Source organism: Aegilops tauschii, chromosome 1 (assembly GCF_002575655.3).
Source record: "Aegilops tauschii subsp. strangulata cultivar AL8/78 chromosome 1, Aet v6.0, whole genome shotgun sequence".
Classification (NCBI taxonomy): domain Eukaryota; kingdom Viridiplantae; phylum Streptophyta; class Magnoliopsida; order Poales; family Poaceae; genus Aegilops; species Aegilops tauschii.
The window spans coordinates 488,723,240-488,795,328 of record NC_053035.3 but is presented as its reverse complement, the minus strand read 5'-3'; the positions used below and the strand labels follow the sequence as shown (position 1 = coordinate 488,795,328).

At 44.9% G+C, this 72,089-nt stretch overlaps 4 protein-coding genes across 5 annotated transcripts; 1 reads left to right on the top strand and 3 right to left on the bottom strand.

Moving 5' to 3' along the window:
* Nucleotides 1-30,570: 30,570 nt before the first annotated feature.
* On the top strand, nt 30,571-32,681 carry LOC109782507 (uncharacterized). Of its 2 annotated transcripts, XM_020341129.4 has the most exons (3): nt 30,572-30,947; nt 32,152-32,169; nt 32,266-32,681. In XM_020341129.4, exons 1-3 carry the CDS (start codon nt 30,617-30,619, stop codon nt 32,448-32,450), a joined length of 534 nt encoding a protein of 177 aa, XP_020196718.1. In that variant the 5' UTR covers nt 30,572-30,616; the 3' UTR covers nt 32,451-32,681. The 2 variants fall into 2 exon arrangements, with proteins under 2 accessions (XP_020196719.1, XP_020196718.1); XM_020341130.4 differs by lacking the exon at nt 32,152-32,169 and having other exon boundaries at nt 30,571-30,947.
* On the bottom strand, nt 32,486-33,738 carry LOC109782506 (transcription factor WRKY19). The gene has a single exon (XM_020341128.4). The coding sequence runs from the start codon at nt 33,612-33,614 to the stop codon at nt 32,871-32,873; it is 744 nt and encodes a 247-aa protein (XP_020196717.1). The 5' UTR covers nt 33,615-33,738; the 3' UTR covers nt 32,486-32,870.
* A 3,422-nt stretch (nt 33,739-37,160) lies between these two features.
* Nucleotides 37,161-38,122, bottom strand: LOC109782508 (transcription factor WRKY19-like). Its single transcript, XM_020341131.4, has one exon. It carries the CDS (start codon nt 38,026-38,028, stop codon nt 37,300-37,302), a length of 729 nt encoding a protein of 242 aa, XP_020196720.1. The 5' UTR covers nt 38,029-38,122; the 3' UTR covers nt 37,161-37,299.
* Nucleotides 38,123-42,178: 4,056 nt separating this feature from the next.
* Nucleotides 42,179-43,315, bottom strand: LOC109782504 (transcription factor WRKY19). Its single transcript, XM_020341125.4, has one exon. The coding sequence runs from the start codon at nt 43,227-43,229 to the stop codon at nt 42,462-42,464; it is 768 nt and encodes a 255-aa protein (XP_020196714.1). The 5' UTR covers nt 43,230-43,315; the 3' UTR covers nt 42,179-42,461.
* Nucleotides 43,316-72,089: the final 28,774 nt, after the last annotated feature.

The window sequence follows — 72,089 nt, the reverse complement described above, 5'->3', positions numbered from 1 at the left end:
TCAATAAAGAGTTTACAAAGTACGTAATAATAATCTTACTTGTGCCAGAAAAATAGGAGGAATACAAAATTCGATGTAAATCAGCTAACAAATTTTGAGATTACTCTTTTTTATATAACACCAATTGAGATGCATATTGCTTTTTTTCATCCTATGAATCATTCGTTAGTGCCTCTTTTAATTTAATTTTACTTACCCATATGTCTATTCTATTTAGATAAAGTTCATACATAGAACACATCATATTTTGAATTATATTATATTAGAAGAAGATGTGACTCCCTTAGGGTAACTTAATAATAATTTTCTTCCTCACCAACTAAAATTGAAAAATGTTGGTAACGAATAATAATTGTCGGAACATCCTGGGACAGACTTGTACTTTATGTAGTCAATAAGAAAACACTTTGGCGGGGACTAATTTTGGCTACTATATTCAGGAACACATACAAGATAATCAATGCTATATCAGAAACATCTTGAGCATGACAGAGAAATGTGGATCCTCTGTGAACTTGAAGATCGGTGACAATTGAAGGTATGTGCCTTATGACCATTCGATTGCTGGCTTGAAAGTATACATCGTATCGTATAACAGTGCGTGTATGGATGAAGTTATACGATACGAGATTAGCTACAGCAAAAGAAAATTAACGACGTGCACAATAACGATGAAATATTAATGAATTTATTTGTTCACTTAAATAATTCACTGAAAAAATAATCAGGAAAGCGCTACGCGCTAATCATGCATTTGGCCAGCAATTATTTAGATCTCTATGTCACAAGCGTTAGGCTTTATTTCTTTAGTGTGACGAAATAGCCCAGATGGTCTGCCCTGGCCCACTTAAACACAGGGATATATTGTGGTTCTCCTACTAAAGATCGGTATGTGCATAGTCTACTCATGCCGCCTCTCCCCCTCGTCCTCTATCCTTGATGCATCATGGCGCCTCTCTCCCTCATCCTCTCTCGATTGCAACACTGATCGGGAACCGGAATGTGAAGCACGATTTCTAGCTTGAGAAGCTAGCCCCCTCGCCGGAATAAGTTGCTTTGTCGTCGGAGCGGTTGAATCCTCGTAGGGTAGGAGATATGATTGTGGGTGAGATTGTTTTTACGGCTGATTTGCTCGACCCCTCACCGGTTAAGCTGATTTATCTCCGAAGGACATGACCCCTCACAGTAACGATTTTACTGTGAAAAAATTTCATATCCTCTTGAGTCGCTAAACATATCAGAAACGAGCATCAATACATAATGACTAATACAGCTATCAAATGTGGCTCAATGATCATTGACGTCAGACAAACAGAAATTACCAAAACAACAAATATAACAGCGAAACCAACTTGTAGTAGTACCAAAACTCCAAATAGTTCTTAAATATTCTAAACCCAAAAGCAAAAATTATAGTTTCCATCCATAACCAAACATGACAAGATGATTGAAGTACTCCTGACGGTTCTGCATGCATAGAAGCATATTTAGGTGTTCAAAACCCTCAAGGCCGCCGTAATCTCCTGAGGGATGTTTCCAGCAGCTAGATTGTCTTTGACCATGAGCATCTGGACTACCACTTGGCTCCTGAGCATAATTGGATCCTAGAAACTATAGAGCATCAAAATTTCTGCAGCACCTTCTAGCAAAAGCTAAAATTAAATAATAATTTATCTGTAAGAACAATACTAATTTGTTAGAATTTAAGACCAGGAAAATTTAGGTAGCACCCATTATACCAAGTTTGCTGGCTGTTGAAAAACAATATTAAATAGTTGTACAATATAGTAAGGACATTAAGTTTTTCAACATTTGTACTGCAAATAATATTGCAATTTTGTTATTCATTACATACGGTAGATGTGCAACGGAAATACTGCCAAAACATTTAACAAAAATAATTTTGTACTGCTGGCCGCAAAAAGTAAGATTTAATCTAAAGAAAAACAAATCAAGCAATATCATACTCCTATATCAAACAGAGTCTGCTGTGTACGACCTAGTTCTAATGAGATTTCTTTAGAGAAAATAAGCATACAATAGCATAACTTACTCTAGTGTCTGCTCGTCATGAACGCCGTTCATAAAGCCGAATATATATTCGAGTGCATCTTCCACGAAATGCCTTGGTGGGGGCAGAAGATGCAGGGGTGCGGGCAAATACTCCTGGGGGTCGGCCACAGCATCGTGGAGCTGGACGGCAGACTCATTGGGGTCGGGGGCAGCGGCATCCAGGGGCCTGGGCACAGAAACCTCCTGGTAAGTGCGCGCTGCCACAACCTGGATCGCCGGCGCATTGTTTCCAATGATGGGCTCCATCGCTGATCGATACGCGTGAGTGATCGTTCACTGAGGTGTCTTGGCAATTAGGATGTCGATGCAGCATATATATAAACGGATATATTTTTAATGCTTTTTATTGCCTGCCAAAAATATCAAGTCGTTTTTAAGACGTAGATGATTCTTTCTAATTATAAAAAAACGTGACGGGGGCGTATCAGATCTTTCTCCTTTTTTAGTTGAATATTTTGTTCCTAAAGCATGACATATTTACAGTTCAATCTCAACGAATAGAAAAAAAATCAACCTTTGTATAAAACCAGATATCCCGAATTAAGTATGCGTACAAATAATACATACTGCCATAATGGCTACACTTAGAGTTGACAAGCAAAAAGAAAACACACTTTAACAGAAATGATTGTTCTGTGTGAGTACATTATTATTCCAAATGTAGATAAAAGGACCGAGGGAAACGAGCTTTTTATTGAGCCGTGTTGAAAAACAAAGTCATCTACTGTCCATTATTCCTGGCTACAACTGCAGCATTGACGTATGATAGTGTTTCGTCAAGTGTCATTAAGCAGGCTTCGTGGATATCTACGTAAAAACAATTTGTTAGTACTAATAACATCGTAATACAGAAAAGAACAAAAAGCCATAAAAATCGAAATAGTTTATATAACTTACCTTGAAGATGATGAGCATCATCATTAATGTTGGGGGAGAACAAGAATGTGCTCTCCCTCATAGTCTCCATGCACTTATCCCTCCGGTTTACCTGTATGTACGTAACTGCAATTTTCTCGAACAAATTTTCAGTGCTCTGCAAGTGGTACAAGTGACGACCAGCATGCTCTTGACTTAGGCGTATAAACAGTATCTCCCGTCTGGAATGATAAAGATATGTTGATGGTAGGCAACTATCAAATATTAATAATCATATAAAACCTCAAGTACTGATTGGAATTTACCGAAAATTCATGATGCCTATCTCAACAAAATGGACCCGCCGTCTATATACTGAATCCCACCAATGTTGTATCCTACCAGCATAGACAAGAATACCAAGAACATCTGGAAAAAATTAAGTCTGGGTGAGACAAAATTTTAAATCGATAAATATGCAAAAACAAACTAAAAGATGTTGCACCGGTAATGGTTTTGTCCCGTGGCAAGGATATGGCACCAAGTTGTGGGAAAAATGGTGGACAGATTGTCGATGCAATACTGTGCACCGATGTCCTAACCATGGTTATAGCATTTAGTTCAATGACAAACTCCATGCATAGATACCAGAAGTGACCATCTAGCATTTCCGTGGGGTTTATCCCGACGTTACTGAAGTCATATGTTAGCCCAGTCTGCAGAATGTCGTTGAATCGATAAGCTTGGTTGCTGAAGGCAATTGCTTCAATCTTTGTTCCCTAGAAATATTTAAAAATTCAGATAATTCGACTTTAGAACATATGTGTATATACATTAAAAAAGGTTGCTATATTTAGTGATAACTAATCTCATACTTCCTGGTCCAGAAGTATGCAACGAAAGTATGGGTTTCCCATTGCATGCACCCTGATATGGGACTTCCACATCACCTTAGCTCGAATTATCCAACATCTTTGATAGATATGTTCCATCTGTACACTTTGAAAATTCAGGTACCTACATAAAATAATACAAAATGATGGGATAAACAAACGGTGATGTCAGATAAGCGTGCATGAAGATCTGTACACTTGCCTGTTCATTGGAGGGATGGTAGGCAGAGGCATGATGGGATCCGGTGGATTCGCCATCACCCTCCTCGAGGGCCTCGAGCTGTACGATATCACCATGGTCAGGGAGGTAATGGATGAAGTGTTAAAGAAAGATAAATAGGCGCACGGGCACGGGTAGTGCCATTTATATATATAGTCCAAGGGGCCCACAGGCGGGAAAATAAAAAACCTCTAGTATCGAAACTATTATAAATAGTAAGTTATGAGAGTTCTTTGGCAACAAAAAATTTATTGCTAAAACTTATTGAATCAATTAATTATTTATAGATATTTCAGATTCTTAATCTGATCGAAATCATGTCAATTATCTCACCAGTATCATTGTTTCCTTTTCGCCTGTGAATCCCATATATTCAGATTTTTAGTTAGGAACGCAATAATTGGATATATCAAAATAATTAAGGTGATAGTGCGTTAAGGTAAGTGTAGTCACGCAATTAATATATTACCATTAATTACCAACATGTAATCAATTTCAAAAATCGATTATTTACTCAGCTTTTATTATACTATATGTTTTTAAAAAAATCCCAACATATTTGATTTTATAACATGTGATGAGACGTCGTTGTGTTACTTTGCAACGACTATTTTACGGGCATTTTAAAATAATAACAAAAAATTAAATCAAAGTTATTAGCAATAGTAATAATTTTTAATTAGCGTCTCTTTTTTAATTTGATTCTATATGCACAGTGTAGTAATAGCCGCACTTTCAAAACCAGCATGCTTAATTGAGAAGCGTGTGCGTTTTGTGACGTAAGTTAGTTAATATAGCACAAACGCAGTAAATGACATTTGTAATAAAAAGAATATTTCGATGGAAGTACGCATACCAGCATTTGTACCGCGTATTCATATAAGAAAAAGAAAAAAAATAGCGTGTTCGGCGACAAATCTCAAAGGTAAGATCAAAAACAGAGAGTAAGAAAGCAAGCATGAAACAATAGCTGTTCTTTATTCATACTTTCATAGTTTGACTCCAAATCGATTACAATGCAAAATGCTCTTAAGGAGCGTTGAAACATAAAACATAAAAGCTGTAAAGAATATTGTATAACTCCTCATGATTGCTCCTTTCAAGGCATTTCCGTCTTCTTCTCGCATGTTTGCATGTGCTTCACAACCATATGTTCCAACTGATTGATCTTTTGTATGAGAGTTTGCATCAGCTTGTTGCTCTCCTTGGTTGCCTGCAGAATTTGATTGTTGCTAGTACCCCAACCGTCCCCCGAACCTTCTTTCCTATCGTCTTTCGTAACGGGATATGTACTACTAATAGGCAGGTTAATAGGCTCGACGTGATTATGCATCCTAAGCCTTTTTGGCTTTGGTGTGTTACCCTTACCAAAGGGACGAATCGGCGTAGCGCCGTCATGATCTTCCAGTTCACCGAAATCTTCACTTTCTTCTTCCTGCCAACGAAGCATGTGAATTGAACTGTTGGATGACGCCATGTGAGAGGAGGATGGAGAGGTCTGGTAAGGTCGCTGGAACGATTGATCTATATATAAGCGTTTCTAGGAAGCTTTGAATACGAAATCGGTAAACAAATCGACCGATTTGGTCACAATCAAATATTAATTAATGGGATCAATTTTGTGATTCGGTGAGTAGAACCTACTATATTATTACAAGACAAAAAAGATAACCTACTATATTATTACCGAATAAAATAGTTAACATAACTCTCAAGTGGATATATATTCTTCATGGGCAGTTCGTCTGCCAAGGAACCACTCAAGTGGATATATATTCTTCTGAACTCTTGAACTATTTTTTTTATCAGACCAGCTGCTAAATATATATATATATATATATATATATACATGACAATCAAATATATTTTTTATCAGACCAGCTGTTAGTCTGTTCCTCTGCGTGTGAGGAACGTAACAATGTCCTGCATGTTCAAATCAGTTATATTGTCATTCCCCAATTTTCTTACTGTTCTTTTGGCGTTGGACAAGGTCAATCGGATGTGTGTGTTGACACAGATCTTTGATGTGGAAGTTAATATATCAGTCCTATCCGACCTCTCTATACTGTTTTGTTATATATACGTTGGGGATAGATGAAATAGTAGAAGTTAACTATGCTGGTTATTGTCATGTGTGGTCCATTACTCTGACCTTTTTGATTATCTAAAGAAAATGGGTTTCATTCGAGCTCTGAATATATTTCATTCCGACATTTCATTTTGTCGATAATAACATTTTTCTTCTTTCTGAACATTTCTATGTGCTGCCGCGCCGTCGATTTCCACGAAGTGGCCACCCCGAGCCGATTCCCCAATGTGTCAATGACTACGTCCACTGCGTGATCCTGTGGGACATGACCAATCCATTGCCTTATCAACACATCGAGGTAACAAATCCCCTCCTAATATAGGTGTTTTGGTCGGCTGCTGGCTCTACCACATAGCCTTCCGTCCACAATGAGCAGGAGTTAATATTAGAATATGACCATCTCTTTCTTAACGATGTGTGCCTTGTATTTCCATTTTGCTTTCTAAAAATATCGATTCAGGGAACAAAAGGAAAGCATGATAATTATTATTTTTGACTTTACATTACATATCTCCAAGGTACTATTTTTTGCTTTGTACGGGTAGTCATTATGCTTGGGCTCATGACCATGGTTAATCTATAGCATGGTTTAGGGTGACCTATTTAACATAATAGTGCTATATGTTTGCATTTCTTGAACTGTCAGTAGGAACCTATATACCGCAAAATATTTGTATGTCCCCTATGGAAGGTTTTAGATAGTCAATTGATTTTGTCCCATCCGACTATCATGCAGTCTGACTTCAGATGACTATGTTTTTCAGGGTGAATTGAGTTCAGAGCTTTGAGCTGCAGTGGTGCTATTCTTTATCATTTGGTATGTCATTACTTCCTACCTACTTGAATTTCTGTATTCCCAATTCATTCTTCATACCTCTCAAATTATCTCCACTACACACAATGTGTTGCCTCTTCTTAACGTCCACTAAATCTCCATCATGATTCCTTTTCCTGCCTTGATCACCATCAAAAACAAGAATTCCCATGCATAGAAAAGATATTCTAATAACACTAAAAATATAAAAAATTAACCAAACTTTAATAAATGAATCATCGTATGAATAGAGTACTCACACCTATTATCTAAGTATTTTTTAATATGCTTAATGAATTGTGGATGGACAAAAAACGACTTCCCTTAGCCTTGCAACCATTCCATCCGCTTTGAAGTGAGCTACAGAGCAAAAATCTCGAGTGCCAAACCTATTTACTTCCTCCTGGGTGCTCATATTATCAATCTACCGAAGCACAACATTTGAAGTCAGTCCAAGGATATTAGTTGGATTTGTCCAAAAACTTATTAAAGTATTTTTTTTGTAAAAATGACTAAGGCCAAATATTAAGTAACACAGGTCCTTACCCATACAAAGAAAAGTACATTTTTATTCGAATAATGCTAAAATATGAAAGATAACAGAATTGCAACACATTACTGGACACCAAAAATTTCTGTATTTTTAGACAATAGTATTGAACAAGCACAAAGTTGCATATGTACTGCATAAAAAACGAATAAACAAACCATGAGGAAGAAAGCACCCACTGCTGACCTGAGTCACACAGGCGCACCTCCTCCACCCTTGGACGGCTTCCAGCGTCACCGGAGGGACAATGTCCACATCGTTGACATCCTTCTCCACCACCTTACATGCAGCTTTTCCCACACTTCGGTGCGGCCAACACAGACCAGATCCTCTCCGGCCTTTCACCTGAAGCCTGTTGGTGCATACCTTATATGCCTGAGTACTTGTCCGACTTATTTTGCAATGCAATTTATTTGTCAGCTGGTGCATTTGGCTGAGAGAAACCAGCACGTACAAGCTAGCCAAGCTAAGCTAATCATTCTCCCAGTCATCTTCACAATTTTGCTTCATTCGTAGTGGTAACCTCAAGGCTTTGGCATATGCTAATGAGGTGATTGAAGAATCCTGCAATTCTGATACAATATTTTTCCTGTCAGAGCTAATTATGCGCCAAAACATATTGTCAGCATTTTTCTTGAACCAAGATCTGTAATCCTTGCTAATTTTTCCTCCTTTTCTTGCATATTCAGAACCCAACCGGCCTAAGTGGAACGTTGACCTTCAGTACACCCTATAGTATTGAGTATAGAACTTCAATACGATATTTAAGAAGAAATGTCAGTTTTTCTCTGTATCTTTAATGCAATCACTCACGTGACTGTCCCTCGACAAAAATCAATAGGTTTTATATCATGCAAGTACAATCTTCTCCTTCAAAAATAGAGCATGTATGTCTGTCAGAAATAAGTACTCCCTCCGTAAAGAAATATAAGAGCGTTTAGACCACTAAAGTAGTTATCTAAATGCTTTTATATATCTTTACAGAGGGGGTACATAAGGAAGAGAAATATATCCGAGAGAGGATTCCTACTTGGTACATGCCATTATATATGGACACTTCATATGAAGAGTACGCCAAAAAATTAGTAGTTTGTATCTGCAAGGCCAACTCCTTGTTAATTAATTTATAACCCATTTGGCACAGGTCAAAACGATCTTATACCGAGAATATTTCCAGGCAATAACAAGGAAATCTGACCCATATCTGTAGCAGAAGAATATTGATTAATGCTTGCACCCATTTGGTGGTGCCCTGTAGCAGAAGAATAAGGATCTGATAATGTCGGAACCCTCTATCCAAAACTCATCACGTACACCAAAGAAGTCTGCATAGGAACAAGTGGTTGCTTTCCTTGTCCCATCGAGCACAAGAACAAGATTACAAGGCAATATTATTAATATTATTAATTGGCAACTTGCAAAGTCACAAATCCGAGGCAATATTATTAATATTTGACTTGTTGAATAAACATAATCAGTTGCTAACATCGAAAGATAAATATTTGTACAAGAACACGGAAGAGCACCAAATTGTCTGTAGCAAAAGAGTAAATCCTTTATCTTATTCAAAACCCGCCAGCTTCTTAAGAGCGGACTTCAGCCTGTAAGGACTTCCTTATAGACGATGTTCTTCATCGAGGTTTGTAAGGACAAGGCAGGTCTATTTCGCTTCTTAGGTTTACCGCTTTGCTTCTTGGCATTCTCCTTCTCCTTCTCCTTCTCAATGAGGATCTTTATGTTTCTCTTTGCGGTGGCTCGAGACAGTGCGACATAGAGTTGACCATGAGAGAACACAGGATTAGGTAGGTACACGCCAACAATCGGAATCGTCTGGCCTTGAGCCTTGTTAATCGTCATAGCAAAGCTAAGCCTTACAGGAAATTGCTTCCTCTTGAACTTGAATGGAAACATGCCGTTGTCAGACGGGCATAGGGGTATTCGAGGAAGGAATACCCTCCTACCTGCGTGTTGTCCGATCACGATTTCTGCGTCGATGGCGTTCCTCTCGAAACCTCGCACCACAAGCCTCGTCCCGTTACACAGACCATTAGCCGGATCAATGTTCCTCAGAAGTATGACGGGGCAGTTGAGCTTCAGTTTGAGTGCATGCGGAGGCAGACCGTTGGGAGTCAATCCATTTAGGAACTCGGGAGCGTAGTAGCCATACGGGTCGTCTTCTGCACTGTCAAAGCTATGGTAGATTACTTCTTCTCCCCGAAAACGCTCTACCATGCGTATGTTTATCTTGTCGACGTTGTCGTTCGTGGTGGAGAGGATTGCGCGTGAAGTCATGTAATTCGGATCGGACATGTTGTCATCTAGTCTGGGAAACACATGGTCAATCAGCTTCTCCAGGTCATCACCCTCGCCTGTAGACAGCACACAAATATCTTCAGGGAGTCGTATGTTTCCTTGATCGTCAACTTCCTCAGTGCCATTGCCTACCCTTAGCAAGTAATCCGCAAACCAGGTGTCATTATGAGCCCTCATGTTGGTGACGAGCCTTAGCTGGCGCATACCCTTCCAGAGGTGTGAACTTCGAAGGGTTGCATCGATTATCTGACCCCGGGACCCCCTCCTGACGACCGGAAGCACCTGCCTGAAGTCCCCGCCAAACACAACAGTTTTTCCTCCAAAGGGTCGGTCCCATCTTCCCATGATGTCGCGCATGCTGTTGTCAAGTGCCTCGACCGCCTGTCGCTTAGTCATGGTGGCCTCGTCCCATAGTATCAATGAGGCCATCCTCAGTAGCTTGGCGGTACCACTCTGTTTCGTGAAGGTGCATGAGGCGCCATCGTCGCAGCTCAATGGGATCTTGAACCTCGAGTGGGCAGTCCTGCCTCCAGGCATGATAGAAGCGGCGACGCCTGACGTCGCGGTAGCGATAGCGATGTTTCCCTCGCTTCGAACCTTGGCGAGCAGCGCCCTGTACAGGAACCTTGGCGAGCAGCGCCCTATACGTTGGGGATAGATGAAATAGTAGAAGTTAACTATGCTGGTTATTGTCATGTGTGGTCCATTACTCTGACCTTTTTGATTATCTAAAGAAAATGGGTTTCATTCGAGCTCTGAATATATTTCATTCCGACATTTCATTTTGTCGATAATAACATTTTTCTTCTTTCTGAACATTTCTATGTGCTGCCGCGCCGTCGATTTCCACGAAGTGGCCACCCCGAGCCGATTCCCCAATGTGTCAATGACTACGTCCACTGCGTGATCCTGTGGGACATGACCAATCCATTGCCTTATCAACACATCGAGGTAACAAATCCCCTCCTAATATAGGTGTTTTGGTCGGCTGCTGGCTCTACCACATAGCCTTCCGTCCACAATGAGCAGGAGTTAATATTAGAATATGACCATCTCTTTCTTAACGATGTGTGCCTTGTATTTCCATTTTGCTTTCTAAAAATATCGATTCAGGGAACAAAAGGAAAGCATGATAATTATTATTTTTGACTTTACATTACATATCTCCAAGGTACTATTTTTTGCTTTGTACGGGTAGTCATTATGCTTGGGCTCATGACCATGGTTAATCTATAGCATGGTTTAGGGTGACCTATTTAACATAATAGTGCTATATGTTTGCATTTCTTGAACTGTCAGTAGGAACCTATATACCGCAAAATATTTGTATGTCCCCTATGGAAGGTTTTAGATAGTCAATTGATTTTGTCCCATCCGACTATCATGCAGTCTAACTTCAGATGACTATGTTTTTCAGGGTGAATTGAGTTCAGAGCTTTGAGCTGCAGTGGTGCTATTCTTTATCATTTGGTATGTCATTACTTCCTACCTACTTGAATTTCTGTATTCCCAATTCATTCTTCATACCTCTCAAATTATCTCCACTACACACAATGTGTTGCCTCTTCTTAACGTCCACTAAATCTCCATCATGATTCCTTTTCCTGCCTTGATCACCATCAAAAACAAGAATTCCCATGCATAGAAAAGATATTCTAATAACACTAAAAATATAAAAAATTAACCAAACTTTAATAAATGAATCATCGTATGAATAGAGTACTCACACCTATTATCTAAGTATTTTTTAATATGCTTAATGAATTGTGGATGGACAAAAAACGACTTCCCTTAGCCTTGCAACCATTCCATCCGCTTTGAAGTGAGCTACAGAGCAAAAATCTCGAGTGCCAAACCTATTTACTTCCTCCTGGGTGCTCATATTATCAATCTACCGAAGCACAACATTTGAAGTCAGTCCAAGGATATTAGTTGGATTTGTCCAAAAACTTATTAAAGTATTTTTTTTGTAAAAATGACTAAGGCCAAATATTAAGTAACACAGGTCCTTACCCATACAAAGAAAAGTACATTTTTATTCGAATAATGCTAAAATATGAAAGATAACAGAATTGCAACACATTACTGGACACCAAAAATTTCTGTATTTTTAGACAATAGTATTGAACAAGCACAAAGTTGCATATGTACTGCATAAAAAACGAATAAACAAACCATGAGGAAGAAAGCACCCACTGCTGACCTGAGTCACACAGGCGCACCTCCTCCACCCTTGGACGGCTTCCAGCGTCACCGGAGGGACAATGTCCACATCGTTGACATCCTTCTCCACCACCTTACATGCAGCTTTTCCCACACTTCGGTGCGGCCAACACAGACCAGATCCTCTCCGGCCTTTCACCTGAAGCCTGTTGGTGCATACCTTATATGCCTGAGTACTTGTCCGACTTATTTTGCAATGCAATTTATTTGTCAGCTGGTGCATTTGGCTGAGAGAAACCAGCACGTACAAGCTAGCCAAGCTAAGCTAATCATTCTCCCAGTCATCTTCACAATTTTGCTTCATTCGTAGTGGTAACCTCAAGGCTTTGGCATATGCTAATGAGGTGATTGAAGAATCCTGCAATTCTGATACAATATTTTTCCTGTCAGAGCTAATTATGCGCCAAAACATATTGTCAGCATTTTTCTTGAACCAAGATCTGTAATCCTTGCTAATTTTTCCTCCTTTTCTTGCATATTCAGAACCCAACCGGCCTAAGTGGAACGTTGACCTTCAGTACACCCTATAGTATTGAGTATAGAACTTCAATACGATATTTAAGAAGAAATGTCAGTTTTTCTCTGTATCTTTAATGCAATCACTCACGTGACTGTCCCTCGACAAAAATCAATAGGTTTTATATCATGCAAGTACAATCTTCTCCTTCAAAAATAGAGCATGTATGTCTGTCAGAAATAAGTACTCCCTCCGTAAAGAAATATAAGAGCGTTTAGACCACTAAAGTAGTTATCTAAATGCTTTTATATATCTTTACAGAGGGGGTACATAAGGAAGAGAAATATATCCGAGAGAGGATTCCTACTTGGTACATGCCATTATATATGGACACTTCATATGAAGAGTACGCCAAAAAATTAGTAGTTTGTATCTGCAAGGCCAACTCCTTGTTAATTAATTTATAACCCATTTGGCACAGGTCAAAACGATCTTATACCGAGAATATTTCCAGGCAATAACAAGGAAATCTGACCCATATCTGTAGCAGAAGAATATTGATTAATGCTTGCACCCATTTGGTGGTGCCCTGTAGCAGAAGAATAAGGATCTGATAATGTCGGAACCCTCTATCCAAAACTCATCACGTACACCAAAGAAGTCTGCATAGGAACAAGTGGTTGCTTTCCTTGTCCCATCGAGCACAAGAACAAGATTACAAGGCAATATTATTAATATTATTAATTGGCAACTTGCAAAGTCACAAATCCGAGGCAATATTATTAATATTTGACTTGTTGAATAAACATAATCAGTTGCTAACATCGAAAGATAAATATTTGTACAAGAACACGGAAGAGCACCAAATTGTCTGTAGCAAAAGAGTAAATCCTTTATCTTATTCAAAACCCGCCAGCTTCTTAAGAGCGGACTTCAGCCTGTAAGGACTTCCTTATAGACGATGTTCTTCATCGAGGTTTGTAAGGACAAGGCAGGTCTATTTCGCTTCTTAGGTTTACCGCTTTGCTTCTTGGCATTCTCCTTCTCCTTCTCCTTCTCAATGAGGATCTTTATGTTTCTCTTTGCGGTGGCTCGAGACAGTGCGACATAGAGTTGACCATGAGAGAACACAGGATTAGGTAGGTACACGCCAACAATCGGAATCGTCTGGCCTTGAGCCTTGTTAATCGTCATAGCAAAGCTAAGCCTTACAGGAAATTGCTTCCTCTTGAACTTGAATGGAAACATGCCGTTGTCAGACGGGCATATGGGTATTCGAGGAAGGAATACCCTCCTACCTGCGTGTTGTCCGATCACGATTTCTGCGTCGATGGCGTTCCTCTCGAAACCTCGCACCACAAGCCTCGTCCCGTTACACAGACCATTAGCCGGATCAATGTTCCTCAGAAGTATGACGGGGCAGTTGAGCTTCAGTTTGAGTGCATGCGGAGGCAGACCGTTGGGAGTCAATCCATTTAGGAACTCGGGAGCGTAGTAGCCATACGGGTCGTCTTCTGCACTGTCAAAGCTATGGTAGATTACTTCTTCTCCCCGAAAACGCTCTACCATGCGTATGTTTATCTTGTCGACGTTGTCGTTCGTGGTGGAGAGGATTGCGCGTGAAGTCATGTAATTCGGATCGGACATGTTGTCATCTAGTCTGGGAAACACATGGTCAATCAGCTTCTCCAGGTCATCACCCTCGCCTGTAGACAGCACACAAATATCTTCAGGGAGTCGTATGTTTCCTTGATCGTCAACTTCCTCAGTGCCATTGCCTACCCTTAGCAAGTAATCCGCAAACCAGGTGTCATTATGAGCCCTCATGTTGGTGACGAGCCTTAGCTGGCGCATACCCTTCCAGAGGTGTGAACTTCGAAGGGTTGCATCGATTATCTGACCCCGGGACCCCCTCCTGACGACCGGAAGCACCTGCCTGAAGTCCCCGCCAAACACAACAGTTTTTCCTCCAAAGGGTCGGTCCCATCTTCCCATGATGTCGCGCATGCTGTTGTCAAGTGCCTCGACCGCCTGTCGCTTAGTCATGGTGGCCTCGTCCCATAGTATCAATGAGGCCATCCTCAGTAGCTTGGCGGTACCACTCTGTTTCGTGAAGGTGCATGAGGCGCCATCGTCGCAGCTCAATGGGATCTTGAACCTCGAGTGGGCAGTCCTGCCTCCAGGCATGATAGAAGCGGCGACGCCTGACGTCGCGGTAGCGATAGCGATGTTTCCCTCGCTTCGAACCTTGGCGAGCAGCGCCCTGTACAGGAACCTTGGCGAGCAGCGCCCTATACGTTGGGGATAGATGAAATAGTAGAAGTTAACTATGCTGGTTATTGTCATGTGTGGTCCATTACTCTGACCTTTTTGATTATCTAAAGAAAATGGGTTTCATTCGAGCTCTGAATATATTTCATTCCGACATTTCATTTTGTCGATAATAACATTTTTCTTCTTTCTGAACATTTCTATGTGCTGCCGCGCCGTCGATTTCCACGAAGTGGCCACCCCGAGCCGATTCCCCAATGTGTCAATGACTACGTCCACTGCGTGATCCTGTGGGACATGACCAATCCATTGCCTTATCAACACATCGAGGTAACAAATCCCCTCCTAATATAGGTGTTTTGGTCGGCTGCTGGCTCTACCACATAGCCTTCCGTCCACAATGAGCAGGAGTTAATATTAGAATATGACCATCTCTTTCTTAACGATGTGTGCCTTGTATTTCCATTTTGCTTTCTAAAAATATCGATTCAGGGAACAAAAGGAAAGCATGATAATTATTATTTTTGACTTTACATTACATATCTCCAAGGTACTATTTTTTGCTTTGTACGGGTAGTCATTATGCTTGGGCTCATGACCATGGTTAATCTATAGCATGGTTTAGGGTGACCTATTTAACATAATAGTGCTATATGTTTGCATTTCTTGAACTGTCAGTAGGAACCTATATACCGCAAAATATTTGTATGTCCCCTATGGAAGGTTTTAGATAGTCAATTGATTTTGTCCCATCCGACTATCATGCAGTCTGACTTCAGATGACTATGTTTTTCAGGGTGAATTGAGTTCAGAGCTTTGAGCTGCAGTGGTGCTATTCTTTATCATTTGGTATGTCATTACTTCCTACCTACTTGAATTTCTGTATTCCCAATTCATTCTTCATACCTCTCAAATTATCTCCACTACACACAATGTGTTGCCTCTTCTTAACGTCCACTAAATCTCCATCATGATTCCTTTTCCTGCCTTGATCACCATCAAAAACAAGAATTCCCATGCATAGAAAAGATATTCTAATAACACTAAAAATATAAAAAATTAACCAAACTTTAATAAATGAATCATCGTATGAATAGAGTACTCACACCTATTATCTAAGTATTTTTTAATATGCTTAATGAATTGTGGATGGACAAAAAACGACTTCCCTTAGCCTTGCAACCATTCCATCCGCTTTGAAGTGAGCTACAGAGCAAAAATCTCGAGTGCCAAACCTATTTACTTCCTCCTGGGTGCTCATATTATCAATCTACCGAAGCACAACATTTGAAGTCAGTCCAAGGATATTAGTTGGATTTGTCCAAAAACTTATTAAAGTATTTTTTTTGTAAAAATGACTAAGGCCAAATATTAAGTAACACAGGTCCTTACCCATACAAAGAAAAGTACATTTTTATTCGAATAATGCTAAAATATGAAAGATAACAGAATTGCAACACATTACTGGACACCAAAAATTTCTGTATTTTTAGACAATAGTATTGAACAAGCACAAAGTTGCATATGTACTGCATAAAAAACGAATAAACAAACCATGAGGAAGAAAGCACCCACTGCTGACCTGAGTCACACAGGCGCACCTCCTCCACCCTTGGACGGCTTCCAGCGTCACCGGAGGGACAATGTCCACATCGTTGACATCCTTCTCCACCACCTTACATGCAGCTTTTCCCACACTTCGGTGCGGCCAACACAGACCAGATCCTCTCCGGCCTTTCACCTGAAGCCTGTTGGTGCATACCTTATATGCCTGAGTACTTGTCCGACTTATTTTGCAATGCAATTTATTTGTCAGCTGGTGCATTTGGCTGAGAGAAACCAGCACGTACAAGCTAGCCAAGCTAAGCTAATCATTCTCCCAGTCATCTTCACAATTTTGCTTCATTCGTAGTGGTAACCTCAAGGCTTTGGCATATGCTAATGAGGTGATTGAAGAATCCTGCAATTCTGATACAATATTTTTCCTGTCAGAGCTAATTATGCGCCAAAACATATTGTCAGCATTTTTCTTGAACCAAGATCTGTAATCCTTGCTAATTTTTCCTCCTTTTCTTGCATATTCAGAACCCAACCGGCCTAAGTGGAACGTTGACCTTCAGTACACCCTATAGTATTGAGTATAGAACTTCAATACGATATTTAAGAAGAAATGTCAGTTTTTCTCTGTATCTTTAATGCAATCACTCACGTGACTGTCCCTCGACAAAAATCAATAGGTTTTATATCATGCAAGTACAATCTTCTCCTTCAAAAATAGAGCATGTATGTCTGTCAGAAATAAGTACTCCCTCCGTAAAGAAATATAAGAGCGTTTAGACCACTAAAGTAGTTATCTAAATGCTTTTATATATCTTTACAGAGGGGGTACATAAGGAAGAGAAATATATCCGAGAGAGGATTCCTACTTGGTACATGCCATTATATATGGACACTTCATATGAAGAGTACGCCAAAAAATTAGTAGTTTGTATCTGCAAGGCCAACTCCTTGTTAATTAATTTATAACCCATTTGGCACAGGTCAAAACGATCTTATACCGAGAATATTTCCAGGCAATAACAAGGAAATCTGACCCATATCTGTAGCAGAAGAATATTGATTAATGCTTGCACCCATTTGGTGGTGCCCTGTAGCAGAAGAATAAGGATCTGATAATGTCGGAACCCTCTATCCAAAACTCATCACGTACACCAAAGAAGTCTGCATAGGAACAAGTGGTTGCTTTCCTTGTCCCATCGAGCACAAGAACAAGATTACAAGGCAATATTATTAATATTATTAATTGGCAACTTGCAAAGTCACAAATCCGAGGCAATATTATTAATATTTGACTTGTTGAATAAACATAATCAGTTGCTAACATCGAAAGATAAATATTTGTACAAGAACACGGAAGAGCACCAAATTGTCTGTAGCAAAAGAGTAAATCCTTTATCTTATTCAAAACCCGCCAGCTTCTTAAGAGCGGACTTCAGCCTGTAAGGACTTCCTTATAGACGATGTTCTTCATCGAGGTTTGTAAGGACAAGGCAGGTCTATTTCGCTTCTTAGGTTTACCGCTTTGCTTCTTGGCATTCTCCTTCTCCTTCTCCTTCTCAATGAGGATCTTTATGTTTCTCTTTGCGGTGGCTCGAGACAGTGCGACATAGAGTTGACCATGAGAGAACACAGGATTAGGTAGGTACACGCCAACAATCGGAATCGTCTGGCCTTGAGCCTTGTTAATCGTCATAGCAAAGCTAAGCCTTACAGGAAATTGCTTCCTCTTGAACTTGAATGGAAACATGCCGTTGTCAGACGGGCATAGGGGTATTCGAGGAAGGAATACCCTCCTACCTGCGTGTTGTCCGATCACGATTTCTGCGTCGATGGCGTTCCTCTCGAAACCTCGCACCACAAGCCTCGTCCCGTTACACAGACCATTAGCCGGATCAATGTTCCTCAGAAGTATGACGGGGCAGTTGAGCTTCAGTTTGAGTGCATGCGGAGGCAGACCGTTGGGAGTCAATCCATTTAGGAACTCGGGAGCGTAGTAGCCATACGGGTCGTCTTCTGCACTGTCAAAGCTATGGTAGATTACTTCTTCTCCCCGAAAACGCTCTACCATGCGTATGTTTATCTTGTCGACGTTGTCGTTCGTGGTGGAGAGGATTGCGCGTGAAGTCATGTAATTCGGATCGGACATGTTGTCATCTAGTCTGGGAAACACATGGTCAATCAGCTTCTCCAGGTCATCACCCTCGCCTGTAGACAGCACACAAATATCTTCAGGGAGTCGTATGTTTCCTTGATCGTCAACTTCCTCAGTGCCATTGCCTACCCTTAGCAAGTAATCCGCAAACCAGGTGTCATTATGAGCCCTCATGTTGGTGACGAGCCTTAGCTGGCGCATACCCTTCCAGAGGTGTGAACTTCGAAGGGTTGCATCGATTATCTGACCCCGGGACCCCCTCCTGACGACCGGAAGCACCTGCCTGAAGTCCCCGCCAAACACAACAGTTTTTCCTCCAAAGGGTCGGTCCCATCTTCCCATGATGTCGCGCATGCTGTTGTCAAGTGCCTCGACCGCCTGTCGCTTAGTCATGGTGGCCTCGTCCCATAGTATCAATGAGGCCATCCTCAGTAGCTTGGCGGTACCACTCTGTTTCGTGAAGGTGCATGAGGCGCCATCGTCGCAGCTCAATGGGATCTTGAACCTCGAGTGGGCAGTCCTGCCTCCAGGCATGATAGAAGCGGCGACGCCTGACGTCGCGGTAGCGATAGCGATGTTTCCCTCGCTTCGAACCTTGGCGAGCAGCGCCCTGTACAGGAAGGTCTTCCCTGTACCTCCCGGTCCATCAACAAAGAACACACCCCCATCAGCGCGTTCAACAGAAGCTAGTATCTCGTCGTATGCAACCCTCTGCTCCAAGTTTAGCGACGAAGCCAATTTAGTGTCGTTGATGTCAAAATCGACGTTGGATTCCTCGATCACTTCTCTGGCCTCTCCCTCGGTTGGGTCGAATGCATCGTCAATGCATGGAAGAGAGAAATCAGCTATGTCTTTGCCCATGGACTGCAACATACCCCTAATGTCAAGCAACACCATCTGTTCCACCTCAATCGGGCACGTGTGTGATCGCCGATAGTCATCAGACATAGGCTCGAAGTGCCTATCCCATAAACCACGCACGTCGCCTGGCTCACAGTGCACCAAAATTGTTGCGAAGAGCCTCCTGAGCGAACATGGCATCGCCCACTGCTCTGCCTCAGTAAGACAGTCGTCGAGCGTGTTATCTGCCTCGATGAGTCCCAACCTTTCAGCAGCCTCTCTAAAGCTCCCGCATAGCCTACCGTCCACGGTGAGCAGGTCCTCATAGATGTCTTGCCAGCAACATGGTTTAGCAGCACACGCAGATAGTATCGCCCCCCCTCGGCAGGATTGGCAGACACAATTCGACCTATCTGATAACGCTCCACCCGCTCTTTCCAATACTTCTTACCCTTCTGCCATGTAAACCTTCCAGGAAAATCCTTGTACAATATATTCCTAGCCCACGGGTGGTTTTGGTTAGCTTTGAAATACTCTGTCAACATGGATTTGGAAGCTTTCTCAGAGGCGACTACGTCGGTCAAGTCAGCTTGCTCATTGAATGCCACCCTGTGCATATTCGGGAGATGAAGAGGCAACTGTAGGACAGACGGGTCATTGGCACACAAGGGGAAGCCAAATATCCTCCACATCGCCTCTGGAGGAGTAACCCACCTCGCGTCTACGTATCTTTTGATCTCATCAATGTTACCATCAGCGTCAGGCTGGTCGATGCTGAAAGAAGCCCTATCATGGCCCTTGTATATGTACTTGTAAAGGTATTTGACGGCCTTTATGCTGGAGCAAACCTCAACGTTTATGTGGCAATTGAACATCTGCAGCAGGTAAGGGTTATACGGCACAACCCATCTGTTGTCCAACATTTTACCCCGGACCTTAGCCTGCCGACCATTATCTCGACGACGATAAACAGGGTATGAGTCCTTGCTCTGTGCCGTGTTTTCATTGAACGACCGCGGGTATCTGCACTTGCACTCGTTCTGTTGCATGCAAACATTTTTGGGGCTGAGAGCACCGCATGGTCCATGCATCATATGTTTCACCACCAAGGCGTGGAGTTCAGGATACTTTTGCTTGTCTGGGAGCTCGGCAGAAATGAGTCGGTCGTACTGCTTTGGAACGACAAGCTTATAGGCAGAATCCATGATCAACAAAAAGTGTGCGTGGGGGAGGCCCCTCTTTTGGAACTCGACTACATATACATGTGCAACAACAACACCCAGGATATTCTTCTTGAACAACATCTCTTTCATAGCCTCTAGCTTGCCATGGAACACACGAGCCACAAGATCAGGTCGGTCTTGCGTTGTCTGACCAGGAAACAACTCATTCGTTATCTCTTCCCAGTTAGGGTTGCAGGTCACGGTCAAGAAGATGTCAGGCTTCCCGTAAGTATGGACAATTGCCATGGCATCCATATGCCTCCGCTTCATGTCGCGGTCGCCACCTGGGTACGTTCCAGGTAGCACTATCCTTACTCCAACAGCGCTTGCCCGGGTCTCCCCGGATGTAATTGCATCAACAACTCCTTTATACAGGTCGGCACGGATCTTTGTTTGGTTCTTCCTGTACCATTTCAACCTACAACTCTCAATCTTGATGTACATGTCCACCCCCCATTGCTGGAGCAATCGTGCTCCACAGAGTATGGGATTGAATATCCCAGGTCGTGTCTGGAGCATGTAACAGTAGTAGTCTCTCACCGAGACGCATAACCTGCTATTCCCCTCTGCACGTGGATGAGTAACGCAGACATTAGGATTCATATGAGAAGTATACAATTCATCTAAACGACAGAATATGCATAAGGCTTACCTGCATCCTCATCATCATCATCATCACCTCTACCTCTTGGTTGTTGCACAACCGGCCAAGGGACATCACGTTTAGGAAGTTTCGGGTGCCAACCGAGCTCCCCCCTTGGGTAGAAGAGTGGGTAAGAGAGAGGGTCATACGAGCCAGCCGTCACATGTATACTGTGCCTCTGGTTGTCATTCCCGCAAAGTGTAATCCTACGATCGAACCTCTTTGCTAGGTCAGTGCCCTCCACCCAAATTGCAGCGACATCCGATGACAGAGGTCTATTATACTTCTGTTGGTCTAGTCTCTGGTCAGTGTTGAGGTCTATCCTGTAATCGTCGAGGTTGTCCCTGTGCGCACCCAAACTCCTAAACTGCTGGGAGTACGGGTTTTCCCTGAGTATGTCCACTAACTTTTTGACGACATCTTGGTCTAATTGCTCGGTGGCAGCCTTGCGATGGGTTAAGCCTGGATCGTCGTCGTAGAAGTACAACTGTAGATGATCTGGACGTGATGTTGGCCCGAAGGAATGAATGTTGTGGTAGATGGTGCCGTGCGCCCGGAACGTGTACACCCCAGACTTCATGTTTGTGTAGCTTTCATCAAGGCTGACGCCGAGGGTTGTGAAGGAGAAGTGGCCGTTGAAGAATCGTATGTTATCCCGAAAATGCCTTGAGTCTGAATCCATGCTAGACCAAAGCCTCATTAGCTCCGGGACGGGCTCCGGTTGCTTAAGCTGGATCTGCCCACTGCGACAGCAGAATCCCGGGGCCTCAGACACAAACTTCTTGGCCTTGCAGTGATCGCAATTTGCGGCGTGCTTCAGGATGTGTGTGTGGTCTGGGAGGTTTGAGTAGACATAGTCCAATGGATCATGGTCGACATAGGTATTGTGTCTTGTGTCACCCAATTCGTCGTGCTCCACGTCATCAGGATCTGAGCCTGCAAACAATTTTTATAATTAGTGTGATATTTCAAACGGGTGCATGTTGCTCAAGTGGGTGTACATACCTTCACCAGCAAACAGGTAATACTCGTCGTCAAAGAGGCTATCAGGGTTGACATTATCATTCATGAGACGACTCAGGTAAGCGTCCATGTCGTCTGCTCAGGTGCGGAACCAATAAAAGAGGGTTCAGTCTCAAGGGACGCAAGGAGAGTAAGGATGGGAGTTTTACCTTCACTTCTGATCGTGTACTCCGGCGTGCTAGATGAGGTCGAGGCACCATGTGCTTCCACGACGGTAGGTTGTCCAGTTGAGCTCATTTTCGGAATGGAGATGGACCTGACGGTTGGGGTCATCACCCTACCTGCAAACTTTTCATTACGTCGATCGCGTAGAACATTCCTTTCACCATGCGCTACCTGCGTAAATTTTTTTTGCTTCACAATTTTCTGTTGACGCATCTTTGCCACCACACCACCCTTGCTAGCTCGCTCTCTCCTCCCAGGCGCTGCTCTGGACTCATGACTTTGCCCGTCCACTCCATTATCCGCTATTGTACCTTCGATCAGGTCGCCATCTACAGCACCATCACCGAAGGTTCTGCTTAGGTATGCACCTACAACACTATACATCATTATTTATATCTCATGAATTATTACATGATGAAAGATGATCGTTGATAGGATATGTACCATCGGTTTCGGTGTTGCGAATGTATGTGGGGGCCGCATTGACTGTAGGAGCATGATCTATTTGTTCACTGTCGAATTGTTGCGTGAGGGCTGAAAGTGTGAGAGTCGGACAATGTGTGTGAGGGTTGGACAATGTGCTACTTAGATCTGGACGTGGCATTGCGATCGATTCAGCACATGGCATGTATTTCTTTGCAGCATACTTTGCCTTTCTCTTTGCACTTGACTCCCCCCTTTCATCCTCAGTCATGGTTTTAGGGTGTTGCACGCGCCATTCTTGCAACATCTGATTTTTTTCTTCAAGATCGATCGTTCCGTCCCCCACTTTTCTCCGATAACTTGCTCGCCTCCGCGCGTTTCTCTGCTCAGTTCAAGCTGTTTTTCATCTAGTTGCTTGCTGGCTGCCTCCTCTTTTTTCTTTCGATAAGCAGCTCTCCTCCGAGCCTTCATTTGCTCTTTTTTCTCGTCAAGGTCCACCGAGAATGGTTCACACCCATTAGTGATATCACCGAGAGGTAGCAGGGGAATATTTTGCATATCTGCACGTAGGGTTTAGGGTCTTCATTGACCAAGAATATTTCATGTACTACACAAACGCTTACTTTATATATATGCACGGTCAGGTTAAACAATGATGTATAGCTAAATGATCAGGAATTGTATGTTAACACAGTGGTCAACTATTGGTCAATTATTTTTATTCTCTATTCTTGGTCAATTATTCGTGGGGTTGGGGTGAGGAAACATATGTCGCCTACATTATTCACTAAGAAAGTATACATACGGTCAGTTTATAGCTGAAACATAAACATCCTTACCTGATATCGAAAGGGCAGAAAGATTTTCATCTTTTTGCTTGCTGGCTGCCTCCTCTTTTTTCTTTCGATAAGCAGCTCTTCTCCGAGACTTTAGTTGCTCTTTTTTATCGTCAAGGTACACCGTGGTTGGTTGACACACATTAGTGATATCACCGAGAGGTAACCCACCCACATTCAGCATATCAGCATGTAACATCCTCCGCGCGTTTCTCTGCTCAGTTTGCTCGTCTGTTAAGTCACCCTTGTGTTCTTCCTCAAGCTGTTTTTCAACTTTTTGCTTGCTGGCTGCCTCCTCTTTTTTCTTTCGATAAGCAGCTCTTCTCCGAGACTTTAGTTGCTCTTTTTTATCGTCAAGGTCCACCGTGGTTGGTTGACACACATTTGTGATATCACCGAGAGGTAACCCACCCACATTCAGCATATCTGCATGTGAAATGATATTAAAATTATATTCTGGATGGAGGGAGTATATATAATATCATCGCAGTGCCTTCCCATAAAGCATTCTTACCTGATATCGTAAGGGCAGACAGATTTTTCCTCTTGTTGCTTGACGGTAGCCTCCTCTTTTTTCTTTCTATAAGCAGCTCGCCTCCGAGCTTTTATCAACTCTCTTTTTTCGTCAAGGTCCACATAGGATGGTTGATCTGCATTAGTGATATCACTGTGAGGATGGCGTGGAACATTATGCTGCCTCTCTTGCCAACTAACACGTTGCATGCGCGCTAGTTATTTTGTCAGATAACTGAGAGCTGGCAACGAATCTACATTATATAGTAATGAGATTGGAGGGTTGTCTGCATCATGTTAACATAACAATATATTGAACCGAAAAAAAAGGCAAAGTTGTAGGCACTTGGTCTTAACCTTTATACAACATAATACTTACCCGAAATCAGATTGGAAGGTTGATGAACATATGTCCTTTCACAATCGCCCTATTCAAGTACCGTCCTGTCCGAGTGAGTAATATGGACTCCTACAAGTCACACGCTTGATCTATTAGAATCGGTTCTGCCCAAGTCTGTTAGGTTTGATTTATCACATAAAAAGCATAAAAGCAATCTCAGTATATATAATATCATCGCAGAAACAAGGCAAAGTTGTAGGCACTTGGTCTTAACCTTTATACAACATAATACGTACCCGAAATCAGATGGGAAGGTTGATGAACATATGTCATTTCACAATCGGCCTGTTCAAGTATCGTCATGTCCGAGTGAGTAACATGGACTCCTACAAGTAACACGCTTGATCTATTAGAATCGGTTCTGCCCAAGTCTGTTAGGTTTGATTTATCACATAATGAAAACCATAAAAGCAATCTCAGTATATATGCACAGCCTTAGTACCTGGAATACTTGGGTAATTCTTGTGAACATCGTCGGCTCCAGGTATAACTCCTTGCATAGAGTCGTCACCAATTGGCCCCTCCATCGGGCCTGCAACATCTCCTGTGATGGTGTTTGACATGCATACCAAAATATGTAGCTCAACATATACAAGGAGGTTGATATATACCTGGAGTATCATATGTGTTATCACCATCGGTCTCAAGTATCATCCGTTCGGAGGGAGTAATATGGACTCCTAGAAGTAAAGATGTTGATACATTAGAATTGGGTGTGCCCAAGTCTGTTAGGTATGATTTTTCAACTAAAAAGGATAAAAATAAACCTTATACCTGGACTACGTGGGTAAATTTTGTCAACATAATCGGCTACGGGTATAATCATGTCGTTAGAGTCGTCAACACTTGTCCCCTCCATCGGGCCTGCAACACATATATAGTTGAACATATATATGTTTGACTTGTGTAGCACAATTTATAGGTGAACATATACCTGCAGGTACATGTGATGAAGTTGTCTGTTCCGCTGGCTTGCTGTGTGGAGTCCCCATATGTAACTACTAAAAAAAGACATGTCCAACAGATTGAGTCCATAAGGGCAGGATGTTACAGATTTATGAGTCTTGCTATATATATGAAAATAGAAAGACATGTCGAACAGACGTTGCTACTTTGCATTTTTTCTGAACTGAATCTGCTGGATACATGTTAAGAATCCAAGATGCTAAGATGTCATGTTCATCTTCCTGCAGGCAGATGAAGGCCGTCGAAGATCACAAGCGCAGCTTGCTATTCTACAGGTTTAGAATCTAGAAAGGTAACATATTTGGTGGGCGTCAGGTTTCATTATGTCCCTCCAAACCTGTCAGACATTGCCACTTTGCATTTTTTGTGAACTGACTCTGCTGGATACATGTTAAGAATCCAAGATGCTAAGATGTCATGTTCATCTTCCTGCAGGCAGATGAAGGCCGTCAAAGATCACAAGCGCAGCTTGCTATTCTACATGTTTAGAATCTAGAAAGGTAACATATTTGGTGGGCGTCAGGTCTCATTATGTCCCTCCAAACCTGTCAGACATTGCCACTTTGCATTTTTTGTGAACTGACTCTGCTGGATACATGTTAAGAATCCAAGATGCTAAGATGTCATGTTCATCTTCCTGCAGGCTGATGAAGGCCGTCGAAGATCACAAGCGCAGCTTGCTATTGTACAGGTTTAGAATCTAGAAAGGTAACATATTTTCATGCGAACTTACCTATTATTTATCTTCCCATTGTTGTGTTCATTGATTCATATGCGGTTGTGCTATTCTGACAAGTTTGGAGGGACACAATTCTACTTTGCTGATTGTTTCATTACTAATCCGAGAATTGTTTCATTACTAACGCGCTGTCGCGGGCATGTGATCCAGGTTGTTATGCTGATTGATGCAACTATGCTGATTGATGCAACTACAAAACTACTGATTGATGCAACTATGCTAATTTGTGATATGCTGATTGATGCAACTATGCTGATTGATGCAGCTGATTGATGCAACTATGCTGATTGATGCAACTACAAAACTACTCTCAAGGACTGCTCTGAACCTCAAATTGTGATATGATGATTGATGCAACTATGCTGTACTGTTTCAGTGTCTCTTAAAAGTAGACATAACAGAAGTCTGGCATTTTAGGTCACGGAATTAGGCGTTTTAGGTCACGGAAGTCTGGCATGGCTGCATCTATTTTGAACACGATCCGTACACGTAGACATAACAAAGAAAGAAAACATGTGTGTTTATACCAGGGGTTGAAACCGTACAGCGTCGCCGATCTAGATTCTGCCAGCGGCGGCGGCCCAGTCGAGTCGTTCGGCGGGCGGCGCCCCGCGATCTAGAAGCCTGCAGCGGGCGGCGGCCCGGTCGAGTCGTTCGGCGGCGGCGGCGCTGTGGAGTCGTTCCGCGGCGGCGGCGCCGTGGAGTGCGCGGCGATCGTGATCTGGGCGTCTGGGCGAGGTGGGGGGCGATCGTGATCTGATCTGGGCGTCAGGGCGTCAGGGCGAGGTGGGGGGCGATCGTGGGTGGGCGTGGGGTGGGGGTAAACCGGTTGAAAAAAAACCTGTCGAAAATAAACCGGTTGAAAGTGGGGGGACTATTCAACCAACTCAGACATTAGGAGTAGAGACTTTTGAGACTAATCTGTCATAGGCCTTAGCTATCTTATGGATATCATCTACTGGTGAGAAGTTGTTGTTGGCCGCATGGAAGAAACAAAAAGATGAAATGAGGTTTCCATGTGGGATCAAGCTCGTTTGAGGGATTAAGTTTAGGTGAAGGTCTAGATGCGCCAAAAGTTTAGTTGTTTACATATTAGAACTTAAATGGTAGAAAGAAGTTTACGGAATTAAAGGCTAGAGATGCTCTAATTGTATTTAAAAGTAGGCACTGTCCCTAAACTAAACTGCCAATGATAAGCTAAATAAAATACTCTCTCTGATTCATTAAGTAGTGTATATCAATCCTTTGTAAAAGTCAAGCTTTACAAACTTTAACCCAAGTTTGTAAAAACTATATATATATATATATATATATATATATATATATATATATATATATATATATATATATATATATATATATATATATATATATATATATATATATATATATATATATATATGAATATACATTTCATGATGTATCTAATGATATGTATTTGATATTTTAGATGTGGATTTTTCTCCGCAAACCCGATCAAACTTTGTAAAGTTTGACTTAAATAAAGTTATATGCACCGCATTATAAAATGGAAGGGTTACATTTTAAGTCATTAATGAACTCTATGGTAGTGCTAACATTGGTTTAAGTGTTGAATGGAGGGGTAAAATAATTTGATTTTCTTTATATATACTGAAAAATACTAATACATGTTTTAGGTTGGACGAAGAAGACAAACATGTTGTAGTGGAGATTGGAAGTCGCCATGCCAAAGGGCAAGTCATTGGAAATGAGTGAGAGAAGACAAGGGCCTCCCGTGACACCGCGGCTACAAAAATGTCCTCCACATGGACGGGCATTTTATCGATGAGGGAGAACAAAAAAATGAGAGGTACAAGTTCATGTTGGATGCGCAAAAGGAGAGGATGGACTGGGACCGGAAGAGAGCGGAGAAGAAGCTGGAAATTCAGAGGAAGAAGATTGAGTTCGAGAAGTAAGAGGTGGCGATCAAATGGGAGTTTGAGAAGGCAAAGACATTTAGAGAGATTGGGCTTGAGAAGGAGAGGCTGCAAATCACATGGGACGCGGAGGTTGCAAAGATAAGGTTGGCGGACGAAAGCCTCTTTGAATAAGCATGCAAAGAAGTGGCTTGTGGAGAAGAAGAAGAAGAAGAAGAAGGGGATCAACGACCGTAAGGAGTACGAGGTGGTGAGGGCGGCTACAGAAGCAGCGGAGCATGCGGCAAGGATGCAGGCGGAGCATGCGGCCCGGATGTAGGCGGAGTAGGGCATGGATGGCGTCCAACGAGTGATTCTATCAACCAACGAGTCATCCGTCACGCTCGCATATTGATTTCATTTTGGCATGTTTGAATTATTAAACTATGATTTGTTTTGCTTTGTCGTCTTTGTTTCGAACTGTTGAATTGGGATGATTTGTATCATATGATCGACGTGCATGGATTTGAGGATCCAAATTTGAGGTGTGTGGATATGCGGCAACCCAAATGAGAAGCCGCCCGGCACTGTCCACGGACACGCCCGGACACGCAAGGGCCGGGATCGGATGTGCCAAATCCGGCTGTAGGTGCTCTAAAATACTCTCTCTGATTCATTAAGTAGTGTATATAGATCCTTCGTAAAAGTCAAACTTTACAAACTTTGACACAAATTTATAAAAACAAGATTTATATATATGAAAATACATTTCATGATGTATCTAATGATATGATATTTTAGATGTGGATTTTTCTCCACAGACCTGATCAAAGTTTGTAAACCTTGACTTAAAGAAAATTATATGCACCGCATTATAAAACAGATGGGGTACATTTTAATTCGAATGAACTCCGTGGCAGTGCTAGCATTGGTTTAAGTGTTGAATGGAGGGGTAAAATAATTGGAATTTCTTTATATATACTGAAAAAATACTGATACTTTTTTTGAGGCAATGAAAAATACTGACACGTGATGAGCGTGACCAAGCGCTGGGCTTACGGGCCAGCCCATTTCCGGGCGTCATCCCCCGGAGAGCAACGCGAGCCACCCAAACGGAGGGAGCACCACGACACGTTTACTAACGGGGTTGTGGCGTGCTGACCCGCGTGACGGACCCTCAAGCCTAGGCATGGCCCCTCTAGTGAAAGGGCCAGCCCGCGGCACATTTGGCCCATGTGTTTCGGCCTAATGGGCTTTTTATGCTATTTGGGCTTTTTCTCCCTATATAAAAAAGTAAAAAAAAAAAGACATGTCGTGTCGGCACATGGGCCTGCCCTCGCAGCCAGGCATGGCTCGTTTATATCCATGCCGGGCCAGGCGGGAGCTCCTATAGGGCGCATAAGGCGCCGGGAACGCAGCCAGCGCGCACCCCCCGCTCCCCCTTCGCGCCCTTCTGGGCCGGCCCATATGCGGGTCGGGACGCTGCCTGTTTCCTTTCTTCTTCAGTTTTTTGTTTTCCTTTTTTTCAATAATTCGGGATATTTAAAAAGTTGCTAATTTTAATAAACCAATCATGCTTTCAAAATAAATAAATCATAATTACAGAAAAATGCTCTGGAATTCATAAACTGTTCACGAATTTGTAAAAAAATGTTCACAAACTTAAAAAATGTTCATAATTTAAAAAAATTCAAACGAATATTCGCTAATTTGAAAAATGTTCACGAATTTGGAAAAAATGTTCACGATTCAAAAAAATGTTCACAAATTTGGAAAAAAATGTTCGCTAATTCCAATTATGTTCACGAATTTGAAAAAAATGTTCATGATTTTGAAAAAGTAGTCTTTAATTTTAAAATGTTCACTATTTCAAAAAAATGTTCATGATTTGAAAAACATGTTCATGGCTTAAGAGAATTTTCACAAATTTCTACAAAAAAGTGTTCACGATTTGAAAAAACATGTTCGTGAGTTTTTTAAAAATGTTCACAGTTTCAAAAAAATGTTCATGATTTAAGAGTAACGATTTAGTAAATGTTCATCATTCAAAAAAACGGTTTTAGAAACAAATCCCGAATTAATAGATTTTCGGAAATTGAAAAACAAGAATAAAAATGAAAAAATAAAACTAAAGAAAAAATGAAAGGAAAACAAAAAAAACAAAAAAAAATAAAAACAAAAACAAAAACCCGGTTCAGGGAAGGTTCTAGAACCTTCCCAAAACCGGTTGGGGTTAACCCCTAAATGGGCCGGCTCATAGAAACAGCAGCGAGCAAGGGGGTACGCGCCACGGCGCTACGCGGCGACCTACGCGCCGTATAGGCCCGGCCTGCGACAGGCCGAGCACGCGTCCTCATGGGCTGGCATGCGGCCCAAGGCCCACTTGGCCAGCTTTGGCGCTGGGCTTACGGGCCAGCCCATTTCCGGGCGTCATCCCCCCGGAGAGCAACGCGAGCCACCCAAACGGAGGGAGCTCGCCCTTCCTTCCCCGCGCCGAAATGCTGGCCGCCACCGCCGCCTGCCGCGCGCCGGCGCGGCCGCTCCCCGCCGCGCGTCCCGGCAGCAGCTACCTCCTCGGGCGTGTCCTTCTCCCCAAATGGAGAGCGCCGGCGGCGAGGAGGAGGGGACGGAGCGCGGCGGTGCGGTGCGGGCTGCTCCCCGTGGACCCGTGGGCGCCCGGCGTGGACTCCCAGAGCATCGCGTCGCAGCTCTTCGCCGTGTCGCTGTTCCCCTACCTGGGGTTCCTCTACTTCATGACCCGGTCCAAGACGGCGCCGGGGCTCACGCTCTTCGGCTTCTACTTCCTCCTCGCCTTCGTCGGCGCCACCAGTACGCGTCCTCCTCCTCCTCCTCTTCCCTTTTCGTCTCGCTGTTTTCACTTGTCAATCTAGAGTAGTTGTTGTGGTTGGGGAGCGAAAATACCTGTATGTTTCGTGGTGAACATTGTCAGTATTCAGTACCACTACCAGAGCAGAGTGGTTAGATAACTGAATGTGAATGCTACTGGACAATTTGGCCACTATCAGAAGGTTAATTTTATATGTCTAGTGAGTACAGACGATGCTGTAGAAAATCATATGCATTTCATAATGAGAAAGTGAGAACTGTCTCAGTAATTACATGAATGGTGTGGCCAGACCAAAAAAATGTGCATGCATTATCTGGCTGTCAGATACTGGGATAGTGTGAACAACTCAAAATGCCATGGCACTCAGTTTACATCTGCAGAAAATGTGTTCTGGGTCGACAGAACGTTGCAAGTGATACTGGGATAGTGTGCTGAGGTGCGTGAACACGGGGAGTTTGTGGAATGAATGAACTTAAAACACAAAATGTTCATACACTCGGAACTCGGTAACAGAGCACCAATGCAAGTTTCTATATACTGTTCCAAAGCAAATGCCTGATAGTTTTAACGATGATTAACACAAGCGTGTATTTCCTCCATTCACAAATATAAGATGTTTTGATTATTTCAATATGGACTACATACGGGCTGAAATGAATGAACAAACACATTAAAACATGTCTATATACATCTGATTCAGAGAAAAGTTAGAACATCTTATATTTGCGAACGGAGGGGGCACAAAAAAATATTGATGCTGGTTTCTTTTGGAGCAATTTTCTGTACATAATTAAGGTCATTGTAGAAGACATATGATGGCTAATGAAAACTGGTTGGATTTTGTAGAACGAAGTAAGAAGGGAAAGGGATGTTGAAATCAGTAGGGTGCGTAATCAATGAAAATGTTACTGTGTGTGTGGCACAAACGAACCAATTTGTTACTCAATTTGTGAGCCTTGCATTTCTTTTTCCTGTTGGCAAAAAGCCTTGTCATTTGATTGGGATTTAACTGTCTGAACAAAATATGTGTATGTGTCCATCAGCTGTACACATAGGTCTCTTCTATTTCAAATTATTTAGTTTCTCGCTATTTAGCTAGCTAGGAGAAAATTACCTCATCTCACTTTATTAATTATTTCCCTTTTGTTTCATGCACATTGCACGGGTCTTTTATCCCCGGAGCAGTACCTGCTGGGATATATGGTAATTGCATCATATCATAAGTTTTCAGTGAATCTTACATACCTTGTCTGTATCCATACAATAAGTATTTACCGACACATCACCATCCTCTTCCAGCCAAAGTTCATTACGGGACCTCGCTGTCTAATGTGGACTTGCTGCACGGGACGGCAGAATCGCTTCTCACCCTCACCAATCTGTTCATCGTGCTTGGGCTGAGGGGAGCCTTGAGGAACTTGGACAAAGCAGAGGAGAGCAGTCCTGAAGCTCCCCAGGACAGCAAGGAGAAGAGTTCAGTATAGGTACTCTCATCAGTTACCCCACATGGTGCTTGTAAATTGTTGGAAACCTCTGGTTTTTTGGTGTGTGTAGTGATGACATTGTACTGTAGTGACTAGTGAGTGTACATTTCTGTTGCTCAACTAGCTTATGAAGCCCCTGCTGCTGTAATAAACTGCACAGATTTGTTTTGTGCATGTGCTAATCCATAATAAATTGGAGTTATGGAGCCGCTGCTCTTCAGAGTTTTTGTAGATCAATTTGGTGTTCTTCCAGCGGCCAGTGTATAACCACTACAGTTCTACTAGTGATGGTGCTATATCTATTCTAGATATAGCTTCCATTGCGATGAATGATCACGAGTCTGAATCTAAGTACTAGTGGGAATACAGTACGATAGTGGACACGGCGCCTACAGTCTTCTGAAACTCCGGTTAGGAAAACTACATATTCCAGAACAGCTCGTCGAACTCCATGTCAGCCCCGAGGCCGCCGCCGGCAGCGTAGCCGTAGTTGCCGGCAAGCTGGCACCAGGAGTTCCCCGGCGTGTAGCAGCCAGCCGGCGAGGAGGGAAACGAGGGCGGCATGAAGGGCTCTTCCGGCCACTGAATCCCTTCCGGCGCCACAGCCGGCGAGCTCTGCTGCTGCTGCTGTTCCTGGCCGAAGGAAGCAGGCGGCTGCTGATCCGTGCCGGCGAGGACAGCGGTGGCCTGGGCGCAGGTGTGCGCGCCGTGGTACACGACGTCGAAGAGCAGCGGGTCGGCGGCGGCGCGCTGCACCTGCTTGGTGGCCTGGCAGCCCTGCGAGTGCCGGTGCGTGCACCGGAAGTAGGCCCGCGGGTGCGGTGCGCCGAGGATGTCCTTCTGGCCGTACTTCCGCCAGCTGAGCCCGTCGTCGAGCGGCCCGAGGTCCTGCATCGACGCCACCCGGACCTGCACCCTCGCCGCCGCCGCCTTCCTGCCGCTCCTGACCTGGCCGTTCACGCTCGCCCTGCCGCCGGCATTGCCTCCGCGCGGGCCGCTCCCGGCGAGGCGCACGGCCCGGTCGACGGACGCGGCCAGCTCGGCGCAGAGCTCCCTGGCGGCGCCCGGCGCGCCCTGGTCGCCGTCCACCCGCACCTCCAGCTCCCTTGCCATGGCCAGCAGCCCGTCCAGCTCCGTCGCCAGCGTCGCGGTCGTGTCCTCCATGCCCGGCGCCTAGTCTAGCTAATCGATCAGTGGCTGGCGAGCATGAGACGTGAGCGTGCGCGTGTGCGTGCGTGCCTGGCCGGTGTTCGTTCTTGTGATGATGATGATGAGCTTGGAGGTGACAAGGGGGGAGGAGAAGGTTTTATAGGCCCGGGGCATGTATGACCGCTGATCAAGCACTGTTCATTTTTTGTTATAATAAAGAATCAAGTACTGTTCATGGCCGGGACGGGAAATGTAAAAAAAAAAATCTGGAGCTTGGTTTGACTGAAGACCGGAGAAAAGCGCGAGACTTTGAACCGAGAAGAAAAACAGAACCACGTCACGCTCGGACCGGTCCTAGTCTCCTGTCCTCTCCCTCCCTTCTGGTCCTGGGCAAGGCCACCACCATGGGGCCGCCATGAATATACGCTCTGGTCCTATTTAGTTATCATCGCCGCACTAACCAGCGGCGTCGCTCTCACCGGATCGCCTCGTTTGGACCCATCGACGCGGCGCAGGTGAACGGGCATGGCAATGAGTGGCATATGAAATGAAGTTCACCGCGCTTTTCCTGGAAGTTTCGCGGCCGCTGCCGTCCATGGACAGACAGTAACCGCGGGGGGGAAATCCGCCTGGCGTTGTGCCGCGCCGGTACGTGGCTTGGTGCCGTCATCTCATCGCCGGACGTGCGATCGATCCGCGCCGCGGCTGGGCGGAGGAAGATGCCCGGAAGGCGGCGCGCGCGGTTGGTTGCCGGGAAGTGAGCAGTGAAAGTGGGAAGCTTTTTTTAGGCTAGGGTAGAGCCAACTTGGCCCAGGGGCACGCACGATCGCCGTGTAGCAGAGCAAGGGAAGTTTGCGCCATGTGGACTTGGCGTGCCCCGCGTACGAACAGTGACCGGACTGGATAGTACGTACAAGCCGAGCGGCTAGTGTGCCGCGTGCCCACGGAAGGAGCCTCTGCACAGTCCCTGGACCTGGACCTGGACCGAGGAAGGCGCAATCAGCAGCCAGTCCGTGTGGTACACGGTATCGTGTTCGATCTTTCACCGTGGTTTTGTTCCCCGTTTGTTGCATCTTTGAGACTTGCAAGAGAGATGGCGTACATACAGGCCACAGCCTCCTGATGGATCGGTCCAACAAGAGAAGGGTTCAAAGTTCAAACGATGTGTGTAACCGGCCGGTCCTGGCCTACAGGGAGTAGGGTCGTCGAGCTAGCGAGTCACGTCGATCTGCTTTGACGCGGCGTGTGCAGTGCAGGTGAAGCCCGCAGTCGTCAAAAGGTTTTCTACATGGATGGACACGACGCGACCCCGGACGGATGCGCTGGGCTGGGAGACTCGGTTCGAAACACCAAATCAAAAGAATTCACCCCACACGACCTGAGATGAATAGATTTGAAACCAATTCATCAGAAGACGTTCCTGCCGACTACAAAGATGTCTGTGACGACTTTGCAAATCTCAAGATAATGTGCCGGCAGTATGTATGAACGTCTGTGTTGTTACCGCGTTCAAAAAATCACCGCACTCCTCCGGCGGCAGCGAGAGAAATAACTCGCTTGTTGGTAGCTCCCCTCGCCTAAAGCGCAGCGCGACCACGCTTGCTCAACATTATAGCAGTGTTTTCGTTTTTTTTTTCTCTCTGCTTTTTCTGTTAGGTTTCCTTATTCTTCGGGCAGGTTTTCTCTGTGTTCTTTCTTTGCCCGATTTTCATTGTTTGTAGTCAGGTTTCCTACTGTTTTCTACTTTTCTTTCCTTTTCTTTTCCTTTTTAGTATGCTTTTTATGTTTTTTATTTCCTCAGCGGTTTTCTATTATTTTCATTTTTTTCGAGTTATAATCATTTTTTCATTGGTTCACTTTCTTTTCTTCTCTATATGTTAGTTTTCTTTGTTTTTCGGTTTCTTTGTTTTCTTAGCCTTTTGCTTTTGCTTCTTTATCGATCTTCACTGATTTTGTCCTTTATTTCTTATTTTTTCTTTGCTTTTTTAGTTTCTTTCTTGTTTTTCATTGGGTTCTCTTTCTTTGTTTCTTTCTCCATTTCACTGTTTCTCAAATACACGATGTATGCTTTTTTCTTACATACAAGTTTTAAGCACTTTTTGTGCACATGGCAACCATTTTTCAAGCACACAGTAAATATTTTTTATGGGAATAAATATATTTTTCGCAAACAATGTAATTTTTTATATCAGGAACTTTTTATATACTTGTTTAATATTTTCAATACATAATTAAGTTTTTTAAATAAATTTTTATTCCTATTTTATTCAACATATGTTGTACAGTTTTTATATACATTAGGAACATTTTTTATACATGTTTCACATTTTTAAAATATATTATCAACATTTTTTCATACACATTGTATATTGTTTTTTTCAATATTTTTTATATACATGAGAAAAAACTATACAGACTTAACATTTTTCAGAATCTTGATTACATTTTTATATACATGTTCACCATTTTGTTCATACATATTGTATACTTTTTCTATCCATGTTTCGTATACATGACGAAAAATTCTATACATATTTAACATTCTTCAAATGCTTGAGTAATATTTTTCAAATACTTGATTAACATTTTTCAAATGCTTGATTAGAACTTTCTAAATACATGATCAACATTTTTCATTCATTTTACATATACATGAGAAACATTTTCTCTGTATGCATTTAACATTTTTCGAATGCTTGATTAACATTTTTCAAATATTTTATTTAAATTAGTTTTTGTAATATATAGTACTTTGACATATAAAGATAAGTAGAAAATAAAGTAAAATAAAAATTGTGAAAAAATAAGGTTGTGACATGTGGCCTCCCGAATGCCTGGGCCGGCCTATCTCGTGCTCGCCTTCGGGCGAGGCTGCCCTATCTCGTGCTCTTGCAACCTATTTCGTAACGCCACATGATTGGGCCTTTACCAAAATTAGTTAATTGTCTGTGAGTTGCGACGGAATAAAAAAAAGATATGAGAAGTGTCATCTCACTTTACAGTCAATTGTAAAACATTTAGCAAATATATGAAATGGCCCTCACGTATCGCAATAAGTGATGCCCACCCACGCAAAGGACCAAAGTCGGGCGGTCCCTGCCATGGCCGAACTGCACCCCGAAGAGGAGTCTGACTTATCGAACAGCTCCGATAGTGAGTACATCTGCCTTGATTTGTTTTGCGTTTTCGATCGCTACTTCGGCAACAAAGACAGCAAAAGCAAGGGCAAGGGGGACCGTGGACGAACTTCTTCATTGTATCATTTGTAGTCGAACATCACCAATTTTCGATAGTTTGATGACATGTGCGCGTTTAACTGTGTGTAAGTTTAGCATCGCATGAACAAGTATGAATTTGAGGATTTAGTTTGAGAGACACAGTTATGAACGCAAACTTTTTCGCGGACGTACAGTGGTCTAGATTTGGCCAGACCGATTGTAGATGCTCTAAGGCGACATGAACGACGGCTGCTTTCGCCGGAGGAGCAGTGTTTACCTGCTGATGCAATGGCGCTCGTGGCGAGTGCTTCTACAGTTCTACAGGACCATCGTAATAATGGAGTTTTAAGTACCATGGTGAAAAGAAGAGTGCAACGAAGTGATGGCTGAGTTCGGGCTAGGGTGTTGTCCAGTCCGGTGCCGCCTCGGGCCGGAGCTTCTCATTCTTGCACTACGTCCCTTGACAGGTTCCGAACGTCCGGTTAAAAATACCCTGACAGGTCCAAGAACAGCTCGTCGAGTTGGCCTTCGAGCTCCATGTCAACTCCGAGGCCGCCACCCGCAGCCGCGTAGCCGTAGCTCCCGGTAAGCTGGCACCAGGAGCTCGCCGGCGAGGAGGGGAAGGAAAACGGAGTCACGGGCTCTGCCGGCCACTGAACCCCTTCCGGCGGGCTCTGCTGCTCCTGGCCGAATGCAGCAGGCGGCGGCAGCTGCTGCTCCGCGCCGGCCAGGACCGCGGCCTGGGCGCAGGTGTGCGCGCCGAGGTACACGACGTCGAAGAGCAGCGGGTCGGCCGTCGCGCGCTGCACCTGCTTGGTGGCGGCGCAGCCCTGCGTGTGCCGGTGCGTGCACCGGAAGTAGGATCTGGGGTACGTGGCGCCGAGGATGTCCTTCTGGCCGTACTTCCGCCAGCTCAGCCCGTCGTCGAGCGGCCCGAGGTCCTGCATCGAGGCCACCCGGACCTGCGTGCGCACCTTCGCCGCCGCCGCCTTCCTGCTCCTAAGCTGGCCGTTCACGCTCGCCCTGCCGCCGGCATTGCCGTCACGGCCGGCAAGGCGCACGGCCCGGTCGACGGACGCGGCCAGCGCGGCGCAGAGCTCCCTCGCGGCGCCGGGCGCGCCCTGGTCGCCGTCGACGCGCGCCTCCAGCTCCCTCGCCATGGCGAGCAGCCCGTCGAGCTCCGTCGCCAGCGTCGCCATCGCGTCCTTCATGCCCGGCCCTCCGCTCAGTTTCAGCACACACTTAGCTACCCGATCAGTGGCAAGCGTCTCACGAGATGTGATGATGAGCTTGGTAGCGACGGGGAGGGGAGGAGGGACTCTTTTATCGTGCCGGATCAGTGGTAAGCAAGCAGTAAGCACTGTTCATGGCCGGGGAATCATTGATCTGCAAGCGAGGTTCGGACGTCGGGTTGACTGAAGACCGGAGAAAAGTTGGAGACTTCGAATCGAGAGTGAAGACCAAAAGTGTACCACTCTGCTCGCCTGTGGCCCATGGGCAATGGACACTGCTCCGATACATCAACGTACAGTGTGTGTACGCTCTGCGCTCCGACCATACTACTCTCTCGTCTTAGTTAGTAATTGCCACAATAACCAGTGCCTGACGGACGACGTGGCCGGCCGCGGTAACCAGCGCCGTGGCTTTCCGGTCCGATCGGACTCACTCTCGCCACGATCACAGATTCACATTGGCAATACATGTTGCGAAGTTCAGTGTGATCTTCCCGGAAGTTTCACCGCCGATGTGGCCGAGAGAGTACATTGGTGCGGCACCGTGCCCTCGATCTGACTCCCAGACGGGACGCGCGTTGGTGGCTCGCCGGGAGCGGGAGGAAGTTGCCCGGAAGGCGGCGTGCGGCTTCCCGGCAACTCGGTTTGCACGGCGCAACGGAACTGCGGCGGGGACAGTGATAGTGCCTGCGTGTGACTTTTAGGCTAGCAGCTAGCCAAATGGCCCAGCGTACACGATCGACGTGAACGTCCAGGCCGAAGCCTATGCGCGTACGTACTACGAGCCAGCCAACCATCATCCATGCATGCATGTACGGGTGATACATACAGCGACAGGGCTACAAGCTGGTACTGTACGAACGAACCGGGCGGGTCATCCATGCCGGTGTGCCCACATGATCAGTGCACCGTCCCTGGACAGCAAGCGACGCAACTAGACCGACAAGTGCACGGCGCGTCTTGTCCGTGAATGCTCGCGATCAGCAGCGCTTGGACCCATCCTCCAGTGAAGTTTCGTTGCCTTTTACATGCATCTCGCAAGTTGCCATTAAGATCTACCGGCCCCGGTCTTTGAAGAGTGTCAGATGTTAATGAAGTATCTCCGAAAGGAAGGTTCTATTACGCGTTGTACTCGACAGTCCAACGCGGTACTCTCATAAATTTCCTCGGCTAATCTGGGTACCATGTGTGTGGGGTTGGATACACCGCCTCACTCGATTATCAAATTGTTAGCGGATGATGTAACAATGATTGGGAATGGCTACACGTCAGTCAATTGATTTTCAAGTTTGGGTCAACCGATCGTTTCTAGCCGTTGGATATGGATCGAACGGTGGGCAGTCCTTCTTCCTCCATCTTCTTCTTCTTCCCTAGGCCGCCGCACGGAACGGCGTCTGCGACCGCCACCTGCGGCCGACGGCGCTCCCGCATAGCCTCGCCGCCCTGCCCTTCCCGGAACCGCTCGCCACCGCCAGTCTTGCCGCCGCCCCGACCATCCGTCTAGCCCCGCCCACGTCTGTTTTTTTCCTCCAGCGAAGCCCCACCACCGCCCCACACCACACCATCGTCCACCAACGCCCCCACCCTAAGATAGATAATGGGGTAGCCCTCCGGCGAGCCCCTTCTTCCCTCCGGCTCACTCCGGCAAACTATCAACATCGATTGACCCCAAATTTGAAATTCAATTGACTGACATTTAGCTAATGTGATATTGATTTAAGCATTTAGCTGCACACCAATCGCCTCAAAAACAGAATTTTGCTTACTCGATTTCTTGTGGTGGGGGGGGGGGGGGGGGGGGGGGGAAGGACAGGAGGTGCGCGGAGCACTCAGACCGCAGGTTCGCCGGAGAGCTAGACCTCGGTGTCTATCTTAGGGGTGCGGAGGTGCAGGTTCGCTAGGGAAGTTAGGCCTCGGTGTCTATCTTAGGGGTGCGGAGGTGTAGGTTCATCAGGTAAGCTACGCCTTGGTGTCTATCTTAGGGGTGCAGGGGTGCAGTTGTTGTCGACGCCGGAATTAGAGGTCAACGGGGCTTAGAGGGATGGTTTGGGGCGACGGCAAGCACGGCGGTGGGGGACGACGAGACGATGTGGCTGGCATGAGAGCGCCATCGGCCACAGGTGATGGTAGTAGGCGGTGAGAGGAAGAAGATGTGATATGTTTTTCAGAAAGTAAGCGGTTAGAGGAAGAAAATGCAATTTGCCCTGTTTGGTTTTTATCTAACACTTCATATTGATCCCGGTAAAACCGACCAACCCAATATGTGTTTTCATTCAACTTTTACCTAACTAGTACCTTATTTAAATTAGCCGTGGCTTTTAATAAAAGAGCACGTGTGTGGTAACAGTGCCTGATCGATGGCTTGTCTTTTCTTTTTCTCAGCCCACCCAATGAAATTTCTTTCCACATTGTACTTTTATACATTTTCAAATAGTTCAACCTACCGCGCGCCGTCTATCGACCCGCATGTGGGCTCATCCTGTCAGACAACGGCTTGAAGCGAGAAAATCGATCGATCAATGCAATTTGTAGCCAATCTGACCCAAAGTGGTTTTTGTTTTTTTTTTTGAAAATTTCTTGATAGTGGTGGTAGTACGCAACCCTAGCCCCAAATGTGGTGTTTTTTTTATATATTATTCTTCTTCAAGGCAACTAGGGGTAGTGCAAATCCAACAAAGAATGCTTTCGGATCTATTTATTTATTCGCTTTGGGATGATTAGTCGAACTTTATGACAAAGTGTGAATGTGGAGGAATCATCAGGTTTTTCCAGCAAGTGTTGTTCCAATGAGCTGAGAAATGAGGTGAAAGTGTGCTTGCTGTTCATACCAAGACATTGAGCGAGAAGTAGTTGAGGCTGCCATCTGATGTTGGTAGATCAAAGAGTTTGAAAAAAATAATGTTATCTGCCCAAGAAAAGGAAGTGTTGATTAAGTCAGTTGCTCAGACATCCCCACTTAATCTACGAAAAGTCTAACGCCCACACGTATGGGCGTTTGTATCTCGCCCACTCGCGTGATCCGCGTCCGTTTGTTAGCGCACGAATCTTGGTATGTTTATAGTGCCACGTAGGACTGGGCTGGTGTGTGGGCATCCCGATCGCCCACACGGCCGTTTCACCACACGGGAGGGGCTGGTGCGTGGGCGTTCAGTAGTCGCCCACACGCCACTTTTCACTCACGCACAAGGGCTGGTGTGTGGGATTTGCCATCTCGCCCACACGCCCGTCTCATCTCCCACACCCAAGTTGCCATTTGCCATGTGTTTTGCAGTGTACATGGCAACTGCCCTAGTGTGCTTTATAAGCAGGTGGCAACTCTTTTTTTTTTACCCGAACATGTCAGTTGCCATGTTTTTTTCAGGGTACACGGCAACTGCCCTAGTGTGCTTGTAAGCAGATGGCAACTCTCTCTTTTTTACCCGAACATGTTGTTTTGCCATGTCTTTTTGTAGCACTACATGGCAACTGCCTAGTGTTAGTAGGTGGCAACTCCTAAGGTTTTTAAATCATGGCAACTGTAGTAAACCAGACCATACATGGCAACTGCCTAATGGTAAACCAGACCATACATGGCAACAGCCGCAGTTGCCCAAAAATGGCATCTGGAACTTTTGACATTAGATGGCAACTGCAGTTGAGCAACCATGGCAACTGTAGTTGTCCGACATGGCAACCGTAGTTCAGCGACATGGCAACTGCAGTTAAACGAACATGGACGAGGGTCTGGACCATGGCAACTGCGGGCGCGCGATGACTGTCACGCGGGGCGTGCGGGACCATGAGGTACGAGGCCTGACGTACGGGGCATGTGGGCGTTATCTATTTCGCCCACACGCACGCGTGTGAGAGGGACCGTGAGGGAAAAAAAGAGGTGTGTGGCATTACTTTTTTTGCCCACACGTAGGTGTGTGGGCTGTTCCTCTTATACACCACACAAAATGTGTAGGCAGACTTCCTAATGCCCACACGTGTGGCACTTATCGGTGTCCTTAATCTATAGCTTGCTTTCGATTACCCCGTGATTCATGCTCTCTTATTAACTCTCTGCCTCAGAGATTTTGGTGGGGAAGTAGGAGGGAAGTCAGTAACTACTGGCGTCAACGCGCTAAAATCAGGAGCTCCTAGGGGATCAGAATTCGAATAATTTCAAATTTGCTCTACGGTTGCCTACGCAAGGATCAAATTAAGTCTCTAGACGTTGATGGTTCAGTTGTTTTCTCTCGCCATGGCTAACAGGCTATCATCCTTCACGACTCCTTCATAACATGGTAGGAACCAGTTGGACTAACTACTTCTCGTTCGATGCCGATCCTCTGCTCGAGAATTCGGCAAATTCGTCTGCTCAGGCCGGTGATCACACGAGTCTGAATCTAAATGCTAGTGCGAATACAATACGATGCTGGCTGCGGCACCTACATGTTCTGAAACTCGGACAGATTCAAGAACATCTCGACGAACTCAGCGTCGTACTCCGTGTCATCCCCGCCGGCAGCGTAGCCGTAGCTGCCGGCAAGCTGGCACCAGGGGCTCCCCGGCGTGTAGCAGCTGGCCGGCGAGGAGGGGAAGGGGGGCGGCGTCACGGGCTCTACCGGCCACTGAATCCCTTCCTCTGGTGAAGTCTCCTGCTGCTGGTGCTCCAGGGCGAAGGCAGCAGGAGGCTGCTGCTCCGGGCCGGCCAGGATCGCGGTGGCCTGGGCGCAGGTGTGCGCGCCGAGGTACACGACGTCGAAGAGGAGCGGGTCGGCGTGGGCGCGCTGCACCTGCTTGGTGGCCTGGCAGCCCTGCGAGTGCCGGTGCGTGCACCGGAAGTATGCCCTGGGATACGCGGCGCCCAGGATGTCCTTCTGGCCGTACTTGCGCCAGCTGAGCCCGTCGTTGAGCGGCCCCGCGTCCGTCACCGACGCCACCCGCACCTGCGTCCGCACCTTGTTCGCCCCCGCCTTCCTGCCGCCCCTGACCTGCCCGCTCACGCTCGCCCTGACGTTGCCGGCATTGCCCTCGCCGCCGCCGCCGCGCGGGCAGCTCCCGGCGAGGCGCATGGCCCGGTCGACGGACTCGGCCAGCGCGGCGCAGAGCTCCCTCGCGGCGCCCGGGGCGCCGTCGACGCGCGCCTCCAGCTCCCTCGCCATGGCCAGCAGCCGGTCCAGCTCCGTTGCCAGCGTCGCCGCCGTGTCCTCCATCCCCGCCCCCCGGTTCAGCTCAGCACCTAGGTAGCTAGCTTGCCGATCAGTGGCGTCTTGCGATGAACTGAGGGTGAGCTTGGTGTGGTGGCGACAGGGGAGGAGGAGGAGGATTTATAGTGCCGGACCGGGAAAGCGGGAACCAGTCCGCAAGTTTGACCGAAGACCGGAGAAAAGTTGCAAGACCGGAGTAGTATAAATGTATAATTGAGGAGAGAATAATATTTTACGGGTAGATCTGCGTGTGTGTACGTGATCCGTACGCTTTGGCCGACACTGATACTACTACAAGCTGCTCTGTCTCCGACCACTTTGTCATCCGTCTTAATTAATGGAGCTAACTAACTCCTCCTCACTGGCCCAGTGACGTGGCTGCTCTCAGTGACCAGCCACCCGCGTCACTCTCACCGGTCACGCTGAGATGGTTCGGTCGCTTCGTTTGGACCGATGCCAGGTTGCATGGCCTGGAGTTCACTGTGGATTTCTTGGAAGATTCGTCGTCGTCCATCATGGCTACTCGTGGACAGAAATGTTGGAGTTGTGTTGTGTTCTTCTGGTGGAGTACCATCATGTGGCACTGTCAGACGACTCCTCGATAAGTGCTCGCCGGGAGGAAGATGCCCGGAGGCTTCGCCGGAGCTCGGCTCGGTGCACACGGCACGAGTGCGCGCGATGTAACAACTACAGTGGAGCTAGAGCTAGGCTAGCTAGGGCTAGCGGCCAACACCCAAGCTTCTTCATGCGCGTGTATGTACAACCGAGCCTGGATCTCGCACCGTACGTGTGTATACAAGCACGCCCGCGGTGAGAGAGATTCAAGCCGTGCCGGACCCACTTCCCTCGATGGCACGCAACGGACAAAGTGCCGTGCTGTGGTTTGTCTCCTGGGCATCGATGTTTCAGCCAAGTTTCGCTGCCTTTTGCGTACGCCTTGCAAGTTGCCCAAATCGTGGCACGGTATTAATCCCTCCGTCTGTAAATATTTGTCGAAGGAATGGATGCATCTAGGCATATCTTAGTTCTAGATGCATTCATTTTTATCCAATTTTTTCGACAAGTATTTCCGAACGGAGGGAGTAATATACTTCTTAATTATGGACTGATATTTAATCAAGCCTCGGCCGGCCTCGCAGCATTTTGTCCCATCATTTGTAACTTGTTGTAGCGCTGATTGTAGCCAAAACATCTATCCTCCTCAACTTTGGCACGTCATCTCATCGGTCGCAACATCCTCCGTTCACAGTTGTAGCATTTTAGGCAGAACAGTTGTCGTACTCCCTCCGTCCCAAAATTCTTGTCTTAGATTTGTCTAGATACGGATGTATCAAGTCACGTTTTAATATTAGATACATCCGTATGTAGACAAATCTAAGACAAGAATTTTGGGACGGAGGGAGTATATGTTTGTTGTTGCTTGTAGTACTATTGCAACATTTTTCATTGCCGTTTGCAGCATCCAGTCGTGCCAGCCGTAGCACCACAATTACGTTGACTCATTCGACTCAGACTTCATTAAGACTCAAGTCGACTGAGTTCTAGACACACCCATTAGTTATACTTATACCAAATGACCATTTCTCAAACTTAATTCTTTCTGTGACCTGCCAAAAACTTATTTTTGTAATCTGGCTTCTCCTATTCATGTGTAACCATCGCTCGTGTGGAGCACACGTGCAAACACCTTTTCAGCAGACGTGTTCGCAATTGGTCTAAGACCACCCTGCCAGCGTGCACCTGGAAGTAACACCCCTTTGAAAGGCGAAGCCTATTCCGAACTGTAAAATTGTTATACGTGTTTACGGTCTACCCACGCGGTGGAAGCAACCTCCGTGTGGCCCATGTGGGACCAGACCTATGGGAGATCCAATGGAGCGTGGGGCCCATGGGGGTCCGCCTCTCATGGCTGCGATGCCCTCTTGTACCGGATGGGGAGTCGAAGGAAGAAGAAGGAGAAGGAGAAGGAGACCTCTCTCGCCCTCTCTTCGGGTGGCACTGAAGTGTCACTAGGGGAACATCATCACTGTCACCTTCTTCATTGACATCACCACCATCTCCATCGTCAAATTCTCCCACTCTAGAGTGGTTCACTTATCCATAAATCTCTGCAATCCCCTACTTAAACATGGCGTTTGATGCTATTCAATTATTTCCTAATTATTTGTTGCACTACTGTTATCACTGAGTAGATCCCTTTTGTCCTGTGGCTTTGGTAATCATTACATCATGCTTGAGGGTTGGTAATATGCATAGGGTGACCGAAATGACAAATATTGTGGTACATGAGTATATGAGTTGATTCATATGAGATAAAGAAATCTCATAGATCTTGTGCTATGGTTGAATTACCTTAATGAATTCGAGTCCAGCTTATTATTATCTACAGTCAACTCATCGCTTCTTCAAGAACTTCTCTTAGATTGACTATACATGTGATCTAACTAGCAATCGCCTTCTACTTTGGTCCGCCTGTACAGAGCTTTTCTAAACATTTCGTGGATTTCGTTATTCCTTAATTCCTAACGGCTCCATGGTAACCCACAAGTATAGGGGGTCGCAACAGTTTTTGAGGGTAGAGTATTCAACCCAAATTTATTGATCCGACACAAGGGGAGTCAAAGAATATTTGCAAGTATTACTAGTTAAGTTGTTCTGTCTCCGACCACTTTATCATCCGTCATCCGTCTTAATTAATGGAGCTAACTAACTCCTCACTGGACCAGTGACGTGGCTGCACTCTGTGACCAATCAGCGACGTCACTCTCACTGGTCATGGTGAGATGGTTCGGTCCCTTCGTTTGGACTTCATGGCTTGAAGTTCACTATGGATTTCGTGGAAGATTCGTCGTCCATCATCAGTACGGTACCTATGGGCTGTGGGTGTGGAGGGAAATGTTGGAGTGGCCGAATTCACTGTTTTGACCCTTTTTTGTAAACTTTAGCGCGATTTGACCTCGGTTCAAAACTTTTTCGTGATCTGGCCTTTTTTCTACCGCCATCGTCTTTGGCGGCAGGGTAATACAGCCTACCGCCGAGGGCTACGGTGGTAGGACTTGACTGTGCCGTTACAGTTGTTTCATGTTGAAAATACCCTATGACAGTTGGGTATACAAGATATAAATTACGTGTGGCGTGTTTTAGTTCCAAATCTCTCTACTGCGTGCAAGTTTTCATGTGGTTCGTCCTGGGTTCAAGACTTCCTAAGGCCATTTTTTGTTTATTTTTATTTTGCCCAAGAAAAAAAAAACAAATTGTCCAATTAATGTTAGGATATAGATTATTGGTAAAAACAATTTTTTACTTATCTGTAACTGTTTTATAAAATTCCGCAAAGACGTAAACGAATATGTTGGGTCAAACGTCTCCTGTATTGTTGTCTTGTGGTTTGAGCTCACCAGTGCTGGAAAACTGTAGGAGATGTATGCTACACGCATACTGCATACACACACAAAAACTTATGCATTTCCAGTGCTGCGTACGGCCAGGAGGAAGGAAATAAATGTGCTCAAAACCAGCATGGTTTGTTGAATATTATTTTTGGGATGTACATTAAAACTTGCTAGCACTATACTAGAATTCATAGTTATGCCACTTAGAAAAAATTGTTACTCGTTAAGAAAAAAGAGAGAGGGGGGTTGCTGGTTTCTATTAGCTGTATACATAGGAACTACTCCCTCCGTTCCAAAATAGATGACTCAACTTTGTACTAACTTTAGTACAAAGTTAGTACAATGTTGGGTCATCTATTATGGAACGGAGGGAGTACATGTAAAGAAAGATTATCAGAGTGCTACTGTCTATGATGAGCATAGCTTGTATAGAAAGGAAGATAGTATACTTGTGTAAGCTTTTCTTGAACTGAATATATTCTGTAAGCTTCCCCGATGTCTAGTATAAGTTTGTTGACAGGCTTGAGTTTTTTTTGAAAGATCTGATGGACAAGACTTTCTCAATTATTTGTAGTACTCGCCAGTTCATATATGAAGCAAGTCGGCTTAGACTTCTGAGCTTACTATGCAGTACCAGCATGGTTATCTGCCCAGATTATGAAGCCGTTATGCAACAAGTACCCACCTTGGGCCATCATATCTCAAAATAGAAAGACAGTATTGGCCGTCCCACGATGAACACTCTTTCTGTAAATTTCAACTGTATTGACAACCCAACATCAAACTAGGAATCACAGGTAACGTGCTTAAGCTCAAGTCTATTGTAATAACAAGCTCTAAGTTTGTTTGTAAATTAAGCTCAAGTCTCTCAGCGAAGTTATTTCAAGACTTAGATCCATACGAATAAGTCATTTCAAGACTAGCCTGCAATAACACAAGTTAATAGCTAATTAACTGGACTTTCAGTCACAGATTAGTGCAATCATGGAAGAGATAGGTTAGAGAGTTAACAAGGGTTAATTTGATAAATGCCACTCCAAATTTGGAGATTCTGAAAAATGCCACTGCAATTTTCAAACTTTGAAAAATGCCATTTCATGCCATTTTCAGTGGCATTTTTCGAAGTCTGCAGTGGCGTTTTCAAAGTTTGCAAAAATTGCAGTTGCATTTTTCGAAGTTTGGAAATTGCAGTGGCATTTTTATGAATCGCCATAATTGAAGTGGCATTTATTTAATTAACTCATTTAACAAACCAAACCATATGAATTGCTGCAGCAAAGAAAATGCAAAAGATGCCAGTAAATACACTTCCTAGACTGAGCTTCAACCTAGATATTTGCAGATCTATATTCGTTTACATCTTTGCGGAAATTTTATAAAACAATTACGGATAAGTAAAAAATTGTTTTTTATCAACAATTAATTAGACAAATTGTTTATTTGTTACTGGGCAAAAAAAAAAAAGGCCTTACAAAGGGTCAAACCCAAGATCAAAAGCATGTTTTCACGCCCTAGCTAACTTTTTTTGCAGGAAACTGTCGATCTATTAATCTTCAATCAAGGCATACAACGAACACCAAAAATAATAAAAATTACAACCAGATTCATAGACTACCTAGCGACGACTACAAGCATTGAAGCGAGCCCCCCTCCCTCGCCGGAGCCGGGCACAACTTGTTGTAGTAGACAGTCGGGAAGTTGTCGTTATTTATAGCTAACTTGCCAGAAAAGACATTCAGCAGTACCACACGCCACATGTTATTTATATCTTCTTAACCCTATCGCCGAAGACTATGACAGTAGGGTATTTTCGACATCAAACGACCGTGACGACACAGTCAAGTCCTACCACGGTAGCCCTGTGTTGTGTTCTTCTGGTGGAGTACCATCGTGTGGTACTGTCAGACTCCTGGATAAAGCGCTTGCCGGGAGGAAGATGCCCGGAGGCTTCGCCGGAGCTCGGCTCGCTGCACACCTGGGTGCACACGACACAAGTGCGCGCGATGTAACAACTACAGTGAAGCTAGAGCTAGGCTAGTGCTAGCAGCCAAGGCCCGGTCGAAGTACGTGTTGGGTCGTTTCGGTAGAGGGGCTGGCCGAACATTCCGTGTACATACGGGCCCAACACCCAAGCTTCTTCATGTGCGTGTATGTAGGTGCGAGCCCGGATCTCGCACTGTTCGCGTATACAAGAACGCGGTGAGAGAGATACAGCCGTGCCGGACACACTTCCCTCGATGGCACGCAACCGATAAAAGTGCAATCAGCAAGTATACGGACATACGGTGATGTGGTTTGTCTCCTGGACTCGCGATGTTTCGGTGAAGTTTCGCTGCCTTTTTGCGTACGTCTTGCAAGTTGCCCAATCGTGGCCCGGTTAGTTATCCCGTTTGCTTGACTGAGGTTTGACTGAGTTTTTTTTTTCGAGAAAATTTCCGATCTATTAAGTTTCAATCATGGCAGTACAACGAATACCAGAAATAATAAAAATTATATCCAGATTCACAGACCACCTAGCGACGACTACCAGCACTGAAGCGAGCCGAAGGCGCGCCGCCGTCATCGCCGGAGTCGGCCACAACTTGTTGTAGTAGACAGTCGGGAAGTCGTCGTGCTAAGGCCCCGTAGGACCAGCGCACCAGAACAACAACCGCCGCAGAGCAGAAAGATCCAATCCGAAGACACGCGAACGTAGACGAACAACGACGAGATCCGAGCAAATCCACCAAAGATGGATCCACCGGAGACACACCTCCACACGCCCACCAACGGTGCTAGACGCGCCGCCAGAACGGGGGCTAGGCGGGGAGACCTTTATTCCATCTTCAGGGAGCCACCGCCGTCTCGTCTTCCTGAGCAGAACACAAACCCTAGCAAAACTGAAAGAAACGACTAAAAACGGAGCCCTCCTGCCGGCCCTTGCCGAGATCCACTGCGCTCCCATGGCCCTAGGGCCATCGGAGAGGAGGCGGACCTGCGGCTGCAGCGGCGGGAGGCAGAAACCCTAACTTTTTTGTGGAGGAAGGAGGTGTTGGGGAACGTAGTAATTTCAAAAAAAAATCCTACGCACACGCAAGATCATGGTGATGCATAGCAACGAGAGGGGAGAGTGTGTCCACGTACCCTCGTAGATCGAAAGCGGAAGCGTTAGCACAACGCGGTTGATGTAGTCGTACGTCTTCACGATCCGACCGATCAAGTACCGAACGCACGGTACCTCCGAGTTCATCACACGTTCAACTCGATGACGTCCCTCGAACTCCGATCCAGCCGAGCTTTGAGGGAGAGTTCCGTCAGCACGACGGCGTGGTGACGATGATGATGTTCTACCGACGCAGGGCTTCGCCTAAGCACCGCTACGATATGACCGAGGTGGATTATGGTGGAGGGGGGCACCGCACACGGCTAAGAGATCCAAGTGATCAATTGTTGTGTCTCTAGGGGGTGCCTCCCTCCCGTATATAAAGGAGTGGAGGAGGGGGAGGGGGCCGGCCACCCTTGGCGCGCCCCATGAGGAGTCCTACTCTCACCGGGAGTAGGACTTCCCCCTTCCATGTTGGAGTAGGAGAGGAGAGGGAAGGAGAGAGAGGGGGAAAGGAAGGGGGGGGGGCGCCGCCCCCCTCCTTGTCCAATTCGGACTGGGGGGGGAGGGGCGCGCGACTGCCCCTTGGCCGCCTCTCCTCTTCCACCACTTGGGCCCATGAGGCCCAATAACCTCCGGGGGGGAGGGGTTCCGGTCCCCCCGGTACTCCGGTATTTATCCGTTAACCCTCGGAACTATTCCGGTGTCCGAATATAGTCGTCCAATATATCAATCTTCATGTCTCGACCATTTCGAGACTCCTCGTCATGTCCGTGATCACATCCGGGACTCCGAACTACCTTCGGTAGATCAAAACACATAAACTCATAATATAACCGTCATCGAACTTTAAGCATGCGGACCCTACGGGTTCGAGAACTATGTAGACATGACCGAGACACGTCTCCGGTCAATAACCAATAGCGGAACCTGGATGCTCATATTGGCTCCCACATATTCTACGAAGATCTTTATCGGTCAAACCGCATAACTACATACGTTGTTCCCTTTGTCATCGGTATGTTACTTGCCCGAGATTCGATCGTCGGTATCTCAATACCTAGCTCAATCTCGTTACCGGCAAGTCTCTTTACTCGTTATGTAATACATCATCCCACAACTAACTCATTAGTTGCAATGCTTGCAAGGCTTAAGTGATGTGCATTACCGAGTGGGCCCAGAGATACCTCTCCGACAATCGGAGTGACAAATCCTAATCTCGAAATACGCCAACCCAACAAGTACCTTCGGAGACACCTGTAGAGCACCTTTATAATCACCCAGTTACATTGTGACGTTTGGTAGCACACAAAGTGTTCCTCCGGTAAACGGGAGTTGCATAATCTCACAGTCATAGGAACATGTATAAGTCATGAAGAAAGCAATAGCAACATACCAAACGATCAAGTGCTAAGCTAACGGAATGGGTCAAGTCAATCACATCATTCTCCTAATGATATGACCCCGTTAATCAAATGACAACTCTTTGTCCATGGCTAGGAAACATAACCATCTTTGATCAACGAGCTAGTCAAGTAGAGGCATACTAGTGACACTCTGTTTGTCTATGTATTCACACATGTATCATGTTTCCGGTTAATACAATTCTAGCATGAATAATAAACATTTATCACGATATAAGGAAATAAATAATAACTTTATTATTGCTTCTAGGGCATATTTCCTTCAGTCTCCCACTTGCACTAGAGTCAACAATCTAGATTACACAGTAATGATTCTAACACCCATGGAGCCTTGGTGCTGATCATGTTTTGCTCGTGGAAGAGGCTTAGTCAACGGGTCTGCAACATTCAGATCCGTATGTATCTTGCAAATCTCTATGTCTCCCACATGGACTTGATCCCGGATGGAGTTGAAGCGTCTCTTGATGTGCTGGGTTCTCTTGTGAAATCTGGATTCCTTTGCCAAAGCAATTGCACCAGTATTGTCACAAAAGATTTTCATTAGACCCGATGCACTAGGTATGACACCTAGATCGGATATGAACTCCTTCATCCAGACTCCTTCATTTGCTGCTTCCGAAGCAGCTATGTACTCCGCTTCGCATGTAGATCCCGCTACGACGCTTTGTTTAGAACTGCACCAACTGACAGCTCCACCGTTCAATATAAACACGTATCCGGTTTGCGATTTAGAATCGTCCGGATCAGTGTCAAAGCTTGCATCGACATAACCATTTACGACGAGCTCTTTGTCACCTCCATAAACGGGAAATATATCCTTAGTCCTTCTCAAGTATTTCAGGATGTTCTTGACCGCTGTCCAGTGATCCACTCCTGGATTACTTTGGTAGCTCCCTACTAAACTAATAGCAAGGCACACATCAGGTCTGGTACACAGCATTGCATACATGATAGAGCCTATGGCTGAAGCATAGGGAACATCTTTCATTTTCTCTCTATCTTCTGCAGTGGCCGGGCATTGAGTCTTACTCAACTTCATACCTTGTAACACAGGCAAGAACCCTTTCTTTGCTTGATCCATTTTGAACTTCTTGAAAACTTTGTCAAGGTATGTGCTTTGTGAAAGTCCAATTAAGCGTCTTGATCTATCTCTATAGATCTTGATGCCCAATATATAAGCAGCTTCACCGAGGTCCTTCATTGAAAAACTCTTATTCAAATATCCCTTTATGCTATCCAGAAATTCTATATCATTCCGATCAACAATATGTCATCCACGTATAATATCAGAAATGCTACAGAGCTCCCACTCACTTTCTTGTAAATACAGGCTTCTCCAAAAGTCTGTATAAAACCATATGCTTTGATCACACTATCAAAACGTTTATTCCAACTCCGAGAGGCTTGCACCAGTCCATAAATGGATCGGTGGAACTTGCACACTTTGTTAGCTCCCTTTGGATCGACAAAACCTTCCGGTTGCATCATATACAACTCTTCTTCCAGAAATCCATTCAGGAATGCAGTTTTTACATCCATTTGCCAAATTCATAATCATAAAATGCGGCAATTGCTAACATGATTCGGACAGACTTAAGCATCGCTACGGGTGAGAAGGTCTCATCGTAGTCAATCCCTTGAACTTGTCGAAAACCTTTTGCAACAAGTCGAGCTTTATAGACAGTAACATTACCGTCAGCGTCAGTCTTCTTCTTGAAGATCCATTTATACTCGATGGCTTGTCGATCATTGGGCAAGTCAACCAAAGTCCATACTTTGTTCTCATACATGGATCCCATCTCAGATTTCATGGCCTCAAGCCATTTTGCGGAATCTGGGCTCACCATCGCTTCTTCATAGTCCGTAGGTTCGTCATGGTCCAGTAACATAACCTCCAGATAGGATTACCGTACCACTCTGGTCCGGATCTTACTCTGGTTGACCTACGAGGTTCAGTAACAACTTGATCTGAAGTTTCATGATCATCATCATTAACTTCCTCATTAATTGGTATAGACGTCACAGGAACCGGTTTCTGTGATGAACTACTTTCCAATAAGGGAGCAGGTACAATTACCTCATCAAGTTCTACTTTCCTCTCACTCACTTCTTTCGAGAGAAACTCCTTCTCTAGAAAGGATCCATTCTTGGCAACGAATGTCTTGCCTTCGGATCTGTGATAGAAGGTATACCCAATAGTCTCCTTTGGGTATCCTATGAAGATACATTTCTCCGATTTGGGTTCGAGCTTATCAGGTTGAAGCTTTTTCACATAAGCATCGCAGCCCCAAACTTTAAGAAACGACAACTTTGGTTTCTTGCCAAACCACAGTTCATAAGGCGTCGTCTCAACGGATTTCGATGGTGCCCTATTTAACGTGAATGCAGCCGTCTCTAAAGCATAACCCCAAAACGATAGCTGTAAATCAGTAAGAGACATCATAGATCGCACCATATCTAGTAAAGTACGATTACGACGTTCGGACACACCATTACGCTGTGGTGTTCCGGGTGGCGTGAGTTGCGAAACTACTCCACATTGTTTCAAATGTAGACCAAACTCGTAACTCAAATATTCTCCTCCACGATCAGATCGTAGAAACTTTATTTTCTTGTTACGATGATTTTCAACTTCACTCTGAAATTCTTTGAACTTTTCAAATGTTTCAGACTTATGTTTCATTAAGTAGATATACCCATATCTGCTTAAATCATCTGTGAAGGTGAGAAAATAACGATATCCGCCATGAGCCTCAACATTCATCGGACCACATACATCTGTATGTATGATTTCCAACAAATATGTTGCTCTCTCCATAGTTCCGGAGAACGGCGTTTTAGTCATCTTGCCCATGAGGCACGGTTCGCAAGTACCAAGTGATTCATAATCAAGTGGTTCCAAAAGTCCATCAGTTTAGAGTTTCTTCATGCGCTTTACACCGATATGACCTAAACGGCACTGCCACAAATAAGTTGCACTATCATTATCAACTCTGCATCTTTTGGCTTCAACATTTTGAATATGTGTATCACTACTATCGAGATTCAGCAAAAATAGACCACTCTTCAGGGGTGCATGACCATAAAAGATATTACTCATATAAATAGAACAACCATTATTCTCTGATTTAAATGAATAACCGTCTCGCATCAAACAAGATCCAGATATAATGTTCATGCTCAACGCTGGCACCAAATAACAATTATTTAGGTCTAATACTAATCCCGAAGGTAGATGTAGAGGTAGTGTGCCGACGGCGATCACATCGACTTTGGAACCGTTTCCCACGCGCATCGTCACCTCGTCCTTGGCCAGTGTTCGCTTAATCCGTAGTCCCAGTTTTGAGTTGCAAATATTAGCAGCAGAACCAGTATCAAATACCCAGGTGCTACTGCGAGCTCTGGTAAGGTACACATCAATAACATGTATATCACATATACCTTTGTTCACCTTGCCATCCTTCTTATCCGCCAAATACTTCGGGCAGTTCCGCTTCCAGTGACCAGTCTGCATGCAGTAGAAGCACTAAGTCTCAGGCTTAGGTCCAGACTTGGGTTTCTTCTCCTGAGCAGCAACTTGCTTGTTGTTCTTCTTGAAGTCCCCCTTCTTCTTCCCTTTGCCCTTTTTTCTTGAAACTGGTGGTCTTATTGACCATCAACACTTGATGCTCCTTCTTGATTTCTACCTCTGCGGCCTTTAGCATTCCGAAGAGCTCGGGAATCGTCTTATCCATCCCTTGCATGTTATAGTTCATCACGAAGCTCTTGTAGCTTGGTGGCAGTGATTGAAGAATTCTGTCAATGACGCTATCATCCGGAAGATTAACTCCCAGTTGAATCAAGTGATTGCAGTACCCAGACATTCTGAGTATATGCTCACTGACAGAACTATTCTCCTCCATCTTGCAGCTGTAGAACTTATTGGAGACTTCATATCTCTCAATCCGGGCATTCTTTTGAAATATTAACTTCAACTCTTGGAACATCTCATATGCTCCATGACGTTCAAAACGTCGTTGAAGTCCCGGTTCTAAGCCGTAAAGCATGGCACACTGAACTATTGAGTAGTCATCAACACGTGACTGCCAGGCATTCACAATGTCTGCAGTTGCTGGCGCAGGTATTACACCTAGCGGTGCTTCCAGGACGTAATTCTTCTGTGCAGCAATGAGGATAATCCTCAAGCTACGGACCCAGTCCGTGTAATTGCTACCATCATCTTTCAACTTTGCTTTCTCAAGAAACGCATTAAAATTCAATGGAACAACAGCACGGGCCATCTATCTACAATCAACATAGACAAGCAAGATACTATCAGGTACTAAGTTCATGATAAATTTAAGTTCAATTAATCATATTACTTAAGAACTCCCACTTAGATAAACATCCCTCTAATCCTCTAAGTGATCACGTGATCCAAATCAACTAAACCATAACCGATCATCACGTGAAATGGAGTAGCTTTCAATAGTGAACATCAGTATGTTGATCATATCTACTATATGATTCACGCTCGACCTTTCGGTCTCAGTGTTCCGAGGCCATATCTGCATATGCTAGGCTCGTCAAGTTTAACCTGAGTATCCTGCGTGTGCAAAACTGGCTTGCACCCGTTGTAGATGGACGTAGAGCTTATCACACCCGATCATCACGTGGTGTCTGGGCACGACGAACTTTGGCAACGGTGCATACTCAGGGAGAACACTTTTATCTTGAAATTTAGTGAGAGATCATCTTATAATGCTACCGTCAATCAAAGCAAAATAAGATGCATAAAAGATAAACATCACATGCAATCAATATAAGTGATATGATATGGCCATCATCATCTTGTGCATGTGATCTCCATCTCCGAAGCACCGTCATGATCACCATTGTCACCGGCGCGACACCTTGATCTCCATCGTAGCATCGTTGTCGTCTCGCCAACTTATGCTTCTACGACTATCGCTACCGCTTAGTGATAAAGTAAAGCATTACAGGGCGATTGCATTGCATACAATAAAGCGACAACCATATGGCTCCTGCCAGTTGCCGATAACTCGGTTACAAAACATGATCATCTCATACAATAAAATATAGCATCATGCCTTGACCATATCACATCACAACATGCCCTGCAAAAATAAGTTAGACGTCCTCTACTTTGTTGTTGCAAGTTTTACGTGGCTGCTACGGGCTGAGCAAGAACCGTTCTTACCTACGCATCAAAACCATAACGATAGTTCGTCAAGTTAGTGATGTTTTAACCTTCTCAAGGACCGGGCGTAGCCACACTCGGTTCAACTAAAGTTGGAGAAACTGACACCCGCCAGCCACCTGTGTGCAAAGCACGTAGGTAGAACCAGTCTCGCGTAAGCGTACGCGTAATGTTGGTCCGGGCCGCTTCATCCAACAATACCGCCGAACCAAAGTGTGACATGCTAGTAAGAAGTATGACTTGTATCGCCCACAACACACTTGTGTTCTACTCGTGCATATAACATCAACGCACAAAACTGGCTCGGATGCCACTGTTGGGGAACGTAGTAATTTCAAAAAAAATTCCTACGCACACGCAAGATCATGGTGATGCATAGCAACGAGAGGGGAGAGTGTGTCCACGTACCCTCGTAGACCGAAAGCGGAAGCGTTAGCACAACGCGGTTGATGTAGTCGTACGTCTTCACGATCCGACCGATCAAGTACCGAACGGACGATACCTCCGAGTTCAGCACACGTTCAACTCGATGACGTCCCTCGAACTCCGATCCAGCCGCGCTTTGAGGGCGAGTTCCGTTAGCACGACGGTGTGGTGACGATGATGATGTTTTACCGACGCAGGGCTTCGCCTAAGCACCGCTGCGATATGACCGAGGTGGATTATGGTGGAGGGGGGCACCGCACACGGCTAAGAGATCCAAGGGATCAATTGTTGTGTCTCTAGGGGGTGCCTCCCTCCTCGTATATAAAGGAGTGGAGGAGGGGGAGGGGGCCGGCCACCCTTGGCGCGCCCCATGAGGAGTCCTACTCTCACCGGGAGTAGGACTCCCCCCTTCCATGTTGGAGTAGGAGAGGAGAGGGAAGGAGAGAGACGGGGAAAGGAAAGAGGGGGGGGGGCGCCGCCCCCCCTCCTTGTCCAATTCGGACTTGGGGGGAGGGGCGCGCGGCTGCCCCTTGGGCGCCTCTCCTCTTCCACCACTTGGGCCCATGAGGCCCAATAACCTCCGGGGGGGTTCCGGTAACCCCCCGGTACTCCGGTATTTATCCGATAACCCCCGAAACTATTCCGATCTCCGAATATAGTCGTCCAATATATCAATCTTCATGTCTCGACCATTTCGAGACTCCTCGTCATGTCCGTGATCACATCCGGGACTCCGAACTACCTTCGGTACATCAAAACACATAAACGCATAATATAACCGTCATCGAACTTTAAGCGTGCGGACCCTACGGGTTCGAGAACTAAGTAGACATGACCGAGACACGTCTCCGGTCAATAACTAATAGCGGAACCTGGATGCTCATATTGGCTCCCACATATTCTACGAAGATCTTTATCGGTCAAACCGCATAACTACATACGTTGTTCTCTTTGTCATCGGTATGTTACTTGCCCGAGATTCGATCGTCGGTATCTCAATACCTAGCTCAATCTCGTTACCGGCAAGTCTCTTTACTCGTTCTGTAATACATCATCCTGCAACTAACTCATTAGTTGCAATGCTTGCAAGGCTTAAGTGATGTGCATTATCGAGTGGCCCCAGAGATACCTCTCCGACAATCGGAGTGACAAATCCTAATCTTGAAATACGCCAACCCAACAAGTACCTTCAGAGACACCTGTAGAGCACCTTTATAATCACCCAGTTACGTTGTGACGTTTGGTAGCACACAAAGTGTTCCTCCGGTAAACGGGAGTTGCATAATCTCATAGTCATAGGAACATGTATAAGTCATGAAGAAAGCAATTGCAACATACTAAACGATCAAGTGCTAAGCTAACGGAATGGGTCAAATCAATCACATCATTCTCCTAATGATGTGACCCCGTTAATCAAATGACAACTCTTTGTCCATGGCTAGGAAACATAACCATCTTTGATCAACGAGCTAGTCAAGTAGAGGCATACTAGTGACACTCTGTTTGTCTATGTATTCACACATGTATCATGTTTCCGGTTAATACAATTCTAGCATGAATCATAAACATTTATCACGATATAAGGAAATAAATAATAACTTTATTATTGCCTCAAGGGCATATTTCCTTCAGGGGGAGGAGGCGGCTAGCCTTTCCTTCGAGGGAAGGAAAGAACGACAATCCGGCGAGATTTGACCGAGTCTCAGTGGTACCTCGCAGCATTCCGTCTCATCATTTACAACATTTCTTTCTACCGGTTGCAATATCCGTCTTACTGGTCAAAACATCTTCCCTCATCGATTGTAGCACGTCATCGCACTGGTAGCAATATCCCCCATTGACGGTTGTAGCATTTTAGTCAGAACGGGTGTAGCATATATTGTCGTTGCTTACAGTACTATCGCAATAGTTTTCAACGTCGTTTGCAGCATCCAACCGTGCCGGCCGTAGCACCACAACTACGCTGAATCACTCCACTGAGGCTTCATTAAGTGCCAGTTGAGTGAATTCTGGACACACCCCTTGGTTAGTATACTTATACCAAATGACCCTTTCTCAAACTTAATATTTTTGTGACCCGTCGAAAATTTATTTTCGTAATCTGGCTTCTCCTATTCGTGCGTAACCACTGCTCATGTGGAATACATGTGCAAACACCTTGCGAGCTAACATGTTTGACATTGGTCTACGACCACCCCGCAAGGGTGCACCTACGAGTAACGCCCCATTGAAAGGCAAAACCTATTTGGAACCGCCAAACTGTTATGTGTGCCTAAGGTTTATCCACGTGGTGGCACCGGAGTGTCATCAAGGGAACCATCATCATCTGCATCAACATCACCACCATCTCCATCGTCAATTCCTCCCTCTCTAGAGCGGTTCACTCATCCACAACTTTGTAATCCCCTATTTAAAATGTGGCGCTTGATGCTATAAATTATTTCCTAATGATTTGTTGCACTAATGTTATGTCTGAGTAGATCCTTTTATCCCGTGACTTTGGTAATCATCACATCATGCTTCAGGATTAGCAATATATTGAAGACAACTATGCATAAGGTGACCGGAATGACAAATATTATCGTACATGAGTATATGAGCTGATTCATATGAGATAAATAAAACCAATAGCTCTCAATGCTATGGTTGAATTACTTAATGAATTCGAGTCCAGCTTATTCTTATCTACAGTCAACTCATCGCTTCTTCAAGAACTTATTTCTTAGCGATATATGAGTGTGTGAGTGAATGTTTAAAGCTTTGTACAAATAAGGGTGTTAAGGTTTGTGATCCTGTATGCATAAAAGTGACAACCGCTGGCATTAACTAAGACGTCGGAGTGTAGGGATGTCATTGATTGACACTCACGTGCGTTTGGATCAGGCGTGCGCGATGGTTAACTGCTACCAACCTCCTCGCTAGGAGCATCCGAGTTATACTTTGCTTCGAGGGCTAACTAAACTTTTTCAACAAATACTTCAGTTCTTTTATGCTTAGTGTGAGTTTTTGGTTGAAAGCATTTCAACCTATCCATATTTTGCTAGCCACTTCGGTACCGTGCATTGCCCACTCTCACCTCGAAACTTGGTACAAACTTCGACGGTGCATCCAAACCCCGTGAGATGACACGCTCTCTCACACATAAACGTCATTATATCCTTCCTCAAAACAACCATCATGCCTACCTATTATTACATTTTTCATAGTCATTTCAAGATATATTTCCATGCAACTTCCATTTTTACTATTTATATGACTTTTGTCATTTTGCTTCACACGACCATATAGAGCTGACATGATATATTATCGCAAGTCCACCATTCATCATTGTTATACATGTCACACAAGATCATTGCACATCCTGAAAATGATGACCGTATATTCCGATGACGAGCTTCCTCAAATGCTCGAGATTTTCATGAGCAAGCAAGTTGGATGCACACCCACTTAGTTGCATTAGGATATATTTCATACACTTATAGCTCTAGTGCGTCTGTTGCATGTCAATCCATACTCCTCGCATCAATATCAATCGTAAGGCCTCTCCATTGTCTAGCGATCAGCTGCGTTGATGTGAGACTTTCTCCACTTTTTATCTTCTTATAAATCCCCATCATTATTCTCTTTGCCGTCCTAGGTGCCAAGACCATAGCTCACACTCAAGTATCGTGTATATTTAAAAAGTTGAGGCGAGAAAAATATTACTTAATTGCTTGGTTTGGTGCCTGGGTTAATTCATGATTTGATGTTTCTATACAAGAAAAAAAGATTGTGCCATGCTTACCATGATTAAGTGTGTATGGTTTTTCTTTCTTCAACATTCTTATCTGGAGGGGCAATGATTGTTTATTTGCATGCTTATGTATTATTGTTTCAACGTCAAATTGATAGACTATTACCATGCATCACTTTTATCCTAAGTTCTTATCGCAATTAATTATTTGATCAAATTTGTGCTAGGCAGCATGCCACATCAAAACTTATCTTTGTTTTATCATTTATGTACTCGAGAATGTGCATAAATTAAGCTTGGGGATGCTGATATGTCTCTGAAGTTTCTATAATTTTTGATTGTTTCATGTTGTTAATATCAATTTTACATATTTTGGCAACGATTTATATTATCTATTTGGAATAACCTATTAACTCAGTGACAAAGGCCAGTTCCCATTTTCTATCATTTTTGTGTTTTTTGGTGAAAAATTCACGAAGCAGGAATGACCTGAAAATTTACATGAACTTTTGTGGAATATATCTGAATTTTTGGCGCAAAAATCAATGCAAGAGGAGGCCCATGGGCTCGACAAGCTTAGGGGTGCTCCTACCCCCTTGGGCGCGCCGAATGAACATTTGGCCACCCCGTAAGTCAGTTGGAGGTGTCCTTCGACCGTAAGGAAGTTAATATTGGAAGAAAAATTTTGTTAAAATTTCAGCCCGATCGGAGTTACAGAACTCTGGCTATAAAAGAAACAGTGTTCATCCAGAAACCCTACTGCAAAATAGAGAAGAAAACAAAGAGAGAGATCCAATCTCGGAGGGGCTCCGCCCCCCGGGAACTATTGCGGCCAAGGACTAGAGCAGGAACCCTTCTCCCATCTAGGGGGAAGGCCAAGCAAGAAGAAGGAGCGTGATCGCTCTCCCTCTCTCCCGGCGGCGTCGGAGCATCGTCGGGGGAACCATCATGACGATGATCTACTCCAACAACTTCACCGCCATCATCACCAACTCTCCCCCCTCTATGCAGCGGTGTAACCTCTCTCACCCTGCTGCATCTCTACTTCAACATGGTACTTTATGCCATATATTATTATCCAATGATGTGTTGCACCTGTATGGTATGATTGACATGAGTTATATATTATTATGGTGTTGTCCTATGGTGTCCTCCATGTCGCACAAGCATGTGGGATCCCTATTATAGGGTGTTGTAATATGTTAATGATTTGCTTATAATGGGTTGTGGGAGTGACAGAAACCTAAACTCGAGTTCGTGAGTTATTGCATATGGGATTAAAGGGGAGTTTACGCTTAATACTATGGTTGGGTTTTATCTTAATGAATCTTTAGTAGTTTCGGATGCTTGATAGAGTTCCAATCATAAGTACACGTGATCCAAGAACGGAAAGTATGTTTTCTTAATCCTCTCCATCATATCATATGATAAGTATCACTATCGTGTCATATTCAATTGCCTAGGGACAAACGTTTCTCATTGTTCTTCAAAAAGTTTTACTTTATTGTTCTTTTATTAAAGCAACACCTAACTTTTATTTCACGTTCATTATTATATCTTGCAAACCTATCCCATTACACTTCTAAACTAATTATTCTTGTTTTAGGTAAAGTGAGTGTTAGTGTACGTAGAGTTGAATAGGTGGTCGATAGAACTTGAGAGAATATTAATTCTACCTTTAACTCCTCGTTGGGTTCGACACTCTTATTTATATAAAAGGCTACAAGTGATCCTCTATACTTGTGGGTTATCGGACACCACAGTTCACATTGGAGATGGGAGGAAGGCAAAGTTCTGGAAATCATCCCAGGCATGTGACCCAAAGATATTGCTCCTAGGATCTTTGACCTCTCGAAAAAGAAATATACTAGGAATCATCCAAACTGCTCTTCTCAACAATTATTGGGTTAGTTAGATTAATGCCCATCATGGGATCATCCTGGAGCACATACTAGAGTTCATCACACTTTGAGAGAAGCTATCCTCTGTTACTCTCAACAACGGTGTGCAAGATACTATCTTCTGGAAGATCACCTCTCAAGGAGAATAGTCGGTGTCGACTACCCATATGGTGTAGTTTGCGGGACATACGAACTAGCATCATGCCTGCTGTTGTTTGAAAGGTTTGGGGCCCCTCCGAAATGCAAGTCTTTTGCTTGGTTGATTATTATAAACATAGTATGGCCGACCCATCGATTGCCCCATCATGGCTGACCGAACTGCAACCTTTGCTCACTTTGTAAGAAAGTCCAGGAAACCATGGCACATCTTCTCTTCCAGTGCAGGTTCTCCTAATGTGTTTTGGCCAAGGTTGCATCGTGGATTGGCCTACATGATGATGTGGTGAAGGGATGGTATTTGAGGCTTCGGTTCGAGAATGGTGGATTAAAAATGTGATTGAGCGTGGAAACTAGAGAAAGGCTATGTCCACCTTGTTCATTTTTATGTCTTGGGAGATTTGGAAAGAGCGCAACACGGGGGTCTTTCACAGCACCGTTGCTACGATGATGATGGTCGTCGCGAAGATCAAAGAGGAAGCTCATCTTTGGGCTATAGCCGGTGCCACCCACTTGAATATTGTAATACCGCGAGAGTAGTAGTTATTTGTTCCGGCGTTGTGACCATTTAAAACCTTCTTTCTTAATCAGTGAAAATGGAAAATATTTTGCCTTGCTTAAAAAAGGTATTGGGCCTGTTTGGTTTATGCCCCCAACTCACCCTACCAAAATATTGGTCATGCCAAATTCCTTATGTGTTGTTTGGCTTGTCGCCAAATATTTGGCTGCCAACGAGTTCATTGTTGCTTCCTTCACAGATTCTTGCCAAATCTTTGGCCAACCCTGGGCGTTGGAATCCCATGCCAAATAATTGGCAAGCCAATATTGGTAGGGCAGCTATAGGCAAGAACCAAACATACCCATTAAGCCCACCAGGCCCAAGAGCTTTCTCATTGTGCGTGGAATTGATCTCATCTTTTATTCCCTCTATAGTAAAGGGAAGGAATTTGTAGTCTTTTTTTGCGAGGGTAAATGGAGTTTATTGCATGGGTAAAGAGTTACAGTCAAGAGGCCACAAGTCCTCGATACAAGGTGGAACCGAGCCTAGCCAAACAGCAGTGGCATGCTCGGTGCGGCTATACTTAGCCAATTGATCAGCAACTCTATTCTGAAATCTAGAAATCTTTTGAGGAAAAAACTCCCTACTACCTAACAGGTCCTTGATCTCCAAGACAATCTGTCTGTAAGCCGAGCGAAGAAGTGCGCCATTAGTCAGACATGATAGCGCTTCCGAGGAGTCCGTTTGCACCACCACCGGTAGATGAGAATGCTGAATTGCAATGGCCAAGCCCTGCATTATCGCATGTAGTTCTGCCTCAAGCGGGTCGTTGTAGTAGAAGATGAAAAGATAGGCCGCCATGAGGACCTCGCCCTTCTCATTTCTGAGTACCATGCCGATAGCAGCTGAGCCCTCGTCCTTGAGGAACGAGCCGTCGACGGACAGCGCCAGTCTTTCCTGGCAAGGCGCCGACCAGGGGGCTTCGGGTGGCTTGTCACTTCGACAAGGAGCAGGAACAGCCGAAAGTGGCATCTTGCCCTTGATGATTTCCTCCATTGAGCAGCTCCCAGCGATCGAGATTGACTTGTAGTAGCTGTCCAGATATTCGACCGTGGCTGGCACTAGTGGAACTTCTTTCCCATGTGTCAGCTCATTGCGTAGATGCCAGATCCTCCAGATCAACATGATGAGCATATCCCGGACCTGGACCGTGCATTTTGCCAAGAGGGAGGCAAACCATTCCTTCCCATCAAATATAAGAAGATCATCACCCGGAATCGGCCAACGACGCCTCATGTTAGTCCATAAAATTCTCGCGTGAGTACAAACGACCTAAGCATGAAATGAGTCTTCCTCCTCAACCCCACAGAGCTAACAGGTAGAACTTGCCGATATATGTCTATAAACCTTGCATCTTTGAGTCACCAGCGTCCCCGTAATGCATCTCCATGCGTGTATCTTCATTTTTGAGGAACCGCAGCCTTCCAGACGAGGTTCCAAGCTAAACGGTTCCCCTCAGGGGCGCTGTTGGACGCACCATTGGCGGCTGCAACATTCTGATCGTGCATGGCCAGTTTGTATGCACTTCTCACAGTAAAGCAACCACTCTTCTCAGGATACCAGGACAGAAAGTCATCCCTCTGGCGAGGCGATGTACGTATCTTCAGTATCTGGTTGACATCCATAGGCCAGAAAAACTCGCCGAGCCGATCCTGCCGCCATGCACCATTGCCATCCAGGAAATCCGAAGCCCTATTGAAGCGGCAATTTCCCTTCGGGGTGATTGGGCGGAAGGAGTAAGGTCGGGGGAGCCATGGGTCACGCCAAGTGCGGATCTTCGTACCGTTGCCGACACGCCAAATGACACCCTTTTTAATCAGCTCAAGACCATGCAAGATTCCTTTCCAAACTTCTGAGCCAGTGCCCGGGAACACTGTGTCCAAAAGCTGGCCTAAGGGGTAATATCTCGCCTTGATCAAACGCGCACATAAGCTGTCCGGTCTGTCCAGTAATCTCCATGCTTGTTTAGCGAGCAAAGCCTGGTTGAACGCCCTCATGTCTCTAAAACCCAATCCTCCCATGGATTTGGGTAGTCTCAACTTTTCCCAACTCATCCAAGCCATCTTCTTCTTCCCATTCTCAACTCCCCACCAATACTGGCATATCATACGTGTGATGTCATCGCAAACCGAGGCGGGGAGTTTAAATACACTCATAACATATGCAGGGATGGCCTGTGCAACAGATTTGATAAGGATCTCTTTGTTCCCCGTGGACATATATTGCTCGCTCCAGTCAACGAGTATTTTCCTCAAACGCTCCTGGGTGGACTCAAAGTTCCCCTTGTGCATCCTCCCCTCGGGCACAGGCAGGCCCAAGTACTTGGGTTCAAATGCCTCCTGTGAAATTTTCAACGTAAACTTTATCTCTTGTACCACATTAGATGGGCATTGGCTTGAGAATAGAATGGAACGCTTCGACGGGTTGATAAGTTGTGCAGTCGCCGCCGCAAACATGTTCAACACTCCTTTCACCAACAATGCCTGTTGTTGCGTAGCATGGAAGAACAAGAGTGAGTCATCCGCAAATAAGAGATGTGTGATCTCCGGCGCACCTCTACAAATCGTAACACCTTTGAGCCCGTCCTCTCTTGCAGCCTTCTCCATCAACAAAGACAGGGCATCAGCAACAAATAAGAAGAGGAAATGGGAGAAAGGGTCACCTTGGCGGAGACCCCTAGAGGGAGAGAAGGACTCCAATAACTTGCCATTAAATTTCACCGAATACTTGACCGAGGACACACATGCCATAACATGAGAAATCCATAGCTCTAAAAAGCCCCACCTAACCAGGGCTTTCTCCAAGAAAGACCAATCCACCCGGTCATAGGCTTTAGATAAATCAAGTTTGTATGCACATAGACTTGGCGCATTGTTTCTCGCAGTCTGAAATGTGATGGAGACACTCAAATGCAATTATGGAATTGTCAGTAATTAACCTCCCAGGAATGAAGACACTTTGGTTCTCTGAAATAAGCTCTGTCAGAATAGGCCGCAATCTATTCACCATACACTTCGAGACAATCATATAGATGACATCACACAAGCACAATACAAACGCAGACGCTTATAAATACATGCATACACTCATTTTTCTGAACACACACGCACACCCTATACCTACGAGCATCTTTGAGAGACTGAGCCTGCATATCATCTTAAGTTTTACGAAGTCATTATAACCGCCTCGTAGTTGACGGAACATCTTCTACCATTGAACCCACATCGCCGGAGGGCGATCACGTTAGACGTTTCATCTATAAACCCAAAATGATACATCGCGAAGCTTACTACGGCACATGGCTATCGCTCAGGGATCCCTGAAAGGTACAACCACAAGAAGAAGACAGAGCAACACCTGCCTGCATGGACTCGTAGCTACATGCACGAACACACAAACCAAACGATTCACATAGGTGCAGATTTCGCAGCGAGTATCACTGCCGAAGTATGGAGCATGACCGATAATCCCCGAGTTATGCCGGGCAAGCGTCGTCTCCTTTGAGCTCCACCCCATCGCTCTCCGGCGTGGTGGTCGTCGGCGGCTGCCGGTAGAGCGCCGTCATGAGCGGCGTCGCGATCACCGTGGTAGTCAGCGCCATGATCACGAAGATGGCGAACGTCGTGTCGTCCAGCACCTGCACGCACATGAGCCCGTGAGTCCCCGTACGTAACAACTGATAATTACTCCTACAATTTACAACGTCCATGTGTATATATACAAGTTGTACTGACCTTCTTCTCCTTGCCGATGTTGAGCACGATGAGCTCCACGAGCCCCTTGGCGCTCATGGCCACGCCGAGGGCGGCCGCCTCGCGCCTGGCCATGCCGGTCCCGGCGACCGCCACCGTGAACGTCCCGGCGAACTTCCCGACCACGGCCACGGCCACCACGAGCGCGACCATCCCCCATGCCGCCACGCCCCGGACGTTGTCGACATTCGTGTGCAGTCCGCTCGTGGCGAAGTAGAGCGGCAGCATCAGCCCGGACACCAGCGGCGCCACCTTCTCGCCGATGCGCTCCGCGACGCCGTCCTCCCGGGGCATAGCTAGCCCGAACACGAACGCGCCGAACACGGGGTGCACGCCGATGGCGTCGGTCACGGCGCCCGCTAGGAGCGCGCACGCGACGGCGCATGAGCAGGTAAGGTCGCCGTCCGAGCTGCAGGGGCCTGCGCGGCGCGCCAGGCGCGCCATGAGAGGGCGGAGCGCGAAGAACGTGAACGCCACGAAGACCACGCCCGACGAGAGGATGTAGACCGGCGCGAGAGCGGGCCCCTTCGGCTCGCGACCACCGCCGGACACAGCGAGAGCGAGGGCGAGGAGCGTCCACGCGAAGACATCGTTCACGGCGGCGGCGGCCATGGCGGTCTCGCCGAAGGGCACTCCGAGGAGGCCGAGCTCCTTGAGGATGCAGGCGAGCACCGGGAGAGCGGTCACCGAGAGCGCGGCGCCGAGGAAAACGCACAGCGAGAAGTATGAGGCTTGGCGTGGTGCCGGGATGGCGAGGTCGAGGACTGGAACGACACCGGCGGCGGCGAGCAGTGGGGGCACGATGCCGGCCGCTGCGATGGCAACGCTGCGGGGCCCCACGCGGCGAACGGCGCAGAAGTCGAGTTCGAGGCCGACCAGGAAGAGGAAGAGGAGCAGGCCGAGGCCCGATACGGTGTCGAGCGCGGCGGTGCTCCACTCCGGAAAGAGCGTGCGGCGGAAAGCGCCCCACCGGCCCAGGGCCGAAGGTCCGAGCAAGATGCCGCCCTGCGCAAATTAAACATTCAAAACATTTACAAGTGATTCTAAAAAGAGAAAGGTGTAACAGCTCCCGGGTGCCTAGGCACCCTCTATAAACAGTGCATCATAAAAACATTCAAAAAAATCTGAAACTTTGCATCATAAAAGATGGTCAAACTTTGTAGGTTCTTGCAAGTTTTCATGCCAAAATATTATATAGAGAAAGGTGTACAAACGAGTTTCAGATTTCAGTGCTAAAAGTGCTCAAAACTTCAAGCACTGAAATCTCTTTCGTGTGTAGAGCTCCTCGACAAAGTTTAATCATCTTTGATGTTGCAAAGTTTCAGTTTTTTTTTTTTGATTTTTTTTTATTTTATTGTTCATAGAGGGTGCCTAGGCATCCGGGAGCTGAAAATCCACTCTCAAAAAGAGTGCTTATACTCCCTCCATCTCAAAATAAATGTCGGTATCAACGACCCATAGTTTAGGACAGAGGAACTATATTTTATGGTCGAACTTCTACATATTCCCTATTTGTTTTTTGGGAAACATCCCGTATTTGTTACTTCTACCGAGTATCAAGCCTAGCCGCCCGAGAAGCACAAATTTTGGGCAACTTTGGGTCTAGTAATGGAAAATGCACATCTCTAACCCTTAATTCTAAAGTTGTGCATAATTTAAAAAATATACAGCTACCGAATTAACCTCTAGAACTAATCATTAAATCATGTTATACCCTCTAAAACACAGGCCAAATGTGATACCCTCTAAAATACAGCCTAGGAAAACTTTCCACACTACTTTGCATGTTAGATACTTAGAATGCACTATAGAGACGATGGACTGGCAAAATAGTTTTATATTAAAAAATAATACAATTATGTTGATCTAAAATAAGCAACGGTAATAGCACCATTAACAATTTATGATCATCACATTTTGTTTACCTATGCAGCCCGCAATTAAAACTATTTTTTTTCATAAAATATTCTCATGTGTATTGTATTCGCATGACTGAGATATAAGATGCTTTTTTTATTTCTTCAAACTAGTAATTGTATTTACTACATAAAGGAAGAGTTAAAGGAGCGTGTATATATATATATATATATATATATATATATATATATATATATATATATATATATATATATAATATGAATACCAGGATCTCTGCGACGACCCTAGGCTGGCGCAGGGGCTTGAGGGCGAAGCCGAGGCCCTGCGTGACGACCAGCACGACGGCTATCTGCACCGCGAGAAGCGGCAGCGCGAAGTCCAGAGGGTTCTCGCCCTGCCACAGGCCGTCCGATGCCATCTTCACGGCCATGCTTAAGCTCTACTGCTAGCTCACCCACCCACCCAACGGCTGGGGTATGCTCCGTCAAGGAAACAACGGCTGGGATGGTACCTTTCTGCGTGTGTGCATGCATGTATGTGCTGGTGGCTGTGACTTGTTCTGAAACAGCACTCCCAATTTATAGGCCTCGCGCTGGCTTAGCCACCCTGTGCACCTGATGATTCATTACCTTAGTGGCCTTCTCCATCATTAGGGGAGAAAGGAGGTGCACACATTTGGACGGACGTGGGGAATATGATTAATGCTCAACGTCTCCTGTGTATGCAAGTTCGATACTCCCTTCTGCTATCTTTGCTTTAGATTATCTTAAGTTATCTGAAACTTGATCTCCGATGCCGTTTGCATTGGGATACCCCTGTACTAGAAGCAAATCTATAAGCATGGAATACCCCCTACTATTATGATATGAGTTTACAATGGAAGTGAAGAAACACCTCAACTCACCAAATCGTCGTTCATCTTACGCCCCCATTCCTCTACGAAACCTAGAGGTGTTTTTCACGTACATGGTGGCAAGCATGTCAAATTGCTTTACCTAACATAATTTCTCTATGTGAACAGAGCGTACCTCAGATGTTTAACTTCTTGTGGTGGAATCAGCCCACCAGGGTTTAAGCCCTAAACTTGCATTGATGCTAACAAATTTCTAGATATATTTCAGGCTTTCCATCATGTTCATTTAGTGGGTGGACACGTCCCGGTCGATTACGAGGGGTTTATGGTGACTTCGTCTCTCAAGATGGCGTGTTGGCTCATTATCTCGGCGGTGCTCACGGAGGAAGGGTATGCGTGCGTAAATTCATAAGGTTAGTGTACGCGTGTGTATATGAGCGTTTGCGATTGTATTGTGTTAAAAACATAATTTCTCTATGAAAACAAATCACCGACTCAACGTCATCCCCATTTTAGGAAAGTATTTTAGTATGGGATCACAAATTATCGTGGAAATTGAATATATTTTTGGGAAATTCAAAAGTATCTATCTAGAAACAAAGGAAATATTCAATAAAATGAAATGAAGAATAGAAAGTGAAGCACTTTAAAACGGAAAACATAACTCCATCACGAAATGAGATTCTAAAACAGTGATAGTGATAATAACAAATACAAATGATGAAAAATTATCAGAAAATTGCAAAAGGAAGATTTGGAAAATTGTATAAGTTCTTAGTTCCCCATTTTCTACATAGTTTGCGCCTGTAAGTGATTGTTTTAACATAGTATAAACATAGATGCTCACATACACAAACACATATACAGTCAACCCTGTGACCGAACACACAAACATGCACAGCATCTTGAAATTGGTGAAGTCGCCACAAACGCTTTCGTAGTCGATGGGAACCTCTCCTCCCACCGAACACACATCGCTGGATGTCCTGAAACAAGAAAAATGCAACCACCAGTGTCAAGTCTAGGACTTGAACCTTGGTGGGTTGTTTCCACCACATGGGACCTAACCATCTGGGCTACGCTCAGTTCGCCGCCTATAAGTGATTTGCCTTTCCAATTCTGTATTGAATAAATTCTATACTTTATTTTATATAAACTATTTTTATTCTCTTTAATATCACCCCTCTAATATATTCTTTGTTTTTCTCTTTTGTATATTTTCATTTTATCTCCAGCTTTAGTATTTATTTCATCTGAAATTTGAACGATGATAAGCCAGAGCTTTATTTTTCACATAATATGTTGGTGAAACAATTTGACATGTAGGTGCTATGTTAGCTAAATCAAATTCCCATGAACATTATGAACAGGTCTGAGAGAGTTGACGGGTGTCTTCCCATGAACATTACTGATTAGGGGAGTCATGCACTTATCTCTCAAAAAGTAGAATCACTAAGCCTACCACAATATGGATACATGCCTCTAAATTTTGTTAGACAAAAACAAAAGTTAAACACTTTTCAATGGGTTATATATCACCTCAATAAAAGGGAAACATATAAAAAGGGCTAAAAATAGAATTATCATAATTCACCCCAATGCAAATGACTTAGTCTAGAAATTGCCTAACTACATTTTAGTTGGGTTATTTATGTGAATTTTGCTCTACATTTGAACTGTATTTTCTACGTCTGTTTGAAACCTTTGTGAAACCTATACATGTCTCCAGTTTCACCCCATTAATTGTGACATAGTACTATTACTACTCCCTCCATTCCGGTTTATAAGGCTTGTGTCAACTTTTTTGTTTTTCCAATTTAAAGGGCTCATATCCATCTCATTTTCAGTTTTCAATGCACATTATATCTTTGCATGCAAGAATTAAAAGGGAAAATCAATGCATGTAATGTTCCTACTCATCTAGTGATCAAGCATGCATGCACTGTAATTAATCCAAATTAATGCATTAGTTTAATTGAGGTAGTTTTGTAAAGTACGAGCTACATTCCTCCACTCACAAAATGCCTTGGTTGATGAGATTTGAGATTTGAGCCCTGTAAACCGGAAGGGAAGGAGTATTAGTCAAACTTATCAGTAAAATATGACACGACATGTGATAAAACCTCCTTGAAACTTATCAAATTTTCTTCAAAACTACTTTTACAACATATAATAGTTTAATTTATTAGGTTTATCAATTTAATATAATAGAATTTAGTTGTCAGAATAGTCTTGCGAGCATGGCTATGCATGTCCACATCGACACAAGCATCTCTAAATCAATTTACTCCTCCTAATGGGTGCATAGGGCGTGCACATGTTCCAAGATCGCCAATTTAAATAAAAATATATATATTAATTGCGACATAAATTATATGTTCATAAACTTTATTCTAATACATACCCAGTAATATGCGTTTGATGGCATATAATGCAGGTTTCGTTAGTAAAATTGGCGATCTAATTAAAACCCACGCCGACCCTATAAACCTGACCGGAGGAGTATATAA

Bases quoted from the DNA above. Each gene is read 5' to 3' on its own strand.
- LOC109782508 (XM_020341131.4), bottom strand. From the start codon at position 38,028: ATGAAGGACGCGATGGCGACGCTGGCGACGGAGCTCGACGGGCTGCTC.
- LOC109782506 (XM_020341128.4), bottom strand. From the start codon at position 33,614: ATGGAGGACACGACCGCGACGCTGGCGACGGAGCTGGACGGGCTGCTG.
- LOC109782504 (XM_020341125.4), bottom strand. From the start codon at position 43,229: ATGGAGGACACGGCGGCGACGCTGGCAACGGAGCTGGACCGGCTGCTG.
- LOC109782507 (XM_020341129.4), top strand. From the start codon at position 30,617: ATGCTGGCCGCCACCGCCGCCTGCCGCGCGCCGGCGCGGCCGCTCCCC.